We start from the raw sequence: 72,089 nt of genomic DNA, 5'->3' as shown, positions 1-72,089 counted from the left end.
CCCCAGAATGAGCACCCTCCAGCACTCCCTCCAAGGACTCCAGAAAGGGTGGGTACTCTGAACTGCTGTTCAGTGCATGAGCACAGACAACAGTCAGGACCCGTCCCCTCACCCGAAGGCGGAGGGAAACTACCCTTTCATCCACCGGGGTAAACCCCAACATGTAGGCACCAAGCTGGGGATGAGAATGCCCACACCTGCTCTGCGCCTCTCACCATGAGCAACTCCAGAGTGGAAGAAAGTCCAGCCCCTCTCGAGGGTACTGGTTCCAGAGCCCAAGCCATGCATCGAGGTGAGTCCAACTATATCTAGTTGGAACCGCTCAACCTCGCGCACAAGCTCAGGCTCCTTCCCCACCAGAGAGGTGACATTCCACGTCCCTAGAGCCAGCTTCTGCAGCCGGGGATCAGACCCCCAGGGACCCGCCCCCTGCTGCCACCCAGCTCACACTGTACTCGACCCCTACGGCTCCTCCCGCAGATGGTGGGCCCATGGGAGGTGGTGCCAATGTAACCCTTTCGGGTTGAGCCCGACCAGGACCCACGGGCAAAAGCCCGGCCACCAGACACTTGCTGTCGTACCCCACTCCCAGGCCTGGCTCCAGAGGGGGGTCCGGCAAGGGAACGTTTCAGTCCAGGTTTGTCGTCATCATAGGGGTTGATGAAAGTGAATTGTGTTCTTTTGTGAAAGTTATCATAAATCCATGCAGCGTAGAATCTGTTTTCAGTAGAATCATGTACGTCTATTCCATTGCCACACTGAAAATCGCGAGCATCCAGTTTGACCCTCTACCTTGCCTTCTATGCACAAATGTTCCTCCTGTTTCTCTGAATCTGTTGATCATGTTCACTAGACCATGTTATTTTTTATTTATTTATTTTTTGTCTTGTCCAGCCTTTAAGCAGGCAAAATGGATTTTCTGGATGCTGTTTTCTGCTGGGCAAATTTACTTTACCAAGGGAAGCATCATAGATATTACGCTCCCCTTGATATTCTGGATTTTAATTTTATTTTTCCATTTATTTTGCATAATTGTTTGTATTACAAAGTTTGCACTGCTGGACCGGACCGGAGAGGACAGATGAGGGACAGAAATAGAATCGAAAAGAAGAGAAAACAGAAAACACCTTGTAGAGAAAATAAGAGAGAAAGAAAAAAAAAGAAAGATTGAAAAAGAGGACAACCTATATATATTTGCAAGTACATAAGCACACATACACACCCACTTATATATACACACATCCATACACCTATACACACTGGAGTCATGTTCCCCCTGTGGGAGGATGAAGCCATCAATTATCAGGAAAACCTAGAGCTCACAAGCTAAATCAGACACACAGGAAGAAAACCAGCCGTTGTTAGTAAATGAGCCTGCAGACGACTCAGTGACTGTGTCACATGCAGAACATACAGAGTGGAATGTGTTCAGAGAAGAGCGATCATGCCAATGTGGCCCTGCCCACACACAGGCAAAAGGAAGTCCCAGAGAACCCTGAGGCTCGAGCAGCTGGCGGTCGTCCCCAAGCACAGACCCCAACCACCCCACTCCGGAGCCAGCCATACATCCACCTAGGAGGTGGCAGAGGGGGAGCCCCAGCAGAGCTCCCCAAGGTCAGGGAGAACAGGCCCCAGCAGGCCTGGACCGGCAAAGCCCCGCTCCGCCACCTGTGTATCTATCCTGTCGCTTACAGACACCCCATCTCGCACTCCCCCGCCCCTCTGCCCCCCACCCCCCACCCCATTCACACACTCACACCCCATAACATCCCCGCCTCACACACTCCTCTCGATACACCCTCACACTCATCCTGCACCCCCTACTCAGTCCCCATTCAAACACTGTTCTGCTTTACACACAACCCACCCCAGTTCCCCCTATATACTGTCCCCCTACACATGCCCACACTCCGACCCCATCCCTTCACCTTGCTCCATCTCTATACACACACACCATCACATACTCCACTCTACACACATACATACCCCCTAACCCCCCTTCCATCCGGCCTCATATTCCTTATACAGAAGCACACTACATCATGGAATCCATCGCATTGTGTCCCCCCTAATATGCCCCTTCCCATAGCCCAGCCATCCTCATCTGCATCCCATTGCCCACCCACTTACCTGAATTAATTCCCCCTTATATCCGTTTTTTGAAGTTTTATGTCTGAACTGGTCATATTTTCCCAACCATCTGGTGTGTACAGGACTTTTTAAAATCAGTTAAAAAGTGTTATTTGAAGGTTTAAGAATATTGTGAAAGTTTACCTTTTTTATGGTTCTGACTTAAACTAATCACTGCAGGAGTGGACTGGTGACCTGTGCCCCTGGCCTCTTGCCTGCTAATTGCTGGGATACTAGTCTCTAGCTTTCCTGCAACCCTGAACTAAATTAAGCAGTATAAAAAAATTATGAATGGTTCAGACTAAAACAGAAAAGATTAGTTCTGTACATAGACTGCTGGATTTTGGGTTCGAGGCACCTTTTTTTTTTTAACACAACTTAAATGGATGGATAATATTTGTTTACCTCAAAGAAGTCCAAAGCTTTGCTGATAACTACCTTTCTTTACCATTTTTCCAGACTAAACTACAGTTATCTAATAATCTGTTGTTTTTTTTTTTTAAAGAAATTTTTAAAAAAACTGATAGTAAAACACATCTTTTGTTGACTACTTATATTCTATCAAGGAGAGGGGGCTCAATAAGTAGTGAAACAAATCTGTTTATAGTTTCACTGAGTTTACTGAAGTTCAGCAAGAAGATATTTTGTGTAAATCGATTTTATTTATAGTTTTCGTGTTCAACTGGCTTTTCATTCTTTTTCACTTATCAGTAACCTCGCCAAGGTATAGAGGGAGTTTGTCACCTGCATGGAGGACACTGGTCCCTCAGCATAACAACTAAATTGATGTCCTGGGGATACTGTGGAAAAATGGACTAATGACCCTGTGGCCTAATCATCATGTTTACCTGCAGCACTGTGTCTCTGTGATATTGCATCACAATAGTTTGGGGTCTTTGTCATCAGAACTTTTTCATCTTGTGTTATTACTGACAAAATAATCCCATGTTTATTGACCAAAGGCATCATGCTGTCAGAGGGAATATGGAGAAGTTACTGTTCTCTAGTAAAACCCACATCAAGTTTTGCATATCAAACAAATACAACAATAAAATGTGTGCCTTTTACACAAAATTCACCCTACACTGTGTGTTGATCTTTAATTGAACAAGTAAAAACTAAGCAAGAAGCTACATTGCTAGGTGATGAGGTTTTGAGTTTGACTTTGAGTTATTGACTCGTTTTCATGGCGACACAATGGCAACCATTATTATGGATATACTGTATAAGATCTGCAGTGTTTCCCATACCATCATATCAGGGGTTGTTTTCCATGTAATGGTTACATTAACTCTCAATATCCAATGTAGCTAAAATAATTCAGTGTCATGCAGTTTGGGAGATGATGCTGGATGTTAATGACTCACTGCTAGAATAACTGTTTAGGCCACTTTACAAGCTCACTTGAAAAATGAATAAACACACAACAGAAAAGTGCAGTATAAGCGCAGTTTCATCCGATTCAACTTAGAACATTCAAGTTAATTTACCTGAGTTTTAAACATAAAAGATTAAGCAGTGTAATATTAATATGCAACATAACACATAAAAATTACCTGCAAGCTGCTTCACAGTCGGCTGTATGTCAACACAATTTATGAGTAAAAAATGCACATCGACAGCATCAATCAATAGAACTGTGAGAGGAGTAAAACTCGCTGTTAATTGTTCTTACAAAAAATAAAAATACTTCCTTATAATTTGACTGCTCATCTGTCGCATATGCAGTTTATCAACACATGATTCAGCCAAACAGATTTTAAAGTGGCTGTTTTCTACATCCGGTATTTTATACACAGTGTTTGTGGCCTGTATGTAATGAAGCTGTTATACCACAAGATGCCTTAACAAGGCATCGTGTACCAATCGACTTAGATTACATTTTTATCATTTATGGTTTTTGAACTTCTAGGTTAAACACTGTCACATCAAAACATCTGATATTCTGCTGCTGTTCATTCATCCATTTTTTATACCAGTTTGATCCAATTTGAGGTGAGTGAACTGGAGACCATCCCAGTTCTGGGCAGGTAAAAAGCAGGGAATTACAGTCCATAGCAAGCCAACACAGAGACAAATCATACACTCTCACACTCATAGGTTTATCGAGAATCACAAGCTGTCTAGCCTGCATGTTTTTGGATTGTGGGAAGCAGAGAAAGAGAGACTTTACACTGACTTTTAAGTACAGAAGATTAAAAAAAACATTTGCTATGGCAACAAAGCAATAACAAGGTATCTTAAATTTGTGATGAAGCTTTTAAATGACACAGTGGAGACAGTGGAGAATATATAAAGAAAAATACCTCTTTTATAGCATGACATCCATTTTGTATTGAAAAGAAAATGCAAAACTCATGTGAGATTGTGTCTTTTGTGCTGGCTACCTGTTTGAACAAAGTATGTGTATTTTAGCATTTTTTTTTTGTGGTAATATTGTATATTTGTGGCCAACACAGTTCTTATATGTAGACAGAAAGCTTATCGAGTCTATATGTATGTTATTTCCCTTTCGCCTTGTTCCTTTGAAGAGGTTGCCACAGCAAATCATCGCTTGGATGAATTGGCACGTTTTGCACCGGATGCCGTCTCTGACACAACCCTCTGCATTTATCCAGGCTTGGGACCAGCTCTCGGAGACCAATCCTCCTCCAGGCTGCATCAGTAGCATAGGGGAGCAGGACTCAAACCGCCGACCATCATGTCACAAGACAAGCAGCTTCACCACTTGAGCCACTGCCACCTATGTATATACTACTCTGCAATTTATTTGTGAATGAAATCAGTGAAAGCACACCACTCTTTCTTCTTGTGCTGTCACAGATGTTTTTTTTTCTAGAATATAGTTGTAAGCTATATGGAAATAAATATTTATTACACTAAAAGAATTCATCTATATTGTCTGCGCAAAATTTGTCCATCCATCCATCCATCCATCCATCTTCTGCCGCTTATCCGGGGTCGGGTCGCGGGGGCAGCAGCCTAAGCAGGGAAGCCCAGACTTCCCTCTCCCCAGCCACATTTGCCAACTCTGCGGGGGGGCACAAAATTTGTGCCAAGTCTATTTCATCCTGATCAAGTTGCAGAGTAGATTTCAAAGGATCTCTAAATATCTGTCCAAAACAACCTTCTGCTTCAGCCATATCCCTTACTGGGGACATTTAAACTATAATCCCCACTACGGTTCTGAGCAGTATATTTACACTGCTCAAAAAAAATAAATAAAGGGAACACTTAAACAACACAATGTAACTCCAAGTCAACCACACTTCCGTGAAAGCGAACTGTTCACTTAGGAAGCAACACTGATTGACAATCAATTTCACATGTTGTTGTGCAAATGGAATAGACAACAGGTTGAAATTACAGGGAATTAGCAAGACAAACCCAATAAATGAGTGGTTCTGCAGGTGGTGACCACAGACCACTTCTCAGGTCCGATGCTTTCTGGCTGATGTTTTGGTCACTTTTGAATGCTGGCGGTGTTTTCACTGTAGTGGCAGCATGAGACGGAGTCTACAACCCACACAAGTGGCTCGGGTAGTGCAGCTCATCCAGGATGGCACATCAATGCAAGCTGTGACAAGAAGGTTTGTTGTGTCTGTCAGCGTAGTGTCCAGAGCATGGAGGCGCTACCAGGAGACAGGCCAGTACATCAGGAGACGTGGAGGAGGCCGTGGGAGGGCAACAACCCAGCAGCAGGACCGCTACCTCCTTCTTTGTGCAAGGAGGAACAGGAGGAGCACTGCCAGAGCCCTGCAAAATGAACTCCAGCAGGCCACAAATGTGCATGTGTCTGCTCAAACAGACTTCATGAGGGTGGTATGAGGGCCCGACGTACACAGGTGGGGGTTGTGCTTACAGCCCAACACCGTGCAGGATGTTTGGCATTTGCCAGAGAACACCAAGATTGGCAAATTCGCCACTGTCGCCCTGTGCTCTTCACAGATAAAAGCAGGTTCACACTGAGCACATGTGACAGACGTGACAGAGTCTGAAGACGCTGTGGAGAACGTTCTGCTGCCTGCAACATCCTCCAGCATGAGTTAGTCAGTAATAGTGTGGGGTGGTATTTCTTTGGAGGGCCGCACAGTCCTCCATGTGTTCGCCAGAGGTAGCCTGACTGCCATTAGGTACCGAGATGAGATCCTCAGACCCCTTGTGGGACCATATGCTGGTGCGGTTGGCCCTGGGTTCCTCCTAATGTAAGACAATGCTAGACCTCATGTGGCTGGAGTGTGTCAGCAGTTCCTGCAACATGAAGGCATTGATGTTCTGGAGTGGCCCGCCCGTTCCCCAGACCTGAATCAGTTGAGCACATCTGGGACATCATGTCTCGCTCCATCCACCAACGCCAAGTTGCACCACAGACTGTCCAGGAGTTGGCGGATGCTTTAGTCCAGGTCTGGGAGGAGCCTGTAGTGTGTTTTTCCACTTTAATTTTGAGTATAACTCCAAATCCAGACCTCCATGGGTTGATACATTTGATTTTCATTGATTTTGTGATTTTGTTGTTAGCACATTCAAATATGGAAAGAACTAAGTTTTTCATAAAAATATTTCATTCATTTCGATCTACAACGTGTTACTTTAGCGTTCCCTTAATTTTTTTGAGCAGTGTACTTTGTAATGATCAGACATTTCAACGTCTGTTAAATCACAGCTTCATGGGACTGATAGAAAACTGGGTGCTGCATCTATCAAACCGTTCACGGCTCAATTTTCCTGTAAGCTGTTGAGGACACATCAGTAAAAATTACACTGGAATTTGTACCTGCAGTCATTAAGTATCACAAAGTATGTTGCATTTTAATGAAGTCCTGAGTATGTCTAAATGTAAAAACACTTTCTTTTTATGCAGATAAGTCAGTCTCAGTCAAAACAGAGATACATCTGAGATATCACCTTAATACATAATATTAAGGTGATATAAAAGAAAAAACAGGCATCATAGTGACAGTGGACTGTAAAAAACCTCAAATATGACTCATTGGTGCTTATAATATTGAGAGCTCTTTTATATGGGAAGTTCTGCAGTCATTTCTAGCTTTTACTACCTAAGGTAAGTTTTTTGTTTCTTGTGCAACTATAAAAACACAATATTTGTCAAAATGTCAAAAGCACCCGCTTAACTGCAAAAGCTCCTTGCCTAATATAACTCAGATATTATAAAGAGTATATGCACAACCCAACATTAAAAAAGGTGGATATTGTAAAATGTTAATTAAAATTGAACACAAATGCAATCTGAATGACTTGACTGGCTAAAGGTTCATCAGTCTAAAATAATTTATGTCTAATGTTTTGGAACAATTTCTGAAAAATGTTCTTAAATGTAAAACTGCAAAGACTTTAAAGATCCCACCATTTATAGAGAATATAAACTAAAGATTCAGAAAATCAGGAAGAATTTCTGGATGCTCATGATCTCTGGGCCCTCAGGTGGCACTGCATCAAAAGCAGGCAAGATTTTCAAGAGAAAATCTCTACATGTGCACAAGAACTCCTCCAGAAAACATTCTGTGAACACAATTCACCTTGCAAGTCACAAATGCAGGTTGAAACTCTGTCATGAAAAGAGGAAGTTACATCAAACACTATGAAGAAATGCTACCACCCAAAGCTTATTCTAAACGACCTGAGGTAAACTGGTAAATTATTCTTTAGATGGTGTTTAATTTGTTGATTAAAAGGATGTAAAAAGTTTTTAGGGTCTCATTCCCTTGCTTGATAATTCCCATCTCAATTAAGGAAGCATTTTTTTCTCAAGAATTTTACTCCTAATACTATTTCAAAACTAAGAACTTGATTTGTCTGATTTTTGGTCTTGCCAGTAGTTATAGGAATTTATTTAGAAAAAATGCATGACATTTACCCCTTCCTCCTCATTAGATTTAATATTGGTATTATTGCATTTTGGAAAATTGGAAATTGAAACAGTGGAAAGTCTTTTCTTTTTATGTAATAAAGGGATATTTTTGTCAACTTTCCAGACTTGGTTAACCTGTAAAAGTTTAAGTTCATTTCTAACTTCTGATCAAATATGATATATAATGTACAAAATCTGTATAATATGATGGTATTATACACTTTATCATATAGTATTATAAAGCTGTAGAATTGGAACTGATTCCATTGGCAATCTCTTTTATTCATAAATAGAGTTTTAAAGTTGATCCTGTTATTCGTGTTTTTCATGTGCAACAGGAGTGTGCCAGTGGGAAACGCTCAAATGAACAACTGAAACATAAATAGCGTTCAATCATTTATTTGTTTAAGCACTCCATATATCACTTCAGTCCGTCTGGCTCAGCATTAGTTTGCCCTTCCGACAATACACACCCCAAGGCGGATCACCCGCTAAGTACGCGTCAAAATGAACACATTGGAGATATTCTGATTTGCACGGCAGCCCACTACATATCAGCAGTCACTTAAGTATCATGCACCAAAGACTCGGGATCAGACAAACCAGTGCTGAGCACCCCGGAGAATAAAAGCTTTTAAGGGGAGCGACTAGGAAAAAACACAAAACAAACAAAAGGAAAAAATAGTTAGTCCGCTCTTACAATCAGCAAGAATTGTGGCCGGAACACACAGCTGGAGCGGACTTAAAACAAAACCAAAACTAAATCAAACAAAGGGACAGCAGGTAGCGGCGCATCACACTGCACCCTCGAATTCCCACACCCCGTTTCCTTCATCCAGCAGTCTGCCAGAGCCCAGCCCGGATTACTGCTGAGGTCCAACACTGCCCCTGAAAGTCAACGTGGCCACTGACGCCCCTGTCTACCAAACAGGAAGCGGGCATAACCTGGCAGACTGCCACTTCCCTATTTATAGAGGACCTGCCCCAAAGGCCAGCGACACCCCGTGGTACCACTTACTTCACGTTTCTTTTAACGGATAATACAATGTGATGGAGCTTTGGAACATTACAAAGCCCTGCTGTTAAGAGAGTTCATGCTGTTTATGCTTTAATAACGACATCTGACTTTGTCAGAATACTTTTTTCATTTGTCTTTTTTTCTTGAACAGGAGTTTTGTTTGCATTGTAATGTTAGCAAAATATGTGGTTGTTCACTTGGTCTCTCCCAAACTTGGTTTTGAATAAAGGTTTGTGCCTATAGGGGGGGAAAAATGGGAAACTGTTCTGTGGTCAAATGACATTTGATCAATTTTGGAAGCCATGGGTGACATGTCTTGTGAACTAATGAGGAGAGGGACCTACCAGGTTGTTATCAAAAGCCTGCATGATTTTATAGGGTTGCATAAGTGCATTGGAGTGGGCAGCTTACATACATGTGAAGGCTCCATCAATGATGAAATGTGCATGAATGTTTTAGAGCAACATATTGTTTCTCACTGGTTCCCATCCAGATAATGTATCTTTCAGGGAAGACCCTGCATATTTCAGAAACAAATGCTAAATAACATACTGGATCCATCACAACATCATGGTTTTACAGAACAAGAGTCCAGACACTGATCTGGCCTGACTGACAGACCAGACCTTTCACCATTTGGTGTATTATCAAACAAAAAATATGGCAACAGGACCACTGAGAAGCTGGAAATCTGAACCAGACAAAATTGAGACATCATTCCTCTTCCAAAATTCCAGCAACTTGTTACCTTATTTCCCAGATACTTATTAAAATAAGAGGGAATACTATACAATGGTAAACATCACTGGTTTCAAAGCTGCTGCCACAATATTAAAATGTAGTGTCTCAGAAAATTAGAATATTGTGAAAAACTTCAATCTTAGAAAGTCATGGTGCCACGCCCTAAACAACTAATTAACTCAAAATCCCTGCAAAGGTATCCTAAACTTTTAAATGGTCTCTCAGTCTCAGTCAGATGGCTTCACGGCCATTGGAAAGACTGCTGACTTGACAGATGTCCAGAAGACAATCATTGACCCTCCACAAGGAGGGAAAGCCATAAAAGGTAATTTCTAAAGAAGCTGCTTGTTGCTTGTTAGCTGTATCCATGCATATTAATGGAAAGTTGAGTGGAAGGAAACGGTGCACCAGCACAAGGCATAACCACAGCCTTTGAGAGCATTGTTAAGCAACATCCAGTCAAGAATTTGGGGAGCTTCACAAGGAGTGGACTGAAGCTGGACTCTATAGCGCATCTAGAGCCACAACGCACAGATGAATCCTAGACATGGGCTACAAATGTCCCATTTCTCGTGTCAAGCCACTCCTGAACCAGATACAACGACAGAAGCATCTCACCTGGGCTGAGGAGAAAAAGGACGGGACTGTTTCTTAGATGAAAGCAAATGTTGCATTTCATTTGGAAATCAAGGTCCCAGAGTCTGGAGGAAGAGTGGAGAGGTACAGAATCCATGTTGCTTGAAGTCCAGTGTGAAGTTTCCAGTCAGTAATGATTTGGGGAGCCATGTCATCTGCTGGTGTTGGTCCACTGTGTTTCCTGAAGTGCACAGTAAACACAGCATCTACCAGGACATTTTAAAGCACTTCATGCTTCCTTCTGCTGACAAGCTTTATGAGACGCCAATTTCATTCTCCAGCAGGACTTGGCTCCTGCCTACACTGCCAAAGGTACCAAAAGCTGCTTCAATGACCATGGTGTTACTGTGCTTGATTGGCCAACAAACTCACCTGATCTGAACCCCATATAGAGAATCTGTGGAGTATTGTCAGGAGGAAGATGAGAGACATCAGACCCAACAATGTAGATGACCGGAAGGCTGCTATCAAAGCAACCTGGGCTTCCATTACACCTGAGCAGCACCACACGCTGATCGCTTCCATTGCCACGCCCCATTGATGCAGTAATTCATGCAAAAGGAGCCCCAACCAAGTATTGCGTGCATGGAAATCATTCATTCATTCATTTTCTAAACCGTTTAATCCAATTCAGGGTAGCGGGGAAGCTGGAGTTTATCCCAGCTGGCTTTTGGGCGAAAGGCAGGGTACACCCTGGACAGTTCCCCAGTCCATCGCAGGGCCAGTGCATGGAAATTAAATGAAATATAATGAATGTAATTAAATAAAAAATACTTTATTAATGCCCAAAGGATTAAGACTTTCATGATGTGAGATGTCAGGGCAACTGGTCTGTCGTCACTTGGTTCAGCTGGTTGTGTTTTTTTAGGCACTGGAACAAGGCAGGAGGTTTTCCACAGCACTGGGACTCTATTTTGTCTCAAACTGGTTTTGAAAAGGTGCTGGAGAATCAGACATAGTTGTTTTGAGCAGGTCTTGAGAACTCTGGGACTGACACCATCTGGACCTGCAGCCTCGTTCTGGTTCAGTTTCTCAAGTTGCTTCTTAACCTGATTTCAGGAGACAAACAAGGTGGAGGTCTCAGGATGTCCTGATGTGGAGGAAGACGAAGCTGTGTTCTGGTCCATGACTGAGCTGCAGGGTGACAGATTGGAGGCTTGACAGGAAAGCAGTGGGCTTATGGAGGGTGTGTGGTCTGTTGAGCTGGAGGCAGAGGGTGAACTGAACCTGTTTAAGAATATGTTCAGCTCATTAGCTCTGTCCAAACCTCCATCAGGCTGGTCCCCCTTTAACTTGAAGCTGGTGATCTTCTTTATTCCAGACCACACATCCCCCACGTTGTTCTGCTGGAGCTGACTTTCTAACTTCCTCCTGTAGTCCTCCTTGCACTTCTTAGTTTGTGTTTTAAGTTGTTTTTGTGTTGCCCTCAATAACTCCGTCTCTATCCCTGAAGGCTTCCTTTTTGATGTTCAGCACTTTTTTCGGGTCACTGGTGATCCAGGGTTTGTTATTGGGGAAGCACCTCACTGTTCTTGTTGGGACAATGCTGTCCACACAGAAGTTTATGTAATCTGTCACACACTCAGTCATGGCATTGATGTCGTCTCCATGAGGTTCACAGAGGACGTTCCAGTCTGTAGCCTCAAAGCCTCCTCTAAGAGCATCTTCATCTTCAGCAGTCCAGATTTTGATAGTCTTTGTGATGACTGCTTGCTGCTGAACTTGTAGGTGGAGGTGAGAAGAACAAGATTATGGTCAGATCTTCCTAATGGAGGCAGGGCAGAACAACTTTATCCATTATTCATATTTGCATAAAGTAAGTCCAACATCTTATTTTCTCTGGTGGAGCAGCTGACAACCTGGTGGAATGTTGGTAGAGTTGCAGAGAGAGAGAGACGCTGTTGAAGTCTCCGGAGATTGCTATGAATAAGTTTTGCTGTGTTTGCAGCCGAGCAACGACGGAGCTGATGACGTCACAGGCTGTGTCTGGTGCGGGACCAGGTATTATGTAAACCGCTACCAGAATAACACAGGTAAACTCTCTGGGTAAATAATATGGACGGAAGATCACAGCTAACAGTTCGATTAATGAAAATTAACATACTTTTCAGAAGCCTGACATTTGACATTTCTTAAAGGCAGGCTTAAAATATCCTTTTTTTTAATCGATCTTTTGTAATATTCTAATTTTCTGAGACACTGCATTTTTGGTTTTCATTATCTATAAGCCAAAATCATCAAAATTTCAAGAAATAAACATTTGTAATGATTCACTTATATAGATTCATATGTGTAATGAATCTATATAATATTTGGGTTTTGCATTCTGAATGAGTGACAAAAAATATTGTTCATATATATATATATATATATATATATATATATATATATATATATATATATATATATATATATATATATATATATATATATATACTGTGTATATATATATATATATAATGTGTGTATGTATATAAACAAATATAGGATAGATAGATAGATAGATAGATAGATAGATAGATAGATAGATAGATAGATAGATAGATAGATAGATAGATAGATAGATAGATAGATAGATAGATAGATGGATAGATAGATAGATAGAATACAGTGTAAAATAACTGAATAAAAAGATCATGTGTAGAAGTTTGACAAATTAGTCGTAGACTGAATTTAACATTGCTGACCACTAGAAATCAGTATCACACAGGCAGAGTTGAGACTGTCTTCTCCTTAGTAACTCAACTGAGCCCCCTGCTGGATGGTTTAGGAACATCTCTAACATGCGGTAAATCACTGCAGTACTCTCAATAGCCTGCTGTGATGTGGCACATTTACAAAACTGGGTCATCAGTACAGGTTAAAGTTAGAACAAAGTATTTGCATCAATGCCGGTAAGAATTAAGGGCATGAAGTGGACAGAGATTCACTAAAGAACATGTTAATAGTAATTTGCCAGTTTAATACATGAGCAGGAATCACTCATTTTGTATTAAAAAGCAAATGTTTTGTCAATTTGCTTTTCCAGTTGAATGTTCAGTCTTAAGAATCAGATGTGTGGCAAATGAAAAGAAAGGTCTAAACATTTAGCTTCTATGGTGAGGTCATCCAGTTGTTGTGATTTGCTGACATAGTGCCCCCTTAGAGCGACATTTTAATTTCGCACTATTCAAATGATCATTTTGATCATTTAATGAAACATGGCTATCTCACTGGGTATTTGTCTGGGAGCACTGGCACATCCAAACGGCACAAGGGATCATTGGATGATTTGATGATTGTGGAAATGTCATCTGTTGTGGCCTTTATAGTTAATCAATGAGGGACTTATGCAAGGTATCAGTCACGTCTTCTCCCACGGTAGTTTTAGACTTTGTGAATGAACACCATGGTACAGTGATGCTGTTCCAGAGGCATTTTTTTCCCTCTATCTTTTCAAACCATCTATCAGTCAGACTTGCTTAAAGATTTTATTGGACATTGCACCAAGTTCATATCCACAATCTAAAAAACAAAATTATTCTTTGGCATTATGGTGAGTTACAAAAACAAACTGAGCTCCAAGTGAAGTTGGATAAAACTGGTCAAATTAATCCTGAGTGACTAAATATTGTTTGATAAAAGCTAAGCTTCCCACAGGGTTGCCTATAATCATGTCAAGTCATGCCCGTGCAGATTATTTTCCATTGACAGAAAGTAGGTCCACTTTGCCTGAGATTATGGCAAATTTCTCCTTTACTTGTTGACAAAATAACTCAAAATATGGACAAAGATCCAGACTCTTAACTACAGGTTTTGTATTACCAAAAAAAGACTGGGATCAACACATTACAAACTTTATCAATTTTATTCAAACTGTACACATACAAAGTGTTTATCTTATATTTTAAAAAAAGAAAAAGGTTTAAAAAAAAAAAAAAAGACAAAAATGAGTACACCCCCCCCATAAATACATTATGCCTTTGAAAATCTGGTTTATTTGCTTGATTGCAATGTTCAGATAAAAATACACATAGAAACACTCATATTCCTTCTGAAAAAGGTACAATACAAACATGTCAGTCTGGTATCATTGACACTGGCAGATCTCAGCTGTCTCAAGACAGTAACACAACTAGTGTGCTTTGTGTTGTAAAACTGAAACAACTGCGTCAAGTGAAGCGTTGGCCTGCTTCTTAACTCAGTTCTTCCAGTGGAATTTAATCAGGGCTTGAGGTATGTAGTACATTCACATGGGAAAACATGGCACTGTATATATACAAACTGCTGTTATGTAAAAGATGATTGGTATAAAGTATGCACATTTTTTAGTATTAATATATGTGAATCAGGACACTTTTTTTTTTTTTTTTACAAATTATAATAACTAGAATAGCAAGTCTATAGAAGCTCATGATGTTGAGCTGTCCCTCATTGCTGCAGAGTGCTCCCATTCATTACTTATGAGTGACACATGCAGAGGAAATGTGCTAAATAACCAAAAACAGAGGACTGTGGCAGTCAGGCGCAGCCATGAAGCAACTCGCTGCCTAATTTCACTGTTTGGTTTGAGAGGTGAACACATTTCGAAAAGCCAGTTTACAACAGGCAACAAAAGGACTTTATTATTTTTGCTACTGATTCATCTGTCACATATGATGTATTAAGTGAAGACATCCTACATGTGAAGTTTATGGAGTTAAATTAAAAACTACTTATAAAACTACTATAGAAAGTACCTGAACTTCCTCATTCCTGTCATCATTTCTATGACAGCATTGTGTCCCTCTCCTGCAAATGCTAAAAGTTACATAAAAAATGTTTTTCCTCATGATGTAGCTTTGCTGAGACCATGCATAGTCCCATTTAATCTATAAGCACAATCAAATTAGTACTTTTAACCTCTTGTGTCATGAGGTGACTCTGTCCCCGATCATGCTAATCACTGCACCGTCTGTCTCCGCTGAATTCTTCAAATAAAAATATTCCCACATGGCTGTGATATTTGACCTCTTGTACATCTCTCCAACCCAGAACATCAAATGCAAAAGTCCAAATGCAGAGAAAATACATGCAGCTTCTCTGCAATCTATACTTCTATGAAAGTAGCCTAGACACTAAAATATCAAAGTAAATAAAAACATAAAACTGTTCAGTCTGCTTGTGATAACCATATAACACTGCATTTGAAAACTAAAGAGTGTAAGGCAAACTGAGCTACACTGAGCAGAATACAGGTGTGAACTTGTACAGCCATCTTTATCCAGGATAAAATAACATTAGAGCTCCTGGACAAGCATTTGCACTCCCAGGGATTAAACCTGGCTCACTGAAATTGTGCTTTGGGTGTCTCATAAGCTTAAAAAAAAACTCTTTCTGGTGGGGCATCCAACAGTAGAGGGACCACACACAGAGAGACCAACAATGAGCTGTTGTGTCTCAGTTACAGAGAGAGAAGGCTGTGTATGCGTTTGTGTGTGGTCTCTTTAAAATGCTAGAACCAGGTTCAATCTGTAGTGTAACAGCCATTTTCACACTTACGATAACTGTGCAAACCAGTACATAACTTCATTCGTCTTCGGAGTGAACATTCAGAACAGGAAGTGAATATTCATCAGTCCAGCAACTGTACCGCCTGGAAACCATACCAGAATGTCAAACAGGTTAAAAAAAAAAAAAAAGAAAAAGAGAAAATTTTGATTTCTGGGCAGCCACTTGGCACATAAAAGACTTAGACTGAATTATTCTTCCTATTACACAAAGATTGTACTCTGCAAAATCTAACATGTAGTAAAGCTTTCCAGTCTTTAACTAAAAGCAGAGTGTGGTCAGAGTATCCATAATTCATGAATTCACAGTCAAAGAGTATGGCAGTTGCAGGGATCAAATCTTTGACCTTTTTAGCTGCAGTATAGACACACTGCTTGACACAGTCTTTTTAACTTACCCATTGGCAAGCTCGGGAGTGAACAGAAAGTACATTCAAACTGTAACATAAGGATAAAAATTGATAATATGCAAAGAGTAACTTCACCAGTCTGGCATTACAGTCCAGGTACCAGTGTGGCCTTTTACACCAGTTTATGGTCCAACGATGCAAAAGCCGTGGTTGTAGGCGTCTGATAACAAAAACAGGAAAAGCAAAAAAAGGAAAGAAATATACGGAGTTTGTCCAGTCTCTTTAGATAATTGATAAAAGTTTGGTTGTGAACCGTTGCCGCAACCTGAAAACACAAAAATCAAATAATAAAATACCACCAAAAGTATTTAAATGAAAGCTATTTGACCTTATGGTGTCGTATCCAAAACTCAGTGGCATTGTGCCTTTTAATCCTCCAACCTTCACACTGTCGTCTCTCCGTGGTTACCGTTGCTAAGACGTTTGTAAAACCTCCGCCATGACTGCAGAGTCTTCCCGGACCAGACCCAGAAGCCAGAGGTGATGCCGACTATCATGGTCATCAGGTATTTGATCATGAACACGGTGAAGTCCGGAGTCATGGGGGCGAAGTTGTGAACTGGACATGGTACGGCGAAGCGCTTACAGGTCTGCATGTGCCAGGTGCGCTCCCAGTGCTCCCTGAAGGCCTGTTCGTAGAAGTAACAGGCGATCACTATGGTGGCCGGTACCGTGTAGAGCACACTGAACACGCCAATCCGAACCATCAGCTTTTCCAACTTCTCCGTCTTGGTGCCGTCGTGTTTCATGATGGTGCGAATCCGGAAGAGGGACACGAAACCTGCCAGGAGGAAAGAAGTACCGATGAACAGGTAGACAAAAAGCGGAGCCAGCACGAAGCCGCGGAGGGCGTCCACATTGAAGATTCCCACGAAGCACACTCCAGTCAACACGTCGCCGTCCACCTGGCCCATGGCGAGGATGGTTATAGTCTTGATGGCCGGGACCGCCCATGCAGCCAAGTGGAAATACTGGGAATTGGCTTCGATGGCCTCGTGTCCCCATTTCATACCAGCCGAGAGGAACCAAGTCAGGGACAAAATCACCCACCAGATGGAGCTGGCCATACCAAAAAAGTACAAAACCATGAAGAGGATGGTGCAGCCCTCCTTTTTAGTCCCCTGAGCCACAGTCCTGTAGCCGTCCAGCTTGAACTTATCCACGCAGACGACTTTGTCCTCCAGGAAAAATCCAGCAGCATAGGCTACAGCCACCATGAAGTAACAGCCGGATAGGAAGATGATGGGCCGCTCGGGGTATCTGAACCTCCTCATGTCCACCAAATATGTGAGGACTGTGAATAAGGTGCTCACACAACACAGAATAGACCAGATGCCAACCCACAGCCGGCCAAACTTAACCTCATCCTCTCGGAAATACATGATCCCGCTTGGTTTTGTGGGTTCACACGGAGCACCACAGTCTTTGACCCCCATAAATCTGTAACCCAGGTAGGGCGGCACCTCCAGCTGCAGAGGGCAGGAAAACTGGTGGTAGGGATTGTGTTGGGGAGGACGCTGGTTCGGCTTGTCAAAGTTGGGGGGATGGGTCCCAGGGTGGGGTGCATCAGGAGATGACGAGGATGCCGGGCTGCTGGGTTCGGATGTGTTCTGGCCCACGCAGATCTCACCGGCTCCGTGCACGGGGAAAGCCTCACAACGGAGCCGCTCTGGCCACTGGAAGCCAAATTTATTCATCAGAGCTTCGCATCCCTGCCGTGCACGCTCACACAGAGACCGACATGGGGGGATGGCCTGCTCCAGCACGGTGCAAACTGGGGCATACATGGAGCAGAGGAAGAACCTGAGGTCCGCAGAGCACTGGACCTTAACCAGCGGGTAGAACTGGTGCACCTCAAGTCCGGCGTCCTCTTGGTTCGTGTGGCCCAGGAGGTTCGGCATGATGGTCTGGTTGTAGGCGATCTCGTTACAAAGCGGGATGGAGATGGGCTGGCAAAATCCGTGTTCCGGGACAGATATTCCACTATCACTGCTGTAATGCTGAGCAGAAATGCGTGGAAAAGACAACCCGCACGCCAGCCACATGATCCGCAGCAACATGGAGCCAGTGGTGAACCTGGCTGCCGCCATAGTTGAGGAGGAGAGGGGGGAGGGAAAGAAAAACTTTGATCCAAGTAGGGCGACTTAAAAACGGCTGGAAACAAGGGAAAACAGCTATAATTGTTCCAGTACTTATCTTCAAGTCCTCCTGTTTCAGTTGCCTCGGCTTGAGTTGACTTTTCGCTCGTATTTTATGATGATAAATCCAAGTAAAACGTTCATCGTGTCATGACTTCTTAATGTTCTTTGTAAGTGACTCCAAGCAGTCCACTCTCACTCACAGTCCGCAGAAAACAACACTTCAAGCCCCGTTTTCCTGAATAATGCAAAACCAAAAACGATTCCAACGTCTTTTACACGTAAAGGTTGTAACTTAAAGGTAGAACGACTAACCCTTAAAGCAAAAAAATGGCATATACGTGCAACATTTCAGGCTAAACTTTATGCTAAGCGTCGGTTCACATGCAGGACGGCTGGAAGTCCAGAGGCTCGCTCTCCTCACTCAGTGCGGATTCCACCGGTTTCCAGGCGCCCATTCCATTCACGAGACGCCCCCCCCTTCTCCGACAGAGCGTGGGGCGCCTTGAAACCGATGCCGCGTCTCAGCCAATCCCAGCCTTTGTTTTCCTACAGGATTCGCTCTTGATTGGTCTTTATTTCTTTACCGCAGGAAAATATGTTACAGTAATTACATTACAAGAGATATTTTACCCAAATAATCAATTTTCTGGTGAGGGAAACGTGTATTTTTACTGAGCACTTGAATTTTTTCCCATACTATAAGGAGCATTTTTGCCTACTTTTCGTGCATTAAAAACAAAAAAAAGAAAAAAGAAACATGTAACTAAAGCTTGGTCAAAGAATGGATGTCTCTTAATGTAATCTGCAAAATTATTCATTTTGTTCTTCAAAAATTTTCATGGCCACACAACAACTGAACATGATAAAATATTTTAAAACTCGAAAGTTGAATAATTAATTTAAAAAGAATTGGAAATGCAGCTTTTTCATTACTCAATCCCATCTAAAGTGAAAGACAGACTTTAAAACATATATGGAGAGCAGCTATGTTTTAGATTAGCATGTTTTGTAACAGATTGAAAAAAGATTACTTTTTTTCTGAAGATTCCTTTTTTATCTCAACATTCATGTGCTATCTTTACATATTTTCACTTTCTACATGAGTGATCACATTCAATGTGCCATTATATTTCTATGAAAGGCAGTTTAGTCAAGACTATTTTTTAGACTGCAGCTGTGAAGCTGAACTCTCACCATCTCCTTGCAGTCTTTACACACAGCCACTCAGTGTGTGAAGAACAAGTAAACACACTTCAGCACAGTGAGTAAACCATAAAAAAACTCCATGAAACTCAAAGTTTCCTTAGTTGTAAACAAGGACAGGTACTTTATGTGGTCAGATGATAATGTGTCTTGGGAAAAAAAGACAGATGCAGCTCATAAGTGTTTCATCATTGCAAGGATTGAGAGCAACAACAGCCAAAGCATCTGTAATTTTGAATGGTAGTATGATCAATCTGAGCACAGCCGACCTGGTGTGGGAGGGGTTGCGGGTATTCCTGCACGGTGGCCCCACTGCATTTGGTGTGTTTCTGCCCTGCGTGAGATAAAAAGGAGGTGGGGGTGGGTTGCAATGGGGGAAGGGACAGGAAGAAGAAAAAAGGTCAGTGAGGGCAGGGGGAGAAGGAAAATGAGTAGGATGAGAGATTCAACAAAAAAAAAGGAGTCAGTGGATTTTTTTCTGCTTGCCAGTATAAATGTCTGACCATAACATTAATCAGGAAACCCATAAGAGGAATTTTTATGCTTCTTGCAATACAAATGATAGTAGTAGTTCTAAAAAGACTGGAAAGTTTGTTGAACTTCCAACGATAGTCATCTATACAGGGAATACTTTGTTTCCATAAAGACTAAGGCAAATCAAAATGACACAGCGTGCAAATTGTTAGCTCTTAATGTGTGCTGTGTATGTGCTGTTGCTGTGGTTGACACAAAGAAATGTGAACAAACCACAATTTTTAAGTCCTTATCCAAGCATAAACTCATCATAGAGTTTTAAATATAGCTGATAATCAACCCTGAAAATGCTTTGGTTCGAAGTAAACAAACCATTTGGACTTACTTAGGTCATGAAATTGCAGTCTACTTACCAAATCCACAATCCAAAACATGTAGACGTATCACTTACTTATCATATGTCACATACCAGGATATAAGTGTTGCTCCATCTTGAAAAGCAGATTGGAAAGTCATCTGGTCTCAGATAAAACTTGATGACTTGCATAAAAGTTATTAGACTTGTGATCAGGTACCTTCCTTTGCCACAAATATATGTAATATGGCGGCATTAATGTGACATGATCAGAATCACAATGTGTAGATATAGCGAATGAATTTATCCTGAATGGGAGGGGATGTAGAACTAAAAGCTACAAAACACATTGGAACAAGCTCTCTCTTGCACACATTTTAAGTTTTCTCCATCCTCTTATTCCTCTATGTAAGTGTATGTATGTAAATGGAGACTTGCATGTGGTAATTGGACTCTGTATGCTCCAATGTGATGTTTCACAGGCGGGATCCGTTAGAAAAATCCATCAGCACATCAGCATGTTGCATTGGCGTGCTTACTGAATGAATTTTGAGAAAGGAATAAAATAAGGAGAACAAAGAAACTTATCTAACCTTTTCTTTTTTTGCAAAACTATGTTTGGAGCTGTGGATCAATATTGCAACTTGATTTACTGTCCAAAAATCAGGTCGAATCAGGACATGGCTTCCGTGTCTGTGATCCAGTTCAATCAATCCTACAGAGAGTATTTTCAGCTGGAGTGACAACTGCCTCTGTGGAAAAAGAAGTTTTAATTTCACAACTCCTCTTACTGTTTGTATAAGGAAACTTAAAATGTAGAAAAATGCTCAAACAAAGACTCTAAATAATAATAAATAATATGTTAATGCTACCTGAAGCTTGATTCAATTATTTAAATTGGTAAGAGATTATTCTTTAAAAAATAATTATAATTACAAACCTGTTTTGTTGTTTTATTGATTAAATCAGTCTAAAATCTTGTCAGCATGCCGGTGGTGACCTGGGTTCCTAATGTGATCAATGAGCATTAACCTTAATCTTATCACTCCTGGCAATGGCCAAATTATTGAAAAAGCTGATTTTATTGATGAGTAGAGGAGGATGTTTCTGTCATGGGTCAGCAGCATATTAGATGGAAAGTTATATGGTGGGAAAACACATGGTGACTGTGAAGGTCAGCCAGTTTCAACTGATGTCATTATATAAAACTGTACCATGAATTCCAGACAGCTCAGTAATAAATCTAAATGTGCTGCTGGTCTGTGGTTCTGACTGCAAGATTGATTTCACTGGCAAGCGTTGGACTTAGTGACCAGAGCTAATAGACAGCTCCCAGTTTAAATGTTATTGATTGGAAGTGTTGCTGGTACTCTGATTCCTCAGGAGAGTATTTGTCAAAAGTCTTTGGGTCTCTGTTACAGCATGCAAGCAATTAAATATATGAATGCATGGATGTGACGCTGAGTTAATAATTCACTGGAATATCAACTCTGTGTCATCCATAAATGCAATATTAGGATGTATTTAAAATGTTTGCATTTTTCATGTGATGCAGGTCCACCACATAGACTTAGAAAAGTGTAACACACATTTGTGTTTTGGCTGTTTTTAAATAGTAAGTGCGGGTGAAGCCAAAGTAAGTAAATAAACATGACAATCCTTTTTCATTTGGAGAAAATACTTGACTGTTTTATGACTAAACAACTGCAACACAGTCTCACTGGTAAAACCTCACGGAAAATTATTTTCAGATTTTAGGGAAACACTGAACAATTAGCAGCATAAAAACAGTTCACACAGGAGCCAGATGTTTTCTAAATGGGACCACAGACTGCTGACTTTAAGGACAACTCAGGATAACTTAGTCTGTCATGTGGTGATTCTTTGCAGTTTGGTAGTTAAACATGTTACATTAGATTAACAACGCATTAAAGCAGTCTACACAGACAGGCCAAAAGAATGCAGCTTAGTGCAAATGTGCCAGTAGTTTCTCCAAGATTATGGCCTCTGTCTTACTCACTGTCTGTGGTGTAAAACTCAGCGGTTTGTAGTCAAAGCGGGTCAAATGGGCTGCACTTTGTCGTGTCTAACTCTAGTTGTTTGTTTGTGTGTGCATATGTTTGTGGATAGTGTCTGCAGTGGTCAAGCAGCTGTGGGCAGTCCAGTGGGCTCCCAGACAGTCGGCCACTGTTTGGACTGCAGTCTGCTGCAGCTGGAGGGAGAAAAAAAAAGGGTTAGACAAACAAGGAAATTTACTGCGCAGTACGATGAGATATACGCGGCAGAAATGATTTTGATGGTTTGGACTGTGCTCCCTCCATTCAAGCATGACCGCCACGCAAAGTATGAAAAACCACCACATGAAACCCAAAACTGAATAACAAATTAAATGTTCAGCTGAAGTGGAAATACACAGTTTTAGTTTGGTTTAAAGGTTTTCAACTTGCAGGACATGTTGGTTGACCAATCTGGTCTAACCATGATGTCAAATGCCTCTGAGAAATACACTTGTTATTCTAAATTCATGTGTGAATGTGTAAATGCAAAATTAGATTGTGAAATCATGGCAAACTTTGCAGTTTGTTGGTGCAGTGCAGACACTACTGAAAGATATGTTAGTTGGATCCTGGCAATAATATTGTGCAAGGCCCTACACTTGGTCACTCCTTATATTTTCAACAAAAAAGCAGAATTTTGGGCAGATTTGACACAATGCTGAGGAGGAAAGACACCAGCAAACAATTGTTGCTGCCAATTAATCCACTAAAGGTTGTGAGACTGTATTCAAACAATTTGCAGTGCGTCATTCTTGTGAGATGTAAAAGATTTCACACAAGTCCCAATATTCCCAGAGAGACAATGAAAACGCTGCAATGAGGTTAGTAGTCAATATCCAGACCTCAAGGTGGTTGTGTTGCTGTTGCACAACTTAAAAATATCTTTTAATAAATTAATATGTTCAAACCTCAACAAACTGAAGCAACCTTGAGCTGGAGAGAGGGCCAAAATTCCTTCATAATGTGGGAGGCTTATTACACCACATAGAAAAAAATTATCGTATATTACTGCTGCTAAAGGTGGTTCTTCAAGTCAGTGAATCATAATGTAGGAATGTAATTTATTTTTCACAGACTGGTTTGCAAATGCTGTGTATTGCTGTTCATTTGAGGTTGTATTTACCTCATTATAGGAGCTTATTTGAGGACCGTATTACTTTTTTATACTCTCATATCTGACGCCTTAGAACTTGGAGAGGATTTTGTTTTTCATATGACTGTGGCAGATCCAGAATCACACATTTTCAGGCCAAATCTCTTCGTAATATGTAATTTTATTGTTGCTTTCCCAGCTTTTGTAGTCTTTTTACACACTCCAAAGGGGGAAAAAAAAAGCATCTGTTGTTGCATTCCCAAGTAGAAAGCGCCCACTATCAAGGTAAGCTTGCACACACCAAGCTAGTAGTCATGGAAACAACAGTGGAGCAAAGCAGAAATAGATCACAGAAGTCAAGGTGATGTTCTAAAACAAAGTGAAAACATGTTGAGCTTCAAGTTGTGATTTAAAGCTTTGCGGACAAGGTGCGGCATACAAAAGATGAGGAGTTACCTTCTACGCTACTCAATTTACTTTAATTGATTGAGTTGTCTCTTGCCTAGTTTGTGTGACTGTGAATGCGTTATGGAAGGGTGTGTGTATATATAGCATGCCAGAAGTATGTGTGGAACATGCTGTCGACTTGTTGGGGGAGGGGAGATCCCCTGTAAGGAGTCAGTAGAGACAGAGAGAGAGAGAGGAATGCGGGCAGCTGGTTTGTGTCTGTCATTTGCAACACAGAGAGCCTACAGTACTGGACTACACACACACGATCTCACACACATACAGTGATGAAAGAACGATTTATTTGGACCAACAGAGTGTATGTTCGGTCCACAGAGCAGGCAACAGGAAGCTGACTGGCTGATATCTCAACTTCTTGGAGAAGAGCTTGAGGTTGTGTGGCCAGAAAATACTTTACATACTTTTCATTAAACATATCAGAAGCAAAGCGAATGATAAAGTGTAATCATAACAAATACAGCCAAATGTTGGTACAATGAAGGGAATAGATTGCAAATGTTCTAAAAACTAAGCTGCATATTTGTAAAAAGTAAAAAAAAAAATTTTTAAAAAGCACTAAACACAAACACAATTTTTTCAGTTTTGGGCTTTTTAATCCTCTTTAACTAATTAAAGCATGTGTTAAAGCGTATAATAAAAGATTCCATCTCCATGGATATTATTTAGAAACAGTGAACAGAATATGTATTTATTCATTTATTTATTATGTATCCTGCTTCGTCCAATTCAGTGTCACAAAGAACTTATACTAATATTTGTTTTTAGATTTTACAAGCTAGCCACTAAACAAGTATTACATAAGCCTGTTTTAGCACAGTGGTTTTAAACTGGTATTCAATTTCAACACAAGAATCAACTTTAAGGCGGTAATATGGAAAAGTTTGGAGATTCTTAAAGTCAGCTGGATTCTTTATCTTTCAACCATTAATGCTTGTACAATACCCAGTGATGATCAGTCTTCTAGATGGATAGTTTAGTCTGAACATAAATGTGGAAAAACTTGCTGCCAGACACTGTAATGTTGTGCATTATCTCATTGAAGAGCTCGTGCTACATTTACACGGCTTGGCTCACATATGGTACAAAGCAATGGAGTTGCAGGAATACATACAGAAAGTATTCAATGTCAGATGATGACAAAGTCTGTTAGTACAAGTCTTAAAAGTTAAGGAGCGCTCAGGCAAGAGTCACTGAACCTGCAGATTGGGGTGATACTGATACTGTCTGCCAGATGGCAGCGAGGTAAACAGTTTGTGCACTGGGTGGCATAGATCATCATATGGGCTTTCTACACTGACAACATGTGTGGCAAGTGTCCTAAATGGCAGGGACTTCTCTGCCAAGGGTTTCTTTCTTTCTTTCTTTCTTTCTTACTGATCTCTGGAGAATAATGTGACTGTGAGCCAAACCAGAGATGCTACCAGCTACATGTCCTCAATTATGCATTTGTAAAAGCTCTGCAGGAAAAACAAAGTCTATACCAAACCACTTAAGCATGCCAACGTGGACTGTCCAGTTAAGGTCATACATTATCTGCATACCAAAGAACTAAAAATGGCTGACCCTCTTGGTAGGGATGTGATGCCTCCTGCAGCTTCCTGAAGTCCACTCTCATCTCTTTGGTCTTGTTGCTGTTGAAACAGGGGGGTTATTGTCATTACACCCACTTACTGGGAATAAGACAACCGTCTTAGACCATTTCACTCACCACCAGTGATGAGGAGGTGGGGTTCAGCCTCACCACTCACGGCCTTTTTGTCAGGAAGTCAAGGGCCCAGGTACATAGAGGTGTCAAGTCTCAAATCTTGTGACTGCAGGACTGTCAGCGGGGAATTGTGAAAGTCCCTGCGAATCTGGCAGTCTGTTGCATCAAAACAGTCATAGACAGTAAATTATGTTGAACTGGTTTGTCTAGTTTAAGTCGCATAATGGAGATATGATCTGCCCTCCTAAAGGTGAGATTCGAGAAAGTTGCATAGCAGCAATGCAATGTGTTCATCTCAACTGGGTATGCTTCCTCAGCACACACATTCTCCAAACCTCTGATACCATCTCACAGTTCATCTTTCTGCTTGTGGCGGAAAGCAAACCTCAGACATAATAGAGCTGAACTCTCAAGGGAGATGGAGGAGTTTTAGATTTCAGTTGATAAGAGGTTGCTTGATGCTGATATTGCTACAAAAGAAGCCCATCTAGAGTTAAATATTGAAAAGAGTTGTGTTGTGTCGGGAACAATGCAGTCTTGTTGGAAAATATGTCAGTGCAGCGGTTGTCTATCATGTTGCTCAGGGACGGAGCACTGGCCTGAAAGATTATCATGTTCATGTCAATCAGGAAAATTAAATCATACAAAAATAAATCAAAAACTTGCCTGAAAAAAATAATGTTAAAGAAAGCGTTTTACTGCATGCTGGAAGAGGAGTGAAAATTAGACATTTGTGAAATATACTATAAAATTAGACACCGACCACCAAATGCGCATGCTAGGGGGTTTGGATTTAGATAAAGAGCGTGATAAATCTGATTTAGTTTTTCTTCCCCCCCCCCGAGAATAAGTAATTGTCCTAGTCTTTTACTTCCCCTCCCCCACAGAACACACACAAGCACTCACAAAAGTCTTTGAGGTGACGTGCTAATTGATGCAAAGTAATGGAGGAGGTGAATTCACAATGGCTGCCCTGCCAAGCTTCACACAGAGCTTTTTTCCCCCTTTTTTTAAACGTTCGCATGGACTGCATTGCACAAACTCCGCTTATTTCTTGCATCTTGAGTGGGATTTTTCCGTTTTGGTTGAGAAGTGACACAGATACAATAAACCGAACAGGAGGGAGGCACAAATGGGGAAAAGCATTAGAGCAGACGGGGGAAGAAGGGAACTTGGAGGAGTGGGATTAAGAAGGGGGTGACCTCTTGTGGGATTGAGGTTCCCAACACCCAGCTGTGGTCATCACCTTGCACTGCAGGACACACAAATACAGACACGCACACACACATACCACTGTGATCATCACTCTGTGGGAGTTTGACCTGAGCCAGATGGCCAGTGCTTTCTCCTTTTATGGCTCATTTTCTGTCATTCCTCACTAAACCAGCATTTTTCACACCTTAAAAACAAAAAAAAAAACAAGTCTTACAAATACACTGTCTGTGTTGAATACATTTAGTAAACACAGTCTTGCATTGTAGTGTGAACGAGCCAAACAATGCCAAATCAATGATCTATTAATGACAGACTCATTGATTGCCTGTGCTTAACAGCCGACAAATAAATAAAAAATGTCAACCCCAATTAGCTTTTACTCCAGACTTGTAAATGCAATTATGCAGTTGTTGTAAATAATTTAGTAAATGTAGAGTTTTGAAACTGCAATGATGATTCAAATACATTTTTATATGTGTTTTTGCTGACAGATGATAACCAAAGAGAAATGGTGTCATAGTGAAATTACTGATCAAACTGTAAATCAAATGGCTCAAGGCTTTTTTCAAGGTTTTTTAGGAGGATTTTGCCTTTCACGCTCACTATATGAGAAAAACAGTTTAGGCAGTAATAAACAGTATCTACAAACGTTGACAAAAAAGTGTTTTACAGTGAAGTATGAGAGATGAATCTTGAGATTGCCTGTTGAAATCTTACTTCTTACTTCCTTCCATTAATCAGAATAATATTTGATTGCAATAAATAAAAAAAAAAAAAGCAATCATGTTGTTTAATCTATCAAGACAACCTGTGTTTTTTTCTATATGTAAACTGGTGACTATATTGAACCCCTGAATGTGCAGTTTTGAATCTGAGGCTATTCTGTGGAGACATGGTCTCGTTTTAGGGTCTTGATCTGTGGGTTGCTAGGCAACATCGTCAAATGAACTGTGACGTATTCAAAAACATCATCAGTGTAGTAACGCAGCAGCTTTCCGACGAGCACCCTGCTTGTTGGCAGAGCCAAAATCGTCAGAGATGTCATGGACCAAAGGCACCATTCAACCAATCAGTATTATTATGTTACAAATGGAGCGATACTGAAGTGAAATATATTATTGAAATGTCTAACACATTAATTCTAACTGATCATTTTCACTATCAAAGGCAGTCTGAGAAAAGAAAGATAAAAGTCAGAGTTTAGCCCTTCACATCTGTAATGTCAGATGCTGTCACGCCTGTGACTTGGGTACTGTTGTATAATCATTTTGAAATAAGTTGGATTATTAGAAAGTTTTCATTCTCATCTCAACATCCTGTCTAGGATGAGCTTCCTCCATTAGGGTGTTAAAGAACAACATGTCTCTTTTCTTCTCCCTTCACTTCCCCTGTGGCTCTGTCTCTGAAACTCTCCTGCAGATCATATTTAGACCATTGTCAATGCCAGAATGAAAAATAAAGAAACGATGTTAGCATTTGTATAACGTGTGATCATGTCCTCAGTGACAGACCTTTTTTCCCCCTGTGGGAGTGTGTATCAAGATTCAGAACTGAACCAACAGTCTTTTAAAGGATTCACAGATCATCCTTATAAATGATACATATTGTGATAATCAGATACAGTCAAATTTAACTTTCTTTGTTGATACAACAAGAATCCTCTGCAGAGTCAAATACAATTAGTTCATTTTCATTTATGTTTTATCAGTGTTAGCTACGAGCCAAAAACTCCACATTTTTCATTTCAACAGCTCCGGCAGTTTGTTTTTGTTTAGTATCTCACATTGCAGCAGATATGATATCATTCACAGTGAGAGCAGACATGGAGGCTGAAAGATTCTATCATGTTTGTCATTATTTTTAATTTTTTTTTTTTTTTTTTACAAATTTAACAGATTTTAAATATCAAAGATGCAAATAAAGCCAAGGAAGAAAAGTAAGAACTTTTGTGTTTATGCAGTACTTCCCCTTTTTAACAGGTCATAACTAGTTTGCATTGCATTAAACACTGCTGGAAAGCTTGAACGGTCTTTTAAAATATGGTATATCTTGCAAGGACCAAGCTAGATAGTGAATATTGCAAGAGTATTTTTAGCAGGCACAACCCATATGTCCAACTGTGTTGCTCATTCCACAGAAAGTCCCTTAAAGTCATGCCTTGCTACAAAGGTAACCAGTCAGGCTTTCAAACGACATATGATACAACACCTCAAAACATTATTAACTTTCCTCAAAACTTTTACCTTAAATATCAAAAGTTTAGTTTTTACCCCTTTAGTATCTCAGAATTTAAAATATTTTTCACAGGAGGACAAATCAGCTCACATAATAACTAATATCTGTCATAACAACTAGAAAATCAGTTGTAATGTGAAACATGGTGATGAACTCATTTCATTTACGATAAAATGCCATTATGCTATGAAGTAGTCCTAAACATAAACTTTGCTCTGTAGGAAACGGTCTCCATGACAGATTTGAATATCTTAACTTGTTTAAAAATGGCTGCTAAATCAATTTGGATTTTAGGTTGTTTTTTGGGTTTTTTTTTGTCATTATAACATATAACTAAGTTGTTACAGCAACTTTACAGTGCATGGTGCAATTTCTAAAAGTTCAGACTCAGCTATTACACAGTATCTACTATATCCAGTGTTTCTCTGATTATATTCAGCGCACGTATAAGTTGTTCTTCACAGTCAAACCTCACCATCAAAGGCAGCCATTTGTGTGTGTATGTGTGTGCATGTGTGTGTGTTAAAATCATGCCAAATTACCCAGTGCCTAAAATATTCTTTATCAAGCTCCAGACATGTGTTTTCAATGTTCTTTAAATATACTCCCCACACACACACACACACACACACACACACACACACACACACACACACACACACACACACACATACACACATACACACATACTTGGTACTTTCATTGCCAAATTGTAAAAAGAAAAACCGATTCCATGTTGTCTCTGAGAAAGTGTTCAATCTCTCCATTCTTTTTCTTCTTTTGCTGCAATTCATTACACATTAAAAACATATAAAATATTAGTATTATGGAGCTGATTTACACATGTTCATTTAGGAAAATATACATGTCAGAGCACCAGAACACACACAACGTATGTTATGTGACAGCTAAAGGTTATTTATAGTTCATCCTCTCAAGATAAACTTGTCTGTCTGAAGAGACCATTGGGATTTTATAAACTTAAAATCTGAAATCAATAACAAAAAGCTTCACAAAAAGTCTGATGCAAGTTGCATCCAAAGCAAAACAAATATAAATGTTGTTCTTGCAAAAGATGGATTATATTCAAGTACAAATGTAACTCTATGAATGTAATCAGTTATTTGCAAAAAGAAAGACTATTGACAGCATCTGTCCGTGAAACATGAATGACATTGATTGAATTTTCCCAAAGCAGTGTGTGCTCTCACAGACCTCCATGTGCACTCACGACTCTGTGGTCAGTCAAACCACTCTCTCTGGCTGTGTCTCTGTGGCCTGGCTGCAACCCTGCTTTTACCCACCCATGAACACACACACAAACACAGGACCTCTGCAGTGTTATAAACCCAGCCTGTGTTGTTTCCAGCAGCAGTAATATTTTATGAGAGTTCAGATGGGGAATACTGGTTGCTCCGGTCATGATATGGGGTCACCAAGTGTGTCTGTATGTGAGTGATGGACACAAATAGATAAAATTTCTATTTGAAATGTCAGGTTAAGCCCAATTTTACCTTTGAAGTATAGCCTATTTTGTGAGGTTGACTTAATTCTCATAGAAAAGAACAACACCAGGTTTTTCCACATGGCAGTGAAGACCTGCCACGTGTCCTCCCTGTCTTCCTGTCATCTGCACATTCCTTTCTTTTCTACACAGTTTCAAGCATTAAATTCATTTGCACTTTTTTCAGCATTGCTGTGGCACAATGATGCAGTTGGAAACACGTTTTGCTTCTAAAAATGCACTGATGTAATGGGTTGAAATTCTGGTGACAAATCTGTGATCTGTTCTGTGAGAGTTAATATGTCTGTGAAAAGCAGCCTTGTTCATAAAGCAGGTTTTTTCTCTTTTCTTCTTCTGCTGCTCTGGTCAAAATAACTTACAATAAGAAAATTCAATATTGATGACATTCATGATAGATGATTACAGGCTGGACTTTCTAACTCTGAAATTTCTTTGTGATAGGAACTGAATATTAGATTACCCCCCCCAAAAAAAGAAAAAAGGAAGAAAAGGAACCCATCAGAAGCTACTGCCAGCAGCTGTACGGCTTTAATGTCTTGTATTCAGCTCCAAGAAAGCAAAATATTAGATTTTCTTCCTCTGAATTGCCTGCCCTTGTTCTGGCTTTCTTTTTTTTCCTGTTTTATGGCTAGTCATAAAAGTCAGAGCCAAAACCTGCTGGACGCTTTTATATAGAAAACACTAAAATGGCAAACAAGAGCAGGTCACGAACATGGGTAAATGGAGAGGCGAGGATAGGAAAGAAAAGGAAAGGAAAGGAAAGAAGAAAAAAATTAAAGGGAAGGGAGCAGTATTGGATGCAGATACTGTATGTAGAAAAAAAAATAAAGCTAAATATACTGTGCATATTCTTTTAAAAAATATGGAGTGCATTTGTATGATAGACCATAATCATCCTGCAACATATGATTCACTAAGTCAGAGTCTAGAAAAAACACTGCTGTGAAGATCCCTTCAGCATGAGTCACTTAACATACAGTGATGCATCACAGTCACTAGATAAAAGTTTATTTGGACCTAGAAGTCAACGATGGGTCTCCAGCGATAAGCCAAAGGATTTGACTAAAGCTTCTTTGGTTGGAACTCTACACTGTTAACAACAAAAGTTTTGTGGTCGTAGGGGGTAGACAAACCATATATAGCCTTCACATAACCTTCATTTTAAACCCTGGTGAGTGTGAGCAGATCTGTGTCTGAGAGTGTAGCTGCACCTCTTGGGTTTCCTGATGTTTCACATCTAAGAAATGTTGTGTCTCAGCAGGGTTGCTGCTGCTTTTTCATCTGAAATGAGTGAGACCTCTGCTGTTCAAATGCATACATGAAGAAGCTCTAAAATCACACATTCACTCAAAGTACCGGTAATACCTATCACAAAAATAATCTTATTATACTGTAATTATCTAAGAGGGTAATACAGATCAATTTGCTGTATTAATTGGCAAACTTTAAGTTAACTATACTTTGCAGTACGAGTATTTTGACATTTTATGTTTGTATGCGAATGTTTACAAAAACAGGCTAAACCGCTACATTATAATAACATATTAGATTTAACATTTTTAGGAGGGACAGTTTCTAAATCAGTTTTTATTACACTATAAATGAGAAAACATTATCAACAACCAGGAAAAATAGAACTGTGTTTTAAAATGTTCTTCTTAATAATCATTATATGTGTCTGATGATGGATGTGTGGCCAAAATTAAATTTAAATCTTCCTCTATGCAATGAAAAGTTCATTTAAGTGCTACAGTAATGGAGAGTTCTGCCCCATAGAAAGCTTTTTTCTTCTTTTTGTTCATTTTTCTAAAAACTGTCATTAAAGATTTGGATTCAATAAACCAGAGGTGAGCATCTCTGGTCCTCAAGAGCTCCAGTCCTGCAATTGTCACAAACCTGACACATCAGACTTAGTAGCAGATTTTTGCAGAACTTCACATCAAAGGTATGCTAACTGATTAGTCATGCGTGTTGCACCTACGGTGTTGCAGTAGGAAAACTCCTAACACTTGCATGATTGGGGCCCTCTCAAGTAGCTTTTTTTTTTTTTTTTTTTTTTTTTTAAAAAAAAAAAAAACAACAAAAAATAATAACTATGAATCTTTATATATACTTTTCCAAGTTGGTAGCGTATATTAAAATAATCATTTTCGGAAAGACAAATATTCGGAAATATCTAGGCTGTGTGTGCAAATGGGGTATCATCTAAGGCAGGGCTGCTTAATTTGGTTCCATAAGGGCCACAGTCCTGCAGGTTTTGATGTTTCCAGGTCAGGTTAATCATAGCAGGGTCATTTTGAAAACCTGCAGGGTTTAGGCCCTTGTAGGACCAAACTGAGTAGTTCTAATTTAATGCCATTAGAAGTGATGACATTAAATTATATGTGAGCTGATCTGTGTAAATATCCAATAGAATTGTAACACTAAGTTTAAATGTATGGAAAAATAAATACACAAAGCAGTAAAACAGATTATTATGTAATACTTTGTGTAACCCGGTTAGCTCAGATAAACAAAGATAGGTAAAAAACAGTTTAAAAAGGCATGGATTCAACACGGGATTTTGAGTCAGAGTGAGATCTCATCCCTACATTCCTTTATCTCTGAAGTTCCGTCATCGCTGGCGCTACAGGTGTGGCGCCGCTGAGAAGTTTGTCCCTGCTCGGATGCCGTTGCAGACTTGCTTCCCAACAAGAAGAACTTGACATTACTTCTGCTTCCACTGCTCTGCACTGATTTGACCATGTCTAAATCTATTATCCCAATTTATCAGCCGTGACGCAACTTTTCAGTCATCTGGACTTATTCAGAGTCGTTGCATGCATAAATATCTCCGGCAGTTTCTGACGAGTTCGATCTCAAATTCGGTAAGTTTAATTAGCTTTTAAGCTAGCCAACTTGTGTTTACTAGCGTTAGCTTTCATTTAATTGATAAGACACGGTCGCTATTCACTAATTCAGGGAGCGGGGGTATCTATAAACAAGCTGGCGCGCATATTCAAAACAAGAGATTTACAGTTTATGTTGTCATCTGGAAACAAAACACGCGTCTCAGTCATTGGGCTCAGCGAGCGTCAAATAGATAGCAGGATAGACGCAAATGCGCTTTAAAGCAGACAGAAACGGATTGCAAGTGTTTTGTTAAGCCTTTAGTGGATATTTAAGCACGCAGAGATCCGGTCATATAGCTTGTGGGACACATTAGAAGTGTTACTACTAAAGAATCCTGTAAAAATAAATATTAATCCTCTTCCATCTCCCACTGTCATCATATGATAGTCCCGTCCCCCCCCCCCCCCCCCCCCAGTAATAACTCCACAGCATTTATTCATCAGGCCAAATAAACTTTTTTTTTTTTTTTTTTTTTTTTTTTTTTTTTTTTTTTTTTTACGGGAATCATATTTTAAACAACAGGCAGGTGAAATCAGATGAACCACAGAGGTTTCAAAGCAGGACCGAGGATCCAACAGAACAGCCTTGGAAACATGCTTATAAAGCTGCCATCATGCTGGAGAATGGAGAACATCAAGTGATGGAGAACCGTGAGGAAAGGTAAGCATATGCAAACACACTCGTGTACTTTTGATTAGTCTGTGTCCTGCTAATAGCTACCCAGCATCCTATTTATAATGGAAACATGTTGAATGCAAAAACAAGTTGGCATTAGCCTTTTGTCCCTTTTTGTTTTTCAGTTCCCCAGCTGAAACAGTCTGCTAAGCTTTTGTTTTCTCTCTTCTCACAGCTGACATGTAGACCTTGGCAAGTTGCAAATGTGATTTTGGTAAAAGAAAAGCCTCCACACAATTAATGTATCGTCATTTGTAGCGTTGCACTACACGTTCAGACCCACAGATCCTGAGCAAAACGTCATACTTTGATCGATGGATGATCCAACTTAGTTCATGTTTCCACATAATAATGTTTTTTTTTTCTTTAAGATGGTTGCAGGTGTGAGTTTCCATGGTGATTTGGCTTCAGATGTTATGTGTTTAGGTTGAGAACTGACAGATAATCCAGGTCGTGGCGTTTATGTTTTTCTGTGAAAAGTCCTGCAGCTGAGCAGCTCTCCACAGCTGTAGAGCGAGGACTTCTCCACGTCTGGCGTTCAGCAGGATGCAGTGAGCAGCTCAGTCCAGAAAGATTGCTGCTGCCCAGGCCTGTTGTGCAGGTCGCCCTGGGAGAACATCATGGCATCCTGTTGGCACAGGGTCTGTGTTGTGTTGTTTCAATTTTGTGCACTTGTTAAATCTTCCCAGACCTGCCTTTAGCAGGTTTTCACTACATCTTTAATGATGAATAATTTATGCCAAGTTGCTGTTGTCTTCCAGGTGGTCAGGTGTTTTGCTTTGGAGAGCTTTTATGGAGGGATTTGAGCATCCCAGTGTCTGAACCTCTGCTAGAGGGTTCTCTGCTGGGGAAGACGGTGGTCCGTGTGGCTGCTGGTGGCTTCCACTGTGGAGCACTAAGTGAACAGGGCAGCATCTACATGTGGGGGGAGAATACTGCAGGACAGTGTGGGCTAACCGAGCGGGGACCAGTCACAAATATCACAGGTTTGTACAACGATCTTCTTGTTTTAAAAGCCAGCTTCAAATGAAGTCTGATTAAATTACCGTGATTTGCAGGCTATAGAGCACGCCTGAACGTGAACCGCACCTTCACCAAGTGTGCAGCAGCTCCATTTCCTTCTTATAAATCACCTTTAACTTTGTGTGTTTTCCACAATGAGGGGGTGCAAAGTGACTCGTTAGCCAGTAAAAAATTGGTACATCAGTCGCATAATTGATTAAGCCACAGGATTCAAATTATGTGAAAAAAGAAGTGGCTTTTAACCCAGATATAATACGTTAGGCTTCTCTGTTGTTTTGTTACTGATCGTAATCATTTTAATAAAGCAGATATTTTCCCTGATAGTGTCAGAGCCCAGCGTAGTCAGTGTGGTGGACACAGAGGTCACTCCCCCAGCGATAGTTCGGGTCACGGACCTTGCCTGTGGACGAGAGCACAGCCTGGCTCTATCGACCCAAAACGAGCTGTGGGCCTGGGGAAGCGGCTGCCAGCTGGGCCTGGTCACCAACACCTTCCCTGTATGGAAACCACAGAAGGTAGATTGTTGAAGCCAGATAGATTTGACTGCAAATTTGTATCATCTATCTATAAAAGTTTTATTAATTGTATTTGTTTTGTTCGCCTTGGATGTCACAGGTTGAGCACTTGGCAGGCCGGCATGTGATTCAGGTAGCTTCTCTGAAATGTTGTTTGCTGTTTTCATACTAGACAAAAACTGTGTTCGACACAGTATTACTAACAAATGGGATTTCCAACAGGTGGCTTGTGGTGCGTACCACAGCCTGGCTGTTGTTCGCAGCTTACCTCATCAGGACTATAATACCCAGAGTGACCCTAAAAAGAAGGAGCGGGACCAGTCACCGCACTGCCCAGTACCAGACAGGGAGGAGCTGTTCACAGCTGAGGATCTTCATTACTGTCCACTCGGGGTGGAGCTGACTGAAGTCATGAGAAGCGAGGTTGGTAATCTGCTTATGTGTTGGCTATCACTATGTAACATGTTAATAAATAACATTATGACCACTCAAACATAAAGCCGGTGCTTGGGAGTATCGTTTTATAGTAACTTATTATAGGAACTTGTATCTAATTTTTCAATGCGTTGGGACTTGGGAAGTGTTTTTTTGTATTTAAATATAAAAGGATTATGATAAAAGAGCCTCCAATGGGTCCTCTTCCTGTCTAGAAGCTGGAAATTTTCTTTTTGTTTTTTAAACAAGCCATTTTATGTGATTTGTATTCCAGACTCCTCCCAGAAGACGAACCCCCCGACAAAAGCTCCATCCAGGGGAAATGTCGTCTGGCAGCAGCCCTGGCTCTGGAACTGGTTCCTGCTGGTTTACTGACGACAACAGATCCAACACTAAACAGTACAGTATCTCATAAATGATGCATTTCTCTTTTATCCTCTGAGAAAGAGTTCCACTTATTCATTTCATGTCTAAGACGTCTGTTTCTGACTCTTTGTTTTTTTTTTGTAAAACTTCAGGAGGAGTCTTCTGGTTAGCGCCAGGCTTGAGCCAGAGGCACACACCGACTCTGAGTCGCAGGTTGATGGCAGCCCCAAAGCCCAACGAATGTCAGACTGGAGAGCCAGCGAGAACTCGGCCTTCCATGATGAGCTGGAGCTTCAACACCTGCTGGACAAACTTTCTGGTCATGCATTAGAGTTGCGAAACACCAGCTTTACAGGAGATACCGACTCGCTGAGCAGCCACACATCAGGTTTGTGTGCCTTGTTGGGTCTCCATTTAGATTTTCTTTTGATTCATGTTGTTTATAGTTCATTGTTTCTTGTGTTTTTTATTTGATTCGGTCTTGTAAGCCGTCTTTTTCCTACTTGTCCTGTGTAATGCTTTCTGCCTCCATTCATCCAGATGATAGCTGTGTTTCCTCAGCGGCCTCCACAGATCCGTTGAGCTCCAGTTACAAAGACGAATCAACTGATAAGAGACAAACCAACAGGCAAGACTAGCTTTGGTTTATATCAGAGTCGCTTTGTTTTATCTCAAATTTAGGCATCTTTTGTTCAGAAATTTAAAAGTCAAAACTTTCAAAACAGAAAGATATTTTTGTATTGATATATGTGCAACTGATCTTTTTTTTTTTATTATTTTTAATGTGATTTCACTTGATTTCATCAGTCTGCCTGACATCAGGCCACGCTGAGCCCTTATTCATGAAGCAGGGAATCCCAGTTTAGCAGCACAAGAGGGGCCTGTACAACATTCAGCAACAAGACTTATTGTTTATCTGTCTGTTTAATAAATGTGCAGATATCTAAAAGTCAAACCTAACATAAAAATAGAGATTAATCATTGAATAACAAGACAAATAAACTCTAGAAACTATTTTATGCTACGTCCTCCAAGCACAAAGACCAATCCCACAAGCTTACTATCAACAAGGCTCTTTGACCTTCTGTCCTGCAGCAACAGCGGACCATCTGGGCCTTACTCTTCTTCCCCAGTCTGTTTAGAAGAAGTTCGTCTTTGTCTGGAGAAGGAGAAGCAGGCTCTGCAGGACCAGAAGAGCTCCAGTCTCACAAATATACACCAGAAAGGGCTAACTGCAGCGAGCAGGAGACGCTCACTTCCTGGAACCCCCACCCATGGTAGGAATGGAAGGGTGTGAACAGCTTAGCTGTTCATCTGGGAAATATGCTTATTTTCTTTCTTTCACAGAGTTAGATGAGAAGACAGATACCCTGAGTAATAAATATGGAGCCAGGAGACTGTTACTTTAACTTATCAGCAGCAGCTTTACCTTCCTGTGAAACCACAGCGTGTTGTTTCCACATTTGCATTTGTAAAAGAACTGAGCAAGCATTGTATGAAATGTGGATTAGTGAGATAATTAAGCTTTATTGTTTTAGCGGTGGTGGAAAGATTATATATGATTTTTTTTTTTATGGAACATTTGTGATTTTTTAAAAATTTTTCTATCAGTAGTTCTACTTGAGTGAAAATCCCACATCACTCCCAGAGGTTGCAAAAAGTGCAATTTTCTTACATTATCTAATTCTACAGTTGGAAAGCACCAGTGGGGATAAATAAGGAAATGTGAGCCAAACAAAGCAAATGTTCGCATTTCATTCTGACTCACAGAGCAGTAATGCATTTATTAGAAACCAGACATAATTGCCTGAAATTAAAAGTACTGTAAATGTCGCTTACAGCAGTTTGTGCTTTCTTTTGGTAAAGTGAATACATTTCTTGCGAGGATATGATGATGTTGACAACGCATAAAAAAAACACAAAGTCAAAGAATTAAAGAAAAAAGTCCAAAAGGATGAATGAAAGTGTAAAACCTCCAGAGGTCAAGAGGCACAAACAGCGACGTTTTAGAGAAATCATTTGTAGAATAACTTCTTGGATTTTTCTTTTTTTGGTTTTCTTGGAGTTTCAGGAATGCAGTTGTGACTTCTCTCATTAGTCATCTTAGGTCTGGAAACTAGATCAGGCTTTCAGCCCTTTCTTTTTGTTTGATATTTAATTGATTTTCCTATTGGTTTTGTTACTGGTAATGATGTGTCACCTCCCCTCAGTTTTTTCCAGCTCCCTGCTGGCTGTTCAGGAGATGCAAGGTTTGATTGTTTCTGTAGCAGCTCCCTAAGTTTTTAAGGTGTGTTCATACCAGACTTGTTGGGTGTGGTTTTGTTGTGTTTGTCCATGTCCTGTAATTACTTGAGGCAGGTGAGGACACTGTTGAGGCAGCTGCGGTGCAGTTTGTTTGCAGAGAAAAACCCAGCAGTGATCAGATTTTTGTCTTACATGCTGATATATTTGGCTTTCAGGGTCTCCCCGGAGACGACCCCCATGCAGCTGCAGGGGACTTTCTGCGGGTCGAGCCCAGGCTGCAGGACCAGAGGACGCAGGACATGGACTGCCATCTCTGGAGACTGAGGTCTGGAGCTGGGGTCGTGGGTCAGAAGGACAACTCGGTCATGGAGATCAGCTCGCCAGGTTGAAACACAAACATTTCTGCAGCTTTATCATGAAAACGGACTCATTTAGAGTCTGACTCTTTACATTATCTAGAAATAATAATTCTATTAATATAAAAGTGATTCAGAAGGATTTCTGTCAATTATTATTCTGCTTATTCTGTCATTAAACACAGTGTGTGCTGATCAGGGAGACGTGTCTGAACATAGTAAAGCAGTGTGACTTTGCAATGGAATAAAATGTGAAAAGTCGTATAAAAGCAGTCGTACTAGACTTAACTGTGTGTGTGTGTGTGTGTGTGTGTGTGTGTGTGTGTGTGTGTGTGTGTGTTTGTTTGTGTGTTTGTGTGTTTGTGTTTGCATCCAGACTCCAACCTCTGTGTATCAAGTCTCTGACAGGCAAGGATGTGATCAAAGTTGCTGCAGGGTTGCACCATTCGCTGGCTCTAACGGCTCAGTGTCAGGTAACAAACCCGCAGCACGTGCACGCTGGCACACTCCAACACATTTGCACTGTTGATACATGGGAGAAGCTCTTTTGGCAAAGAAAAAAGCTCCTGAAACTCTTTCATAAGTGTCATTACCACATTTTTCAACCAATGTTTGCCTGAGCATTAGTCTAGCTTAGAGCTTAAACACAGATTGAGCGATAAGGAAAAATTAAAGATTTCTCAAGAATTTAAGTAGCTAAGTGGTTATTTAGAAACAGAAGTGTAAGAGCAAACCCACATTCACACACAGCCATGTTGTGTGTTGCAGGTATACTCATGGGGAAGTAACATGTGTGGGCAGCTTGGTCATGTCAACGGTCCCATCACTGTGCCGCAGCAGGCGAAGGTAATCCCATCGCTCCGTCATTCACATCTTTCAGCAAACAGTTTATTTATTGAAATGGCGCACTGTGTTTTGTTTTTCTAGCTGTCTGAAGGTCTTCGTGTTTGGGATCTGTCAGCCGGTCAGAGCCACTCCCTCTTCTTGGCTGATGGTGACTGCATCCAGCCAGTCCTGCTGTACTGCGGCCAGCAGCAGGAGCCGCTGACTGAGCGTTCACAGCAGAGTGAACGCTCATGCCAGAGGTCACCCAGCAGGGCGACGACCTACACAGTCAGACCAACGCTGCTGCCTTTCTGCATTGAGGTTCGGGAGTCAAAAACACAACTGTGTGCACTCATAACATCGTTCCATAGTTCAGCTCAGCCATCCAACTTCAGCAATGTGCTCCTCTCTAAAACACCTTTACTCATTCACAAATGAACCAAACAAACCGCCTTCATCCTGCATCAGTGTGTGTTTTTACAAGTCAGAGTTAGCCACAAGGAGCCCACAGTGTTGGACACGCTGACCACTTGGTGTTTACAGTATTGAGACTCCTCTAGTTGCTGTAGGGATGATTCAGCGCTGATTGTTTACATTTGTAATCCTTGCTTGGAGCACGTAGCCTACATTATCAAAACTCAGCATGCCTCATTGTTAGCTTGATGTATAAAAGCACACATGAGGTGTGGCCGTTTCATCTCTGTTACTACTTTCTGTGCTGCCGCAGAGCTTTATCTATGACGCCCCGTTCCCCACCAATCCACAGCGAAGGTGCATCAGTCCCAGCTTGAAAACACTGGTGGAATTGGCCACAGTAAATCATAGTTTTGCGCGGCGGAGCTATAAAGTTAGGTCATAAATCTGCAAAAAGTCATAAAAAAGCCAAATTACTGCTGATGAGAAAGTTCAAGCTCTTCCTCACGGCAAAGCCTGTACAAATCATAGATACAGTAACTACTGTATCAACTACAAAAGTGTCAGGAAATGCGTTACTGTGTCAGAGTAAATTCACCTGTAACAGAACTATTTTTTAGTTTTTGATGACACGTCAAACAATGAGACATTGTTTGCTTGAAGTGGCCCGAATTAGCAGAAGCACTAAAGGTATTTTGTTTGGAGCCTTTTAGCGGAGTTTCTCCCCATCATGTTGGTGTTCTGCGTTATGAGTGGTGTGTGAAGATCTCTGTACTGCATTTATCTCCTCCACGGGACTCTTATGATTAAGATGTTAAATTCAGGCGCTGCATAAAAAACAAAGTAGAAACAAACAAAAAAAGAAAATGAACTATATTGGAACATATCAGTGTTTTTAATGAATCTTGTGTTGTTTATGGTGTTTGATCTCAAATGTGTACATTTACTCACTAGACTCATTCCCTACCTAAACATTACCTCAGTTTCTCTTCTGTGCTTGTTTATGTAGATGGGTTACATTAGCAGCGTGTCCAGTGGTGGTCAGATGTGTGCTGTGCTGGCAGACCACAACGTGATGGGCTTCATCTCAGCCCTCCATGAGCTGGCCTCCAGAGAGAGACAGTTTTACTGCTGGTTAAGCGATGTCAGGAAAGTCCTCCTCACTCCGACTCGGAACCGAGGTTGGAAATTTTTTTTTTCCTGCCAACATCCTTAATGAAGCAAGATAAATACAATATGTTTCCTCTTTAAACAGTTTAAATGCATAATTTCTTGCTTCCAGAGAGTGTGTGTCCGGCGCTGGGTGAGCCGTGCACCCATCTCTTCTTCTCACTTTGTGAGAGTTTTGTTCACCTGAGCACCCTGGTTGGTCGTCACGCCACTTCACTCAGCTACTTCCTGCATAATGCACAGAGCCGGGACGTGGCATCGTTCCCCCTGCTGACCCACACGGGGTATTTCCTGGACACGTATAAAAAGTAATGGCAGAGGGTATTTTCTGACAAGGTATTTACTATTTAGTATATAAAGAAAAATCTGAGTAATTTTTCTGTCTGTGTGTTTAACTCTTTAGGTATTGTTCTGCTGTTGGTGACTTCCAAGTAATGGGAGGTTTCCAGTTGCTTCATAAACTCTCACTGTGAGTCCTTTTATTTTATATCTGATAACCAGAGGTGTCATGTTTGCCTTATTTTGCCTTTCCACATAGAAAATGTAGACTGCTTGGATAAATGAGACAGCAGAACGCAGCAGCCTTTGCACTTTAGTCTACACTGGTAGCAATTAGCCTCATGCTAATGCAAAAAAAGAAATTTTGAATTAAAACTAATGATTAAGATGATGTTGAGTGTGTGTGTGTGTGTCTCTGTGTCCAGAGAGTGTTTGGGCAGTCGGCAGACTTCGCTGTCTCAGCTGGATGTCTCAGACCGATCTCTCAAAGGGGATTTGGATCTGGCTTCAGTGTTGTACTGGCCTCTGCAGCAGCTCCACCAGTACAACCGACTCCTGCTCAAAATGGCAGCATGCTACGATGTGGTGGGAGCAAAACTCCATCTTCATGCCTCACTTCTGATTTCTGCCTTTTACTCTTTTTCTTTCAAAACATTTTCTTCCTGTCCTCTTTCACATTTCTTATTTCCTGTATTTCTTGTGATTAAGTAGCTTCAGATCATTTTTTTTAACTGCCGTTACTGCATTAGCTGTAAGATGCTAACCGCTTCCTCTTTTTTTCCCTCTTTCTTTTCCCCCAAGTTAACAGTCGAGTATCAGTCTCTCCATCAAGGCTGCAGTGATTATGAGAGTCTGTCTCTTTCATTGCTAAGAAAGAAGAAGGAAGCTGAAACCACCTTCCTTTTCTGGAAGAACCACTCTGGTAAAACTGCTGTAAGTACAGTTGTGTGACACGAGACATCTCGCACACTTTTGTAAGAAAACCTACAATTATCTTGGAGGTATAAAATATAATAAGCATCTAACAGGGTTTTCATCTGGAGTTGGAAGGTTTTAAATTCATTAACAAAGTAAAGCTTTATAAATAATAGACACGGTCTGCAGCTTTACCAGTAGGAATGTGATGATATGCTTTTGTCCTGATTCGATTCCAATTTCTTGGGTGCCGTTTCGATTTAAATTGCAAAAAAAAAATGTATAAAACTTTTATTCTCGTCATTTTTATTCATTTCAATTAGGAAAGAACAACACAGTAGCCAGACCATTATTCTGCTGCTATAATGCCCAAGAAGAAGAGTGAAAAGATCAATAAAAACAATCAAAATGACAAAAATTTCATAATTTCACTTTTTTTTTTTTTTTTTTTTTTTTTTTTTACAGAAAAATCATTTTAAAATTGTGATACAAAAAAATCCTGGTATTCAATTTTCCCACCCATATTTATCAGTCAAATCTGCCTGATTTCCTCATCTTAGATAGTAGAGATGTCCAACATTATCAGCCTACTGATATTATAAACAGATACCGGCATTTAAATGCAATATTAGAAATTATCAGTATCTGTTTTTCCTTTTTTTTTTCTTATATTTCAAATGTCTTAACTTTTACACAACATGCACATATTATATATCAAACTCTTCTGCTAAGTCTCTTCTAACTCAAAATGACAAATATAAGATATAGTTTTCCAGAGATTTTTGTTTGTTTGGCACAAATCACTTCAGAAATATCAATATCTGTTGGTATTGGAAATTAAGAGTTGGAAAAAATTGGTATATTGAATATTGGTTGAGGGGGAAAAAAAAAGAAAAAAAAAGCCAGTATTAAACATCCACAGATAATAGTGAAATGTAACTGGAGGTCAAATCCAGGAGGAAATCTTCCCCTCCGAAAGTTTCCCAAACATGAGGAAGTCTGACTGCTCTGATAAACATGAGAGTATTTCATCAGCATCTTACATTTATCCCAGTATAGGATGGAAGTTTGTACATGCCACATGTCCCCCTGCCTTATCATCTGTTCCAGTTCCAGTGAAGGCAGAGATACGGCTGTTCTTTGTAGTTTATATTTTTACAGCATAAGATACAAGCGGAAAACCTGCTGAAGCTTCTCCTTGTTGCCAGACTGATCAAGTCTCCTTCCGTTCTCCTTCCGTTTCAGGAGATTCTGCGTCTCCCACAGCGCCGTGTGGTGTGTGAAAGCAGCAACAGATCTCTGACTGTGCAGAACGCCGGCCGCTTCTCCAATCACTGGTTCATACTGTTCAGTGACGTACTGGTGCACACACAGGTACGCATGTTCAGAATGTTAAACGCCAGTGTGTTTAGAAACGTAAAACTTTACGTTGTGTTAGAGAGACTGGTGATACACAACTTAAAGAGCATCTCTAAAGATCCACAGGATGTTTATCAGTTTGGCTCAGATCAAGCCAATCTGCTGCATCGTTGACTTGCAGACGTTTCCGGACATCTGTCCTTATCTCTAGATACTTTACATGTTTTCATTGTGTCTTTCATTCAATCAGGGAACCATTCCCTCTCAGAGCTTTGTGAGTATATCCAGTATCATTTCACCCCATTTTCACTCCCATCCAGCCAGTTTAGCTGGAGCTTTGAGCTGCAGCGTGCTGTAGGTGGTCTGGCCTTGGTTCAATGCTTCCACTCTCACAGGGTTAACCAACATTTAAAGGCAAATAATGAAATGTGAACACAGGACTTCATTAACGTCATGCAGGTAACGGGACAGCTAAAAATTTGTCTGGATTCATCTTCCTCTGAACAAACGCCTATTATGGCAAATTCCAAATGCATTGATTGTTTGGTCTTTCAGTCATTGCGGTCTTGAGGAATATTGACGTCCCGTGTTGACATTTATGTTTTGCATTTTCTCCTGGTGGCTGTTTCTTTCTCGCTCCTGTACAGAGGTGTGTTAGAGGTTTGTACAACACAAGTGGATGAACTCAGAAGCCTTGGCTGCTGTAGCGCTCAGCCTGTACGGATAATGGTTAAAGGATACATCTCACCACAGCCTGCTGCTTTAAAAACCAAGATACCGCATCACCAACTCCCACCAAGGAGCTGTCAGAGCCCAACTTCTTCAGCTGTTGCTTGTACTGTGTGTGTCTCCCTCACTGCTTTGGGTTTGTTTTAGTTTAGAGCAGTTTGGTGCAGCATCTCTAACTATCTAGACATGCTCTTCCTTGTTGTTCGGTGTGTTCAATTGTGTGAAGTTTGGCCTTTCTCTGTCTCTATGTTTGGTTTTGGGTTCATCTGCTGTGGTGTTGAGTGAACTTTTTATGCATTTTTCTCTCTCAAATGCTTGTTTTATGTTCATTTATAGTTTTCTAATGTTGAGGGGAAGAAGTAAAATACGTTTTCATTCATGCAGCACCTCTTGTGACCAGTTTTAATGTTCAATATCAAACAGAAATGATATGAATAACACTCCCAGCAGATAGTTCTTTACATGTTGGATAAAATTCAGACATAGTGTGGAGAGATGAATGTAATTTACTTTCTGGTCATTTGCACATTCTGTGTAATGAAAGCGCACATCGTGCGAATGTGGCAATCTCAGGATGACTGATTTTTCGTAATATGAATGTGGAAGATGGTGAAGAAATATGTTGCTGTCACTCTTTTTGTTGAACTGTGTCTCTGCAGTTCTCCACACACCACATCTATCCTCTGACTTGTTTGTGGGTGAAACCAGTTACTGAAGACAGCAGCGGACTGTGAGTTTGATGCAGCACAAATCCAGACCATTAATGTTGGAGCTAACATGACTAATGCTAATAAAAACATCCTGGAGGAGACGGTAAAGACTTTAAACCATGAGAGTTGATGATGATTGTGACACTCACCAACCAACCTGCGGTAGATGTACATTTATATCCAGTTTTCTCAAAGAGTTACACACTGCCTGGAAGCTAAATTCATTCCTAAAAGCCAAACTTCCTGCTCAGAAAAACATTTTATTTGCTTTTTTTTTTTGTCTTGTAGATGAACTGTATGTAAGAAACGTGTGCACCGGTTGCTACTGTCTGACTGATTAATACTTGTAGCATGAAGTGAGGGTTCACAGCTTTGTACACAAATTTCTTGACCCTCCTTTAGAAATGCATTGTGTAACTTTCAGTGGTCGACTTTGGCTCAGTCTGTCTGCTTGTTTTTTGGTTTTTTTTTTATTGAAATATTTATACAGTGAGTAATAAAAAAGTTGTTATATTTTATATTTTCAGCTACGCCATTAAAATAACATGTCCAGAGGAGAGTTTCACTTTGGTGGCCTCGACACCAGAAGAAAAGGTACATTTATCTTCATCTATTTGATACTTTTATTGTTGCTTTAATTTTTAAAATCAATCCTTTTTTATTCTTATCATTCTTGTAGAACAAGTGGCTGAGATGCCTTAACCAGGCAGTGGATCAGGTGCTGGGTGGTGGTCAGGGCTCATCACCAGGGATGACCGCGATGTCACGCACCGCCTCCTATTCCTTCACTGTAGACGAGCGATTCAAAGACGCTCAGTATGTGGGAGGCTGGCTGGCAGGACGGGTTCATGGCAGGTATGGGAGCATATATTTGGGGTTTTTTTTAGCGGTTATATGTGTGTTTTTATTTGTCTTGCTGGTGTTACTGCACCATGAATGATAGGATTTAAAATTTCAGTGCTTGTATTCACAGGGCCAGTAAGTATTTGGTTAAAACAAACAAGTTTTAGTTCAGTCTGCAGATTTCTAATTATCAGTGACTTGTGGGGTACAGAGACAGTTTGACAGTGTATGGACAAATGGTTAACAACAGTTTTGTGTCAAAGCTAAGTTTGTTTGATGAATTAGGTTGGTTTAACTTTCCATTAGCTCTTTAAATCCATACTTTTAGCAAAATGAAGCTACAGCTGGATATTTAATTATGCATGTTTTGCTTCTCAGAGGAACCATGAAGTGGCCAGATGGACGAACGTACAAGGGGAACTTTAAGAATGGACTGGAGGATGGGTGTGTATCTTGTGTGAGGTTTATTTATGTTAGAGACTTGAGAGCAGAGGATGATATTCTTAAATCAGAGAAGCAGAAAATCATGACCTTTCTCTTCTGTCGTGTTTGAATCAGATGCTAAAAGCAGCTGTGGTGTTGATGCATTTTCATTTTTTCTTCTCAGTTATGGAGAGTGTGTAATACCGAGTAAAGTGCTGCACAAACCAGACCGCTACCAAGGGCAGTGGAGAGAGGGCAAAATCCACGGGTTTGGGAAGTACAAGTCAGTGCAGTTTTTTTTTTTTTCCTACGTTTAAATAACTTTTACATAAATTCACATCAGTCACCTTGTCATGCAGTTGCTTTTATTTCAAGTCAGAAAAGTGTGAAATGGTGTAACAAAGAGGTGTCTGTGTATGTTGTACTCAGGTATGCTAGCGGGGAGGTGTATGAGGGCTGCTTCTCAGAAGGGCAGCGCCATGGTTACGGGATGCTGAGCTCTGGTAAACTGGCCAGGACCTCCTCCAGTGTTTTCATCGGCCACTGGGTTCACGACAAGAAAACTGGATACGGAGTCTACGACGACATCACCAGGTCCGAATTAAAGTCCAGAATCTCTTAAACAAGTAAAACACTCCCTATGATGATATACGAGACAGGATTCCTTGATGATCTGAAGCATTTCAAGGGAAGCTTATTTAAAGTCATTGATCTAAATAGATGCTTTCCAGATCAGTGTTTGCTTTATAAGCCTGATTTCATCTGGCTTTCCCAGAGGTGAGAAGTACATGGGACTGTGGCTGGACGACCAGCGGCACGGCAGCGCTGCAGTCGTCACCCAGTGTGGCGTGTACTATGAGGGGACATTTAAAGAGAATAAGATGAATGTAAGTACATCCTTTTATTATTTTTTATCTATATGAAACAAAGCATGAAAGTCCCAAAGGCTGCATCTCGTTAAATCTATGATTGAACCTTTTGTAAATGTTAATTTCAAATCATGGGGCTGCACGGTGGAATAGTGGATACTACTGTGGCCTCACAGCAAGAAAGTCGCTGGTTCAATCCTTGGCTGGGGGGGAGGCTTGAACGGTGGCCTTTCTGTGTGGGTTCTCTCCGGGTACAAAGGCATGCATGTTAGGTTAATTGGTTACTCTAAATTGCCCATAGGAGTTAGTGTGAGTGGTTGTTGACTTTTTGTGCGATGGACTGGTGACCTGTCCAGGGTGTACCCCACCTCTCGCTGGAGACTGCTGGGGTGGGGTCCAGCTACCCCGCGATCCTTGATAATGGATGGATTTCAAATCATTAATGTGGCTCAAAGCTGAAGGGCAACAAAGATATTTAAAGATCTTCTGACTGACTTGTAGCTATCAGGACATGTGGTTTCAATCTATATTAAACACACCAAGGGCAGGAATAATGAATGAAAGACAGAAAGGCGAAGGTAATGTTGTCCAACAGCTTCATAAATGGACTGGTAGCATTTTCTAATAAAAGGAGAGTCAAAGACAGCTGTTTGGGAACAATCAGCTTGTGTTGAAGGTCATTTTGCAAAGATTTGTTGACTGAATCAAAGCAGTAAGAATATTTTTAAAATCTTCAGAACAATTTGAAATCTTTGTTTAAATCGATATTGATGGAGATGCCTGGTATTCATGGGTCACTGTGTCCTGGCTTCCTCAGCAGACGACTGAAGTCTGCAGCTTCTTGCTGTGGAATAATAATTTGTAACCTGAAACATAAACAAGATTATTTTTTCATTGTTTTACAAGTTGGCTATTTGATGTGTTTTATGTCTGCTTTCCATCAGGGTCCAGGACTGTTGGTGTCAGAGGACGACACGTTCTTTCATGGAGAGTTTTCTGATGACTGGGCTGTCAGTGGGAAGGTAGAAGATGTTTCTGAGCTTGTACTCCAGGTCGTTTCCGCTCTTTAAAAATGCATTCATGCTTCTCTCCATTCTACTCCACATCAGGGTGTTTTGTCTCTGCCGAATGGGGACTGTCTGGACGGCCTTTTCAGTGGAGAGTGGAGCGCGGGTCTAAAGGTGGTGGGAACGTACACCAAACCAGCTATTGATGGATGTATGCACGAAGAGAGAAAAACCCTGCAGTGAGTATTTTAGACAACATATTCTGAGCCGATATATGTTCATATGTTGCAAACTTTGTTTCCATTTGTTTGAGGGTTTGTTTGTTTTTTTTAATCTGCTAATGTGTGCATATGTGCAGCAGGTTGGGCCAGTATGTGGTACCTGCTGGTCAGAGGTGGATCTGCGTGTTTGATGAATGTTGGAGTCGACTGGGCTGTGATGCTACGAGAAGAGGAGAGAGGGCCACAGCCTGGGAGAACATTGCTGTTACTATAACAACTGCACGGCGACAGAGGTACAACACATGCTACCCATTACCAGGCTATAAGCGTCAGGAGCTTCTGGCATCTTCTAAATAAAAAATGCTACATCAAACCAAATCAAACTTTATTCATACAGCATTTTTTATACAGAGCATATCAAAGTGCTTAACATTAAAAAATTAAACAGTTGCAAACTTAAAAACACACACACACACACACACACACACGTTACACGCACACAACCCAACCCTTCTCCTGACCATTAATGCCAAAATAAAAACTCATAACTTCAGGATTCTGTCATCTGTATCTGGCGTGACGCTGCTGCTGCTACATAACTGTTCCGACTTTATTTCAATCGGATTAAACAGATATTTTGAAACACCTGGTTGGGAAACTGCATATTAACTCAAATAGCAAAAGTTCAAAACTCGTGCTTATTGTAATATTTATGGAAGTGTCAGAATGGGGTGATTACTCATCATATTGTTATAATGAATTACACATTATTTTTCTATGTTAAAGCTTCAACCTACTGCATGAGCAATAATATAACTGTGTGGATATAATCCAGTAAAGTCTGGGCAATACAGATGAAGGCACCAGTGGTGTTTTACGTACAGAGTTAAATAAGTAGATGTGTGTGCATGTTTGTAGCATGGACCTCAGCAAATCCCAGACCAAAATACTGGAGAGTTTGGAGTTTATTCCTCAGTATGGTGATCCGGTCACCACCGCAAGTTACGACAACGTTAGAAGATATCTCACTAAGGTACAAGTGGAAAAATTTCACCATGTTTCTTTATGGCTGGTTTTACTGGTGGTCAGTAAAGTTTAATGTGTATATTTGTGTACGTCACCGTGGTTACATGCCAGGCATGTGAAACTCCCCACCACCCGCTCGGCTGGTTGGTGGAGACTCTGGTCACGGCCTACAGGATGACTTACGTTGGCGTGGGATCCAACCGCCGGCTGCTCCGGCTGGCCGTCCAGGAGCTCCAGGCCTACCTCACACACTTCTACAGCATCATCAGGTAGACCCATCCCATCATCTCTTCACTGCTCAGTCTGACTGAAGGGAACTCAGAGCTCATTCTTCCATATCTGTAGATGTTTGCTCAAAACACAGGAGAGAAGTTTAGAATAAATAAATCAAAACGAAATATCCGCTTCCAGGTTTCTGTTTCCCGGGTTACCAGATGATGGAAGCGTCATCCCTGAACCACCTGCCTCTTCATCCAGAAGTAGATGCAACTCCGTGACAGCAGAGCAAGGGTGAGTTTCAGTTGTGCGCCTGAAGGCAACACCTTTCTAATCCTATGCATTAACTGCAGAACCTTCATCTGTCTGTCTCTCCTCTCCCTCCTCCACTGCCTTACTCTCCATTAGCGTCATGGTGGTTAGCTGCTCCTCTCTACTCCTCCCTCTGCTGCTCCCTCGACTCTATCCCCCTCTCTTCACCCTGTACTGTCTGCAAGAGGAGCAGGAGGAGGCCCAGTATTGGGAGCGCATCCTCCGACTCAACAAGCAGCCCGACCAATCACTGCTCAGCTTTCTGGGAGTGCAAGAGTAAGCGCCCATATGAAGCCGTCACAAATGCAGGCGTTTGCGTCCTTACAGCATCCTTTTTGTGGAACACAAAAGTGCCCTTTCATGTACTCGACTGCGGTAATGTGAATATTTATTTACTTTATTAGGAAGTTCTGGCCAGTCTGGATGTCAATTCTGGGGGAAAGAAAGCAGGTTAGATGCTGATGATCTGTTTATGACCTTATTGCAACTTGTGCTGCATGTAATCACAGAAATGGTTTGTACGTCGTCCTCTTTAACTTCTTCTCTTTGCATTTGTCGCAGATTGTGTCCAGCAGTAAAGACGCCTGTTTTGTTTCTGCTGTAGAGACTCTCCAACAGATCAGGTAGCTGTCATGTTACATGGAATAATCAATAAACAGCCTAAAGACAGAAATGGTGACGTCCTGATCATTTATGTCCAATTTGACAGATTAAAAAGGCTCCATCTGAACTAATAGATCTCTTGTTTGTTTAAAAATTAATCAAACTCTCTTGAATACAGCTGTTTTTTTGTGTGTGTGTGTATGTGAAGCCCTGATTGTTGCCTAGCAACCGCTGCTTAGCCCTGATAAATTGAAAGATTAGAAATTATTTATGTTTGATGAAGAGGTAAGGCTGTTGAAGATGTAAATGAAGTAGTTTAATTTCAATCTAACGTGGCCTCCTGTGTGTGCAGCACAACATTCACTCCGTCAGACAAGCTTGTGGTCATTCAGAAGACGTTTGAAGAACTGACACTGGAAGTGAAACCCATGCTGGATGGGGATTTCCTGTGGTGCATGGATGACCTGTTCCCTCTCTTCCTCTATGTTGTGCTCAGAGCGAGGTCTGTTATTATGCAAACACACAAACTCATTGTTTAAAATAACGCATATTTAGGTTTGTAATTGTCTGAAATATAACAGATTTTGCTGATGGAGCAAAATGTGTTTTGCTGTTCTCCTCTAGGATCAGGAACCTGGGAGCGGAGGTCAGTCTGATTGAAGACCTGATGGATCCCAACCTTCAGTATGGAGAGATGGGGCTGATGTTTACAACACTAAAAGTGAGATCAACACAGATGCACGCTTAAGTTTCCTCACACTGAAACAAAATCTGACATTTTTCATTAATACTATAATCAGTTTTTGTCATTGTGGCAATGCAGTATTGTACGACTAAAATGCAAGGTGTGTGGGATTTGCTATGAACTGATCCTTCCTTTTTACACTCAAGTACATGAGTATCTAAGAAAACAAATGGAAAAAGAGAAATGGTCAAATTGAGTTTACATACTGGTATACTAACTGGCTGCTTTATCAGGTACATCTTGCTAGTTTCTGGTTGGACCCCCTTTTTCCTTCAGAACTCATTTAATTCAGTGTCATGGAGTCAACAAGCTGTTGGAAACATTCCTCAGAGATTCTGCTCCATATTGACATGAATCATCCCACTGTTGCTGCACATCCATGATGAGAATCCCAAAGCTGCTCTGTTGGGTTGAGATCTGGTGACTGTGGAGGCCGTTAAAGCACAGGGAACTCATTGTCACACAGCTGTATGGAATATGTGAGCTTTGTGACATGCGTTATCCTGCTGGAAGTTTCCGTCAGAAGATGCTGCACTACGGTCATACAGGGATGGACATGATCAAATCAAAGCTTAAATCATCTCAAATCAGTTTATGAAAGCTGGTTTGGCATGATCAACCATACATCTCCTTTATTTCCCATCAGATGCTCATTTTGAAGAAGTCGTTTCAACCATGTCTGCATGACTAAATGCACACTGCTGCTGCTACATGACAGGCTAATTGGCTATTAGAGTTTACACATTATTAAACCTCATAAAATGGCCAGTGTGTGTTTTCTTTGGATTAAAACCGTTGTACAATATCTGCACACAGTCCCTGGATTGTTTTTATTATTTCACAAAGTTCTTCTCTCTTCGGTTCGTTTATTAAAAGGAAAAAAAAAAAGATTGATTCAGGTTTTCAAAGATTTTAAGAATTCAGGGGTTTTCAAGAATTGTTTTATTTATTAATTTCTGTTCTTACACTGTTGTCACTGCTTGATTTTCATCTGTGCATGTTTGTAAATGTGTCCATGTGGCTTTGCTGCAGGCCTGCTACATTCAGATCCAGCAGGAGTCCACCACCTAGTAGCAGACAGGAAATGACAACAGAAGAAAACCAGTGAAATCAGCAGAAATCTGCAGGTGGAGCAGCACATAGCAGAGGAAGAAGGCAGCGCTAGGTTTTCACCTTCTGTCATCACAAGAACAGGATCCTTGTGGTGTGAAAACACCTCTGCAACTCTGCTTTAATGAGAAAACGCATCGCCCCATTTTGGACATTTTACAAAGTTCCATGTTTGGCTTCATAACAGCTGATGGGTTTCAGCGCCACATTGCAATTTTATCAGTTTAGTTTCAAAATCACTTTATATTTATCAGAACTATTTATTGAATGTTTTTACCGTGACGTGACGTCCGAGGATATTTCATCACTTTTAAAGTGTTTTCTTCTTGTTTTTTTTCCCCCTTTTTGCAATAATTCCCACAAGAGTAAGTCATAACTTTATGCAATGCAGAGCTGGAGAGATGTTGTAATGCGTAACTGTCCTGGTTTGTCTGCTTCACTGAAAACACTTGGAACAAAACGACATCTCTCCATCACTGATAGTCTGAAATACGACCACATTTAAAGGGAAAATGTGATCCTGGTAACTTAAATAATAATAATGAAAACTTCTAAAAAGGGACGTAAAGGTTTAGAACAGCTGAAATGAACAATGAGCCTCATTCATCAATATCTTCTTAAGAATCTAATAATAATGATGTTTGTTTGTGTTTTGTTGATTGAAAAATGCCTGTGATCAGTCCAGACTGATGGTGTCTAGAAGACCAACCACAGAACTAAATCCCGTCTTGACTGCAACTTGTCCTTCATCTGTATGTGGAAACTTTATATAATGTGTGGCCAGTTGATTTATTACAGCTGTTTTGGCTCTGAAATGCCCACCATGGCTCCCAGCTCCCACTGAAGTGTTCCACTGGCCAAATATCCCAAGGTCGACAGAACCTGTACATGTGGTGGAACAGGAGGGTTGGACTGTCTATGGCTGCAAATGTCCACAAGAACAGGTTTTTGTAATTTAAAGTGTCCAAACAGGCACTTATCACTCTGCAAATACAATCTGAATGGACATGAAACGTTTTTTTCCCCCTTTAGGGAATCACCTGCAATGTCTGCCAACAGTTCACACACTGATCTATGAGGCAGCCGGGGATAAAGACAGACCGCATTTCATGTATAAAAAAAGGTAGAACCACAACCTGACTGCAGGGTTTCCAATTACTTCAATGTAAATCACAGTGTTGGCAAACTTAATTATTAAAAAGCTATAAATTAGCTAAACTTATGTAAAAATCTGACTTTAAAAAGCACTAACTTTATTGTGTTGAACTAAATAGAAGACGAGACAGACATTTAGTTTAAAACATTTTGGCACTTAAATGTGGACAAGAGTACTCCTGAGTACCGCTGGATGTGCTGCAGTCTTTGTAAAAAGTGTGCTGGTTGGACTTGTGATCCCATTTATCCTTGAACAGTTGGTAAATGAAGCCTGATGAAAACGAGTATCTAAACCATGATGTTGCTTTCGTTTGGAGAAGCTATGGGTACCCGAGAGGGCTAAAGATGCCATTTTTCACTTTCAGCCACTTTTAAAGACAAAAACCAGGAAGAAACTGGTCAGTAGATGTAAAGTCTGTAATTATTTAGCGGAAGATTTTTTTTTTTAACTTTATATTTTTGTAACATAACTTTCTATAAACATGATCAAACTTGATGGAAATAATGATGTAAAAGGGATAGAAGCTTCATTTTTCATTTCACCATTTTATAAGTGTTTTCAGGTATGTTGATGCCTGTGTGGAAACCTGAGGCCTGGACTACAAAGCTGGATTTTCTCTCATGGAGGAAACTTCAGGGTTAACCCAGAGTTTTCCGTTCTACAACGCTGGTTCACTTCTTACCAGAGTTTATCACCCCGCTAGCTTATGCTGAAGGGCCAAGCTGCTCCAGAACAGGTTGTGTTCTGGATAAGAGATGGGTAAAACAGCACCACCTCCTGACCAGTCAGTTCTCTTAATAATCGCTCTGATCATTCTCATAATGTTGGGACGCCGATCTTAAGGAGCTGAGGGGAGAGTTATTAGGGAGAGACGCATCCTTTTGATAAAGAAATGAGGTCTAGTCAGGGACATCTTCAAAGTATGTTTTTCTTCTTGTTCTTGTGACCAAGTCTGTTTAGCTTCACAAGCGCTTCATCTGAAACTACAAGGTTAAAACATACGGCTCACACATGGCAGAGCTGCAGAACCACAAATTTATAGAACAACCAGTTCCCTGTGCCATGTGGCGAGGAATTGTTTTTCCAACGCAAAATGTGCAGAGAGACAGGGGAGGGGGGGGGCTGAATCTAAAATCAAATATAAAGACTGGACTGAGGAAGTTCTGCCTGAAATGTCTGGGCTGTAGAAAAGTAATAGGTATTTTCCAGTTATGTTGTCCAATAGATTAATGCACATTAACAGTGAAAAAGTTCTGCCAATATTTTTTCCTGGCTGTTGCTGTGGCAAAAAAGTTTTTTTTCCTGTTTTTTTTTCTTTTTATTCATAGTTTAAGTATTCAAAACAAACAACCTACACAGTCCCACAACTTTGCATAACAACAACACATAGAAAAAAGAAATAAAAGAAAAAAAGAAAAGAAATATGGTTGACGTGTTTAAATTCTTCATATTTCTGAATGTCGGCTCCTCCACGGAGAAGCTCTGCAAGGTTTGTCCATGTTTGCGATTAATCAGAGGCAGCAAACTCCGCCCCTTTTATGAGAACGCACACTGATCTTGACGGGAAAACCCTGCGTTGACCGAGCGAGTTGACAACCAGCTTTGTGGTGCTGCTTATCCAGATCCTGAATGTCTGTGCAAGTCAAACCAGGTACTAGCCTGGATATGTTGGTCAGTCCTACTCCTCAGTTTCTCTGATGCAGAAGACACTAAACAGACTGAGCTTTTTATGGCGCCATCAGTTTCTAAAGCTGATCTCAGATCTGATATTCAGAAGAAGTGTGCAGTAAACTGACTGTAGGACAGCCAGATCTCTTCACCGAGTGAAATAACTTTATTTTAGACTGCAGAGAATTGATGAGTGAAAACGAATCGCCTTAGAAAGTAACCGTTTTGTTTTATTGTACTTGTTACTTTTAGCCAGTGTTTGAAGACACACAACCCCCCATGTTAGGAAATAACTGTAGCAACATTAAAGGAAAAGTTCAGCGTTTTACATTTTCAGAAAGTTACACGATTGTGCAGCTGATATTCACCATAGATGAGATGAAGCAGTTCTGCACTTAGTCAGGCGACATGAGTGCATTCATGCAGTCCTGATTGTTACTGTTCATGTTTTAGAGCAACTCGGCAAGACTTGAACACGATCGGGTCTCGTTTTAAAGTCTACAGGTTATTAAAGATTCATTTTACATAAATAATATATTTAATGTTCAGTATTTTTACACCGCTTATAATCTTGAAGAGAAAATTGTCTCATCACTATTTAGCACCACTTCTATTTCCTGATCTGGGAAGTTGAGTGTTATATGTGTAGCCTCATTTTTTTTTCCAAGAATCTGAGGCTGCCTCATAACTTTTGAAGTGTTTTTAATGTTTTTTTCACTCATGATTAGTAGTTGATTTAGTAACTAGTAGAAATGCATCATATTGATAGCATGAATCAGGGTAATTATGTCAGAAAATGACAGACAAGCCTGATCAGACACGAGTCCCTCTGAAATCCCACCTGCAGTGATTACAGGTCGATCTGCTGTAAGTAAACACACTGATCTGAAAACGGGTGTGTTTGGTGTAGCGGCGTCAGGCGGGGGCTATAAAGGGAAGCAGGGCGTTCTCTTGTCATGTTGGACTGATTTCTTTAAAAACATATTGAGGTACTTTGGATTAAGATGTCGTTTCTCTGAGGATATTTTGTACTGTATTTATTGTCACTTGAGTCACTGCAGGATGTAAACCGGCTGTTTCCAGCCAGGAAGTTACTGGTCTGAGACTGATGGAGATGGGCATGGGAAGAAAAAAAACCATACATGCACAGATAAATGTGTTGTTTAATCACAGTGAAGATTTCTACCAATGATTTTCAGCCAGTTTTAAAGACAAAAACAACACTGGAAGAAACTGGTCAGTAAATGTGGAGTTTTCATATGGAATAAATCTGAATCATACTACATGTTACATTGCTTTGCTAACTTTCATGAAGGTTCACGCTTAAATGATGACTTTTTCTAACCTTGTTTATATTTTTGTAACATCACACCCTTCTATAAAGATCACATTCAATGGAATTGTTGTAAAATGGATATTTGATCAGAGAAAAGGCAATAAATTTGTTTGCTTCTGGGGATGTCTGGCTTTATTTCCATTCAGGTTTATTCCTAAATTTATATAAGATTTTATTTTTATCCGTCTTTTCTATGTATTTCATATTTTATTTATAAATCATAAGCTTGTGTTTTAAACATATGTCATAATATTATAAATTTGGTCAATTTCCTTCATTATACATTTTATTTTACTCATTTTTATTTCTCCACTTGTGTATTTGTGTATATATACAGCAAATGTGCAAAATATTACAATATTTGCCTTGAAAATGTTAATCTAAACATAAGAAATTAAACCGTATATGGATAAATTAGGAATTGTACTTGTTTTTGTTCCATTAATTGCAGTTAAAGTAGTTTATATGTCTCTTTCATGTTTATCAAATTCATGCCATGGGCCAGAAGCATCTGAAGCACACGGTTCCTGGTCTGGTGGGTTCATAAGTGATAAAATTGCAAAGCAGAACATCAGTGCTCGGCTTGTCATCCAACAACAAATCAATTTCTCTGTCAACAGCAGACAGATCCCGAAATGAGTTGGGTTCCTCGCGCAGGTTAAACCAGCTGACGTCTGTTCACGACCTGGTTGTTTCAGTAATGACACTAGATGGCCACAAGAGGGAGCCAGTGTGTTGCATCACTGTAGGATTCTGAGTGGAGGTTTCTTGCTAAAAAAATGTACTCAGAAGAGTAAGAATTAAATGACTTTAACTTTTATTTAACATCAGGGTAAGTCTCCATGAGCAGCACAGGAAGTCACCTATACTCACATGTGAAAACGCATCAGGTAACCAAGATCAAGTAACTTTTTCATTCATTTTATATATATATATATACATATATATATATAGATAGATAGATAGATATGTGTATATGTAATATATATATAATTTACACAAAATCAGTACTCACCTGTATGTGTGAGAAACGCAGCTCCTGTTCGTGCATTTCTGATGATAATGCAGCATATGAATGTGTATGTATGTCAGCTCGCCATCTGTCTTCTATCAGGAGTTTGTGGGCTGACGGATTAAATTAATTAAACTGAACAAAGAGGTAGCACTTCCACAAGAAAACTAGCCCTAATCCATCAGTGAAGTCCCTTTGTATTGTGAATTAAGATACATTGATTTTGTCTTTTGACACACTGCTGTTGATGCTGTTTTTGCTTCTTTGGACCAGAACAGATTTTCAATCTTTTAATTGCAGACACGGGGTAACGGAATTCAACTAAAAGTAATGGATGGAGGCATAATAAGCATTCTTTGTTGTTCTGTTTCCCCTTTAGAGCTTCTGTATCTGGAGGTCAAAGGAAAGATGGATCATGGAAACACAGGAAGAACAGTGTTGAAAAAATATCAGACCTGCTGGCATTTGTTTTGGAAAGAGAAACTTTGGAGGCTGCCTTTAGTTGACGAGGAAACAAGGAAATAACCTGACCTTTCAGAGCTGCTGGAAACCAGCAGCAGAATGCACTATTTTTACACTCACATTTTAACACTCGTATACAGGCGGCTGAAATGAGTTTCCTCCGCAGGGTGGCCGGGCTCTCCCTTAGAGATAGGGTGAGGAGCTCGGTCATCCGGGAGGGGCTCAGAGTAGAGCCGCTGCTCCTTCGCATCGAGAGGAACCAGTTGAGGTGGCTCGGGCATCTGGTCAGGATGCCTCCTGGACGCCTCCCTGGTGAGGTGTTCCAGGCACGTCCCTCGGGGAGGAGACCCCGGGGAAGACCCAGGACACGCTGGAGGGATTACATCTCTCGGCTGGCCTGGGAACGCCTCGGGATCCCCCCCGCAGAGTTGGCAAATGTGGCTGGGGAGAGGGAAGTCTGGGCTTCCCTGCTTAGGCTGCTGCCCCCGCGACCCGACCCCGGATAAGCGGCGGAAGATGGATGGATGGATGGCATTTTAACACTTTACATGCATCAAATGAAACAAAAACTCTGGGGTGATCTTTATTATCACGGTTAAAAGACACTGGTTTTAAAATTGGATAAACTAAAAGGTTGAATAAATAATTTGTTACTGTTTTATTCAAATCTCTCATAAGCTGCAATAAAAACCTGAGACTTAAAATGTTTTATTTGATTGAACAAGTTGAAAACCATCAGCAAAGGGTTGAAAAAGAAAACTCCCCTGAAGTCATATCATCACCTACAGATGCACCCCATGAGCCAAGCGCTTCACTTTCTTCCGCTGATGGGACGGAGCTCGCCGCTCTAACCTCATTTAGGTTCTCTGAAACTTAATAGTTTAGCTGCAGACAAACTCTCAGTTGGCATCATTAGTCTGTTGAACAACATGCACGTGAGCTATCCTCTCAAATCACACCAATACACTGCCGTTCTAACAAGTTTTTTTTTTTTATTTCAGACAGGCTTTCAGTCATTAACTTAGATTTTGGTGCATCTTTAATTAAATTCTTGCAATGATTCATTGAAAAGATTTGAGACTGTTGTCTGAACAAGTAGGGCCAAGCGGACCTGAAACTGGAGGATGACTCGGGAAGTCTTCAGTGTTGGTCATGATGGTTAAGATAAAACTTTATTAGTCCCCACAGGAGAAATTTAAATAGTCACAGCAGCTGGGAAAATAGCATTTTAAAATATAAGATAAATATGAAACAAATTAGTGAGTACTGTAATGAATGAATGCCTATGAGAATAACAGTAATTGCTTGAGTTAGCAAAGATGTTATTTCTACTTTCATCCATAGATTTTTTTTTTTTTTCCCCTTTTAATTATCCTGATTGTGCTTTTTCCTCTGCAGTCTCTTCCCCTCGCCTGGAAAGTTGTCCCGTCTCTAATGATGGCATCATGTTCAGCATTAAATGCCTTTCTCTTTCATTCCATGTGCTTTCAGTTCTTTGTTGAAAGCCTCTTGTTGTATATCTGCTTCCTGATTATGATCAGTTCCACTGTGGATCGTTTTACGTCTGCATGAAACTCATTTGTGATTCTTTCACACTGGTGTGAATCTCCGGGTCATAAAAGAAGGGTATAAAAGTGGCAGGAGATTCAAGAGTTGAGTGCTGGCAGAGTGCATTTCTACAAACCTCTCCAAGTTCTACAGTGTGCTTTTACAATGTGTTTTTCCATAACCACACTCTCACAGCACTTTTTTATGATATATTTTGCACCCAACATATGCAGCATGCAGAGCATCGGCTCTTTGATGCAGTGGGAGTTGGTTTCTGTTTTATGTGTTGGTAAAGTTGTCAGTGGAAGACTTTTAAAAGAAGGTAGGAAGCAATAACATGTTATTTCTCTTTCACCTTTGCAGCTGGAGGCTGTCCTTGTACAAGGTGAATGTTTTAATTCTGCACGATGCCTCTCAAAGTCCTAAACAAACCTATTCACAAAGAAGAAGCACAATTTAATGTACTAGAAAATTTCTTATGCTAACACAGAAATAATCACCAGAACTGTGTTGAAGACAAAGGAAAAGCCATATAAATTAAAAGAAGAACAAGACATGCTTGAAAAAACAAAGAGGGAAAAAAACAGGACAAAGGATGATTTGTCTCTTTGCTTGTCTCCACTCCTCTTCCTGTCTGGCAGATCCAGAGTCGCAGACTGAGAGGAGCTGAGGTTTAAAAGCAGGACACAAGGGATTGTAGGTTATTGACCCACTTACCTGCTGTGACTAAACACTGGCATCCTGACATACTGGCCTGGACCAACCATCCAGCCTGCAAAGCACATCTCTGCCGTCAGCTTTTATTCACCCATAAACACCTCTTCCCCTCACATAAATAAGTGGAGAACAGTTCTTTCCACCGAACTCACACATGAGAATATGAACTCCGAGCTGGGTTCAGTCTGTGTCTCTGAAACATCCACAAATTTGCTGTTTTAGAGAGACGCTGCCAGAGAGGCATCTGGGCAGAAATCCATTTTTCACCATTTTCAATCAAAACAGGTCCCGATTTCATGGCAGCGCTTTCCAGCAGCCAGCAGATTTAATGTTCATCACATATTCATTAGATGTAGTCACTACAGTCTCTGTTTAAAACCAAACAACCAAAAAACTGTTAGAAAGTAGAAAAAAAGCCTCATTTCTGGCTGAATCAGGCCTTTTCTGGTCAGGAAAATTCAGTCTGGAAATTGCTTCTGGCAACTTAATGAAAAAAAAACTTTCTGGCACCTAAAAAGAGCAGCGGCAGTAGAAAAAACTCTCATATTCACAACTAGATTACTGAGGCAAGTCTGACTCTGAGAGCCTCCATCACTAATCTACAATAAACAGCAACTTCCAAAGGAGAACAAGTTGTCAGACAGATCAGGGAGTCAGTAAACTCTTGTGTGTTTAGTCCAAACACTTTTATTTGTGCCTGCATTTTTAATGTGTGCATCAAAAACAGAACCAGTGATTAATTATAAAAACCTTTAATAGAGCTGGATCAGCACAAAGTGCTGAAGCCTGTTTCCATATCGTGCACATCCTCCAGGGCCATGACTAGAAAATCTGTGCATGAGGGAGGCCAGGCAGGGGCACGGACTGGAGGAGGGTAGCACAAATACATAAGACCCTTGCTTTAAAAAAAAAAAAAAAAGCAATTAAATTTTAGGAAATAATGAACTCATAACAACTCAAGTGGTCATCAATGTAAGAAGTAAAGTAAAGATTTTAAAGCCAATTATATTTTTTTTATGAACTATTAACTCAGGATGATCTTGCATGCCTTTCATCCCTATTGTGTGAACATTTATACTTCAATGATAACAAGAACAACTTTGAGCCAGATATGTTTTATCAGTGTTCATTTCCACATTCTTGGCTTTTAATCTGCACAGTCAGCACATCTGGTTTCATGATTTGTTGATCTTTATAACATTAAAAGCAGCTTGGACAGATAATCATCCCCGACTGAGACAGTTGCCATGACGATGCTGTACAAATGCTGCATTGGATAAAAGTCAGTTTTACACTAAATGTTGGTTAGAATTTGATTGTCTCAGCTTGCGTTGTCACCTGGGGGGAAAGTCAGAGTTTGGGGGGAGGCCAGTGCCCTACCTGAAAATTGTCAACCCCAAAATTTCTCTCATGTAACTCTGGTGGAAATCACAAATTTTGTATTATAAATTAAAACTGTATTGTCACAATTACAGATTTGTATTTAAATGTACAGTCATTAACCCTTTAACTGGCTGCTTTGCTACTTGGAAGAAATCCTTTTTCAGTGATAAGGCATCTTATTTGGAATTTGTGTAAATAAACAAGCCTGTCATCTTTACTATTTGCTTTAGATTTGTAATCTAAATAGTAAGTTTTTTTTTTATCCCATTTCTGTTTCAAGTTTTCAAGTTTTTAAGTTTTTTTCCCTTCTTTTTTCTTAGTATAATTTTGCCTATGATTCATCAAGTTTAAATGTAACATGTTAGTAAAGACATTTATCTATGGATAAACTTTTGTTTTGATGACACAGATGAGAGGATTTCTGCTTTAACAACACCTCTCGCTGCATTTTCTATCGGGGTGGAAACTGTCAGCTGTCTGCGCTTCCAGGCATAGTTTAAACTGCAAACTGACCCATCCTTAATTCACAAATCCACGCCCCCACCTCTTCACACGACATCTTCACCTGCGTGATATGGGAGCGCCAGATGAACTCCTCACCTCAGGTCCTCTTTGGAAGCTGTACAACTGGTTTGTGTGTTTAAAGTCATTGTCGCAGTGAGGGACATACTTACCAATGAGCCTCTGAGAAAGTCATTTGTCACCTGGTCCCTGCACGTTAATTTGCTGTTCTCATGCGATGTTCTCATTCCCACTTCCATTCACTGATCACTCCAGGTGTTGAGTTTCACTCCCTAATGACACTTTTGATACGATAACGCACACAAGCATGCATACCCTGAGGTCATATGAGCTGCTGGATAAGGGCCATCCCTATGAGGGGAGTCATCTACATGACAGTCTGGGAGCCACAACAGCTCTTTGTCATCTAAGTGAAACCAAAGAAACTAAACATCCCAGTAAAGATAAGCTCAGTCAAAGCCTATCATTCTCATGTCTTGCTTTTTTTTTTTTTTTTCTTTACTCTAGAGGGTCCTGCATTTCCAAACAAACAGAATAAAATCATATGAAAAGATTCTTGATGATTTTTATAACATAAAGTTGACAGTTTGTGGCAAAATTGTTTTAATTTAATTGTATTCACATAATGGTAGTTCCCATTATGTGTTTTAGATTCTGCATATCCTGGTACCTGTGTACCCATTAACTGCATGTAACCTTTTCTGTAGCACAATGATGGACTGATACTAGGAGGATAATTGGAAGCCTGTCAGCAGAACAAAACACCTCTTGCACATATTACAGAGATAGATTTTTAAATGACAGCGTAACTATTAGGGCTGTGAAGATATGCTTTTATCACGGTTCGATTTGATTCCGATTTTTTTGGGTGCCGATTCGATTTAAATTGTGATTCTTACAATTCTTCAATATTGCTGATTCTTGCAGATTAAAAACAAAATAAATGTATTAGGAACTCAACCAGTAGAAACCGTTTCAGTAGCTAATGCTGAAAGGTTGAACGTCACAGCAGCAGCAAAACAGACCTTGCACAATCAAAACCATTGTGAACAGAAAAATCACGATCTGCATCTCCAGAAAGTTTCACCTCTCTGCAGGACACATTACAATACACACAGTAACATGCTGTTCCGCAGTGCTGGATGTTTTGTTGCAACAGTAAACATCTAGCTATGGGCTTTCGTGCAGCTTCCAACTTACTTGTTCCATTTGAATGCACCATTAGACGTCTGGCATTGTCCATAAAGTTAACGTCCTGTACTTTTTAACTTTAACCTGTTCCACATCTTTCCTGCCTAGACATGAGAGTCTTACTGAACAGACTATATGGACTTGGCACATAGGCCTGGATCTACTAAGATCCCAGTTTCTGAGTTGTAATTTGCATATGCAATCTTGAATTTTGGGTATGAAGCTGAGTTTTGGTTTGCAGGTGATTTACTAAGAATGATCGTGTAAATGGGCAGTAGGTGCAAACGTGTTTGAGACTCCCTTTTCAAATGAAGGTTTTGTGTGTTTTGTAGTTTGTAGCATGGCGAGTTTGGGGAGAAAGCAGGACCTACAGCAAATAAATCTGACTGTTACACAAATAAACCCTATATGAGAGCGCATTTATGAAAAAGTTATGCTTAAATGATGCGAAAAGGGGATGACGTAAAAAGACGGTATAAAGACATAAGAAGATGAGCAAAAAAATTGGCATAGAATAAAACAGGTGGGGGCAGAGGGTGTACTGTTGCCTTAAAAACAAATAACATGAATAAATATGACAGTGTCTTGTTTCTAATACAGGCCTTGTGAAGTATTACTCAGGATTTCATGAATTGAGCCACGTACAAACCAGCTGTCTCAAAACTCGCCAAACATAAACTTAGGGAACAGAAGATTGTTTTTTGAAAATAAAAGCACCACGAATTTCCCGAAATATTTTGTACATGGGCACAAGCATTTGCTCCTATCAGGTAAAAAATCCAGACATATAAAAAAAAAACTTGTTAGGCCTCAGTTGATGAAAGCAGAGCATTTAGAAACTTGATAACCATCCAGCAACATATGACATTTAGTAACTTGGACAACACATCTGGGGGATCCCAGCTGTGATACGCAATATCTGTCATTTGCAGGTATGTGTGACTCTTCTTCAAATCCACCCTGAGTTCCTCCAACAGCTCCAAAATGGCAATCCAGGATCAGTGATATGTTTTGATGTTTGTTTCTTCGTTCATTCCAAAAATATTCACACAAGGGTGAAAATCCTCCTTTCTTCCTCATTCTGACGCTCACTGTGAGGTCACATGAAGTCATGTGATCATACATGCCTAAATGCATTGTGATTGACTGATGAGATATTTGTTAACAAGCAACCAGAGTAGTGTCTCCAATATAGTGGCAGATGAGTGTAACGTATTTCTAGATACATCCTGAGCCGTTTCTATGGTGCACATGAAATAATGTGCTGACATAGTTGAGTTTTGCTTTTGTGTTTGTGCATTAGAAGTTAACAGCCACCTGAAATCCTGTAATTATCAACCACTGCCAGTGTTTTTACAGCAAAGTCAATGTTACATTTTGCTTGACGTTATGTTTGTTAAACCAAATTTTTTTGCAAACCGGGCTGCATGGTGGCACAGTGGTTAGGACTGTGGCTTCATAGCAAGAAGGCCGCTGGTTTGAGCATTGCGTGGGGGGGTTGAACAGTGGCCTTTCTCTGTGGAATTTGCATGTTTCCCCCAGTGTATGCGTGGGTTCTCTGTGGGTATTCCAGCTTCCTCCCACTATCCAAAGACATGCATGCTGGGTTAACTGGTTACCCTAAACTGGCCCTAGGATTTGGCCTGGACTGGTTCCCTGTCCAGAGTGTACCCTGCCTCGCCTAATGATGCTGGCTCCAGCTTCCCTGTGATCCTTAATTGGACAAAGCAGTTGAGAAAATATATGTATTTTCAAACCTGGGACAAATAGTGAGACAATAAAGCAAATGAATCAATTCTTTCAGAATAAAGGTATTAAATATATGTAGGCACCTGGGCAGAGCAGCTCTGCCTTTCTGCTGAGCCTGGTCACAGCTACTGCCAATTGGTGATCAGGACCAGTGGCACAAGAAAAGGCAGTCCTGCTTACCTGGAGGCGAGAGCTGATCTGAAAGCAAGCAGGTTGGAAGTGACAAGGAAAGTGTGGTAATGTATGAAGTAATTTTGTTGGTAACTGTAAGGTTAAAGATTACCTTGGGTCTTTGTTAAGACCATTGAATAAAAGCCCTCATCCTTGTTGCTCCTGGGAAGGCTCTCTCTCTTTGTATAACTTGTTTTACAGCTTTTCATATTTGAACTGTTTTTTTATCTGTTTCCTTTTAGTGGTCTCCTGTTGTGCAGAGTTGCCTCCACCTGCCTGGTGACCAGGTATAATTTTAGACTGGATTGGATTTTAATGGTTTAATTGCATGTGGTTTTAGTGTTTCGTTTATTTATTAGCGTTGTTTGTGCTTTTACCAGTCTGGGATTAATGCTCGATCACTTCAGGAAGTAGCTAGGAACTACATTTTGTAATGCACAGGAGACAAAAGTTTTAATTTGTCTGTCAGTCCTGTCTTGCTTGGCCTGCTGAAGTGCTCTGTCCAGGGGTGTCCTTATAGGGGAAGCTGAAGGGGGCCACAGCCCCTCTACCCCCAACCAGGCGTCACATGTATGTATTTTTTATACACTGCTCAAAAAAATAAAGGGGACGCTAAAGTAACGTGCTGTAGATCTGATTGAATGAAATATTTTTATTAAACTTTGTTCTTTCCATAGTTGACTGTGCTGACAACAAAATCACACAATGAAAATCAAATGTATCAACCCGTGGAGGTCTGGATTTGGAGTTATACTCAAAATGAAAGTGGAAAAACACACTACAGGCTGATCCAACTTTAATGTAATGTCCTTTAAACAATTCAAAATGAGGCTCAGTAGTGTGTGTGGCCTCCGCGAGCCAGTATGACCTCCCTACAACGTCTGGGCATGCTCCTGGTGAGGCGGCGGATGTTCTCCTGAGGGATCTCCTCCCAGACCTGGACTAAAGCAACCACCAATTTGTGGAAAGTCTGTGGTGCAACTTGGGGTTGGTGGATGGAGCGAGACATGATGTCCAAGATGTGCTCAACTGATTCAGGTCTGGGGAACTGGCGGACCAGTCCATAACATCAATGCCTTCATGTTGCAGGAACTGCTGACACACTCCAGTCACATGAGGTCTAGCATTGTCTTGCATTAGGAGGAAACCAGAGCCAACCCCAACAGCATATGGTCCCACAAGGGGTCTGAGGATCTCATCTCAGTACCTAATGGCAGTCAGGCTACCTCTGGCGAGCACATGGAGGGCTGTGCGGCCTTCCAAGAAATACCACCCCACACCATTACTGACCCACTGCCAAACTGGTCATGCTGGAGGATGTTGCAGGCAGCAGAACGTTCTCCACAGCGTCTCCAGACTCTGTCACGTCTGTCACATGTGCTCAGTGTGAACCTGCTTTCATCTGTGAAGAGCACAGGGCACCATTGGTGAATTTGCCAATCTTGGTGTTCTCTGGCAAATGCCAAACGTCCTGTATAGTGTTGGGCTATAAACACAACCCCTACCTGTGTACGTCGGGCCCTCATACCACCCTCATGGAGTCTTCTTCTGACTGTTTGAGCAGACACATGTACATTTGTGGCCTAATGGAGTTCATTTTGAAGGGCTCTGGCAGTGGTCCTCCTGTTCCACCTTTCACAAAGAAGGAGGTAGCGGTCCTGCTGCTGGGTTGTTGCCCTCCCACGGCCTCCTCCACATCTCCTGATGTACTGGCCTGTCTCCTGGTAGCGCCTCCGTGCTCTGGACACTACGCTGACAGACACAGCAAACCTTCTTGCCACAGATCGCATTGATGTGCCATCCTGGATGAGCTGCACTACCTGAGCCACTTATGTGGGTTGTAGACTCCGTCTCATGCTACCACCAGAGTAAAAGCACCACCAGCATCCAAAAGTGACCGAAACATTGGAACTGAGAAGTGGTCTGTGGTCACCACCTGCAGAACCACTTCTTTTATTGGGTGTATCTTGCCAATTGCCTGTAATTTCCACCTGTTGTCTATTCCATTTGCACAACAGCATGCGAAATTGATTGCCAATCAGTGTTGCTTCCTAAGTGGACAGTTCCTATTTCACAGAAGTGTGGTTGACTTTGAGTTACATTGTGTTGTTCAAGTGTGTTTTCTTTGAGAAATCCGACAGTTTTTATTTTTTGCCACTGTTTTCTAGATTAAGTGATGCCTCTGTAAAGGAGTCCACTGCTCCTGTAACAGGAGAACGTTGGTGCACAGCCTTCGTTGCAGCATTGTGACTGAACTTCTGTGGAAATGATCAGCTGAGAAACTCCAGGAAAGAGTAGCGCGTAAGGGCGACACTCATTAATTATTTCCACATGACTCAACAGTGCCGAGCCCTGATGAGAAGTCATAGTTTACAGCTTCCATGAAATGAAACAAGATCTAACAGGAGACAGTTTCTTTGAGGTATCTTAACCCACCAACGCACAGACACACTCAACACACACACACACACACACACACACACACACACACACACACACACACACACACACACACACACACACACACATACACATGCAACTGCGTCACCAGTGGAGCCGCTGCTTCACATCACAGTGAGGAATGTTTGATCCAAGCATTGCCACACACAAATAACCTGGACAAATATTACCTCAGAGGTGCTGCTGTCACAGAGAAAGCATGCTTCGTCTTACGCCATCACCCCCCAGGATAAGACATCATTGCTCTAAACACCTACACGCCATCAAGACCTTTACCAGCTTATACCCCAGTCTAAAGATACAGGAGCTATTCATAGGTAACGTCTTTAATGATGGTTTTGCATTGTTAATGAGAATTGGTATCTAATCAGCTTGAACCTTCGTGCCATTGTAGCATTTTTACTGATGGACTTCAGAGCACAGGTTTTAAAGGAGCCACTTACAAGCTGCTGAGGTTCTCCAGGTCATTGTAAAGACACCAGATGTTGACCGTCTGTCAAGGTTTGCTTGGGACAAACTGCTCCTAATAGTCTCAAGTTCGCAGAGCATTGTTTTATTAAGTTTATTTAACAGTTAAGTTTTCCAAATCGACATTACAGATTAGACAGCTTAGTGTGTTATAGCAGAGCTCAGATACAAATCAATATTTTCCAGATTTATTAAGTGTTTTTATGCATTTCCACCCGTACAACCAGCATCACATAATGAATTTACCTTACTTGACTTTTGTTCATACGTGCTCTAAGTCTGCAAACTTTATGAAGGCATAACACAGTTTGAATGGTGGTTATTTCAGGTGTGCGGATGACACAAATGCTTTCATTGTGCAAAAAATAAATAAACTCAACAGGCTATTTCTGAGTACATAACAGGAAGAGCGTATGTAAATGTTCACAATGACGTCACCAGACTGCACACACTCCTCTGTGTTTCCTCAGTGGTTTTTCCAACTTCCACACGCCACAGGACTTCACCACAATCACCTGAAAATGAGGTGTCTTCAACGTCATCCTCTGCGAAAATTAAATCAAGTCACCACCTTCCACACTGGTTTGTTTTCTGGCTGTAATTTCCACAGGGCTCCAGCGCTGCTCGACCTCAAGTCACATGATGCCATCACAATGAGGAGCAGAAACACATGTTAAACCACACACTGAGGCACTCAAACCATCACCTCAAATCCTACAAAGCATTTACTCTGCATCTCTGCATGATGCCATGGTGTCTTTAATGGTGTTGCAAAAAGAACAGCTTTGGCTCTAAACTTTATGCTGATACAACGAGAGGCTACACTTCCATCTGAGGTCAAACTCGCTCTATACTCAGACAGCATCAGTAGCACATGCTGATTTAGTTAGATATTTCTGTATCTATTTCTACAAAATTTCTACAACATTAATGTTTGGTAAATAAACTTTTGTCTTTCAGGCTTTAAACTTTAAGCAGTTGTTGAAAATTAACACTAATATCCTGTTTTATTACCTTTTCCTCTAGTAGGTGATTATGTCTGCAAATTTTTAAGCCCTCACAACAGACAGTCATGCTAATGAATAAAACACACAAGCACAGATGACAGAAGGTATAAGACAACAGCTTTAATCATTCATATGTCAGTCCGTATGTCTGTACAGATGTCATCTCATCAATCCTTACATCCTATTAACCAGATTCTGTTTTTAATCAGTCTCTAGTAAAGGAGTAATTACAGACTTCTCAGCGATATCTGGCACAAACCATTTAAAATGGATGATGGCGTGCTCAAGACCAAAGACCACAAATTAATTTATTATTCGCAACAAGTCCCTAAAGCAATGGAAGCATTAATGACAACATTTTCTTTGAGATTTATATTGTGCACACGACATGGCTGAGGAAGAAGAGATGCTGGACTGATCTGCCGGCAGGTCCTGAGTTTACACATCAGAGAATGTTGAAGAATTCATGACGGAAAATCCAAAAACAACAACAACCCAATGATTTTATACACCTTTAGATATTTTATTGGAGGAGGAATGAAATTGCTTTGTAGCACTAATACAAGAATCGCTACAGTTTTCCTTTTTTGTCTATCTTGTATACTGTGGCGCTGTCTGACGTGGCTGTAAATGAATAAGTCTGTTAATGCTTTTGACCGTTACTGTGTCCCCATCCTTCCTCTTCTCATGAAGATACAATCAGTGTTTATGATTTGTGATGATTTCTTTTCAACTCCTGCCTACCCCCATGGTTTTATTGGTTTCTTCTTCTCAGACGTTCTGCTCATTACTTGAGAATAAAGCTGATCCACTCAAGGCTAGTTTTATGATTTTAATATCCACATAAAAAAAATGCGTCACCATTAACAATATAAAGAATACATTTATGATGATATTTTGATATTTTTGAACCCTCTGTTGGTAAAATCCTGCTTTCTCCTGCTTCATTTTAAGCTGCGAGGACACAAGAAGGGCTTGTGCTTATGTTGTTTTTGTAGGTGTGTGAACCTGCTAATGGTCCGCCAACATCCTGTCTTAAATACAAAATTACAGAATTCCAAATGGAGTCCTCCCAGTACAATCACAGCCTTTAACGAGTGGTTCCTGGACAAAACATATGCTCACTGGTATTTTCCAGTCCTGGTTTTTATAATAATTTTCCAAAATTAGGACGTAGTTGGTTCTCGGCTTGGTGCAATCTATTAGAAGGATGGTGTTGAGTTTGAGGTTAGAGTCAGGTTTGTGTTTGACGTGGAGAAAATGAGGAAAGCAAAAGCAAGGGATCTTTCTGTGTGTGTGTGTGTGTGCGCATTTGGCCTGCCAAGTGCTGACCCAGTTTTCCTGCTTTGAGGTTGGCATCACCTGCAAGCAGCAAACGGCTGCACAGAGACTCTTTCACTCAGCGGCAAACACACACAGACCAAGTCACTGAAACGTGACTGTTTGAAGCTGCGCAGTTATGTGTGTGTGTGTGTGTGTGTGTGTGTGTGTGTGTGTGTGGTACACTCTCATAGCTGCAAGCATTTTTCTTTTTGTGTCAGTGTGTGTGTGTTGACATTGGCCCTGCTCTCTTCAAACTGTTTTTGACCATTTTGTGGCAGGCATTAGTTAACAGGAAGAAGACATTTTTTTCCTGCATATTTATTCAAAACACACACTCAAACACATGATACTTGATTTTTTTAGAAAAAAAAAAAAAAAAAGCTACTTGCTTTTTTATGTATTTGATGCATGATGTGCAGGAGTTTTAAAGCAAGTCAAGAATAAAGGTAATGATGTTACTCCTGACTTTACTTTGTTTTTGCTCTAAGTGTTTGTTTTTGCATATGCATGAAATTTCTCACATAGAATTACTGAAATGGTGCACAAAGATCTAGTAATAAAAGATCTTTTATTTAACATTTAAACATTAATCAGACAGTCTGGTCCAGGAAATTCTAATGGGGTTAGAAATAAACGATTTGTTTATTTGATTGTGATGTTTGTGCATCAAGTAAAACAAACCATACATTAACTGTCTGTGGTAAAATCGCTAATGATAACAGCTATTGTGCATCTTTAGCTTTTGATTTGTGTTGCTGTCAGACAGCTTTTGAATATGTCAAATTCCACCTTTAAATACCCTCAAACCACCTTTAAACATCTCCGTCTCAG

At 40.6% G+C, this 72,089-nt stretch overlaps 2 protein-coding genes across 3 annotated transcripts; one reads left to right on the top strand and one right to left on the bottom strand.

Moving 5' to 3' along the window:
* Window positions 1–14,230: 14,230 nt before the first annotated feature.
* LOC306766435 (frizzled-7-A-like) lies at window positions 14,231–18,841 on the bottom strand. Its single transcript, XM_079254202.1, has one exon. It carries the CDS (start codon window positions 18,420–18,422, stop codon window positions 16,716–16,718), a length of 1,707 nt encoding a protein of 568 aa, XP_079110328.1. The 5' UTR covers window positions 18,423–18,841; the 3' UTR covers window positions 14,231–16,715.
* A 14,668-nt stretch (window positions 18,842–33,509) lies between these two features.
* Window positions 33,510–55,948, top strand: LOC306766246 (alsin-like). Of its 2 annotated transcripts, none has more exons than XM_079253895.1 (41): window positions 33,510–33,670; window positions 34,218–34,355; window positions 34,851–35,011; window positions 35,132–35,356; window positions 35,718–35,908; window positions 36,009–36,041; window positions 36,131–36,331; window positions 36,618–36,742; window positions 36,862–37,097; window positions 37,250–37,337; window positions 37,805–37,986; window positions 39,169–39,337; window positions 39,686–39,782; window positions 40,078–40,155; window positions 40,237–40,455; window positions 41,558–41,729; window positions 41,831–42,026; window positions 42,122–42,187; window positions 42,423–42,582; window positions 42,799–42,930; window positions 44,158–44,286; window positions 44,522–44,545; window positions 45,660–45,730; window positions 46,238–46,304; window positions 46,390–46,565; window positions 46,932–46,997; window positions 47,161–47,259; window positions 47,406–47,570; window positions 47,752–47,863; window positions 48,790–48,867; window positions 48,955–49,091; window positions 49,214–49,366; window positions 49,992–50,106; window positions 50,211–50,368; window positions 50,511–50,609; window positions 50,724–50,903; window positions 51,032–51,077; window positions 51,189–51,250; window positions 51,583–51,732; window positions 51,855–51,951; window positions 53,008–55,948. In XM_079253895.1, the coding sequence occupies exons 2-41, from the start codon at window positions 34,309–34,311 to the stop codon at window positions 53,044–53,046; spliced, it is 5,001 nt and encodes a 1,666-aa protein (XP_079110021.1). In that variant the 5' UTR covers window positions 33,510–33,670; window positions 34,218–34,308; the 3' UTR covers window positions 53,047–55,948. The 2 variants fall into 2 exon arrangements, with proteins under 2 accessions (XP_079110021.1, XP_079110020.1); XM_079253894.1 differs by having other exon boundaries at window positions 49,211–49,366.
* Window positions 55,949–72,089: the final 16,141 nt, after the last annotated feature.

The sequence above is a fragment of the Telmatherina bonti genome (assembly GCF_933228915.1).
Source record: "Telmatherina bonti genome assembly, chromosome: 15".
Lineage (NCBI taxonomy): Eukaryota > Metazoa > Chordata > Actinopteri > Atheriniformes > Telmatherinidae > Telmatherina > Telmatherina bonti.
This window is presented reverse-complemented; position numbering and strand designations above follow the sequence as displayed.

Bases quoted from the DNA above. Each gene is read 5' to 3' on its own strand.
- LOC306766435 (XM_079254202.1), bottom strand. From the start codon at position 18,422: ATGGCGGCAGCCAGGTTCACCACTGGCTCCATGTTGCTGCGGATCATG.
- LOC306766246 (XM_079253894.1), top strand. From the start codon at position 34,309: ATGCTGGAGAATGGAGAACATCAAGTGATGGAGAACCGTGAGGAAAG. The intron at 42,027-42,121 runs GTAATGGCAGAG...TTAACTCTTTAG, and splicing joins TTCCTGGACACGTATAAAAA to GTATTGTTCTGCTGTTGGTG. The intron at 47,260-47,405 runs GTCAGTGCAGTT...TGTTGTACTCAG, and splicing joins CACGGGTTTGGGAAGTACAA to GTATGCTAGCGGGGAGGTGT.